Source organism: Triticum dicoccoides, chromosome 5B, assembly GCF_002162155.2.
Source record: "Triticum dicoccoides isolate Atlit2015 ecotype Zavitan chromosome 5B, WEW_v2.0, whole genome shotgun sequence".
Classification (NCBI taxonomy): domain Eukaryota; kingdom Viridiplantae; phylum Streptophyta; class Magnoliopsida; order Poales; family Poaceae; genus Triticum; species Triticum dicoccoides.
Window position 1 is genome coordinate 51,595,024 of NC_041389.1, and position 58,759 is coordinate 51,653,782.

Here is a 58,759-nt window from a genome sequence, read left to right on the forward strand (position 1 = left end):
ACCCCCCATAGAAGTTTGAAGAACTCCCGAAGCTCGGACATGTCGACCGTTGAGGGGAACAAGGCGAACTGCGCCCGTCACGCCACCAGCTCGCTCTTCGGCTGCTCCGTCGCCCCGGCATCTTTGTCCACTCTATTGCCTTTGGTGGATTTGGGAGCCATGATGGCTGCGCAAGAGGGCAGAGCGTGGCGGAAGCGCGGCGACGATGAACGAAGATGGGGGGCTTGAGAAGGAGGAAGAAAGGGGGCGACAGTTACAAGATTGGAGAAGACGCAGGAAGGGGTAAAGTGAGCAGCGCGCCCGCGGTTATTCCTTTTTACGGGGAAGGCGCGGTCCGCCTCCTTTCCCATTAACTGCGATATGACACATGCGTGCGGGAATCATCCCACGCATGCCTCCCACGTCACCCACGCTCCCCCATGATGCGCATCCAACACAGGTCATGGGGAAGCGCAGTGGACGGGACAGTTACCGCGGTAAAATCTGCCCCGCCTGCCCGCGCACCGTTCTGGGCCTGGCCCAACAACGTGTCGCGCTTATGTGTGGCCCAGGCCCGGGGGCTCCTGTCAGTGTACAAAAGTAGGGGCTCTCCTTTTGACCCCTTTACTTGTGCACGCGCAGTCAGAGCCGCGTGCCACGACCACGCATAGCAGGGCAAAGAAGGGAAACAAGAGAGAAGCCGAAGGCACGAAGCAAACAAAGCAACACAAAGGACCAAGACCACTGAGATCGGATGGACGAAGCAGGTTTCCCCGGCAAGGACCCTTGCCGGGGCAGCCTCCGCAGCCCCGGCAAGACCCTTGCCGGGGCAGCTCGCCCACACCAACAGATCGGGCCACCCTCGAGCCCATGGTCCCCGACGCCAACAACCACGTTGAGACAAGGCTCAGGAGGCACCTCCATGGTGGCATGCAGATCTTTGTGAATACAAAGAATACTCAACATCAGATGAGGATTGGAAGGTGACGATCCTCGGCAGGGTTCTTGCCGAGGAAACCCACAAGACCCCCGGCAAGGTCCTTGGTGGGGACAACAGCGCGCCATGGCAAGACCCTTGCCCGGCCACCCGGCAAGACCCTTGCCAAGGGCATCAGCGGGGCCACGGCCTGGCCCACACCAACCAAATCTCCACTGCCGTTCACATGCAGCTGCTAGCCCAACCACCTAGGCAGGCACCTGCGTGGCAACACACAGCTTCTAGGCCGACTCAGCACACACCTGCATGGCGGCATGCAGATCTTCGTGGAGGCTCCACCACCGCGCCACCTTAGCTGCTTGCCTGCCTACATGGCACCGCATGCATCGCTGGCCAGGGCGCGTGTCGAAGCAAGGAGGAGCAGCGATGGATGGGACGGGCCTCGCCCCTTCCCCGATAAAGTGAAGGGACACCTGAGCTGTGCATTAAATGCGCCTTGTCCTGTAATACGGGCGATAAGGTCACAGCACTGTAGGCCTTTCCATCTCCTGTGTGCCACTGTGGCAGCCCCTTCGCCTATAAAAGGAGACCCATGGCGCACTGGAAGAGGATTTGGCTCTTTAGAACCACGCAACACCCATAGCTAGTTCGAGAGCTCAAAAACACTCAGTACATCCACCAAGCAAGACTAGGGTTTTATGCATCCTCGCGGCCCAAACCTGGGTAAACGATCTTTGTGCTGATTACTAATCCTACTCTTCTCACAACCCCGAACCCCACAACCGTAGTAGGGATTCTTGTGATCCCATAGGTGTCGTTTCCCACCAACAGTTAGAGTCCAAAACAAGGGTAAAAGAGTTTGGAAAAGTAGATACGTTGGAGACATATCAACTCCCCCAAGCTTAAACCTTTGCTTGTCCTCAAGCAATTCAGATGAGAAACTGAAAGTGATAAAGAAAAACTTTGACAACTCTGTTTGATCTTGTTGTTGCAAATATGTAAAGCCAGCATTCAAGTTTTCAGCAAAGATCTTGACCTAACCATATTCAAAATAACAATTAGGTCTCATGTTTACTCATATCAATGGCATAATCAACTAGCGAGTAATAATAATCAATCTCGGATGACAACACTTTCTCAAAACAATCATGATATGATATAACAAGATGGTATCTCCCTAGCCCTTTCTAAGACCGCAAAACATAAATGCAGAGCACCCCTGAAGATCAAGGACTGACTAGACATTGTAATTCATGGTGAAAGAGATCCAGTCACAATCATACTCAGTATCAATTAATAACAATGCATACAAATGAAGGTGGTGCTCTCTAACTGGTGCTTTTTTAAGAGGATGATGACTCAGCATAAAAGTAAATAGATAAGCCCTTCACAGAGGGAAGCAGGGATTTGCAAAGGTGCCAGAGCTCGAGTTTTTGAAATAGAGATAAATAATATTTTGAGCGGCATACTTTCATTGTCAACATAACAACCAAGAGATCTCGATATCTTCCATGCTACATACATTATAGGCGGTTCCCAAACAGAATAGCAAAGTTTATACTCCCCCACCACCAACAAGCACATTCCATGGCTGGTCCGAAACAACGGGTACCGTCCAACTAACAACAATCCAATCCTAGGGGAGTTTTGTTTGCAATTATTTTGATTTGATTTGAGCATGGGACTGGGCCTCTTGCTTACCGGCCATTTTCTCGTGAATGATGAGTGGAGTCCACTCATCGTAAGAATAACCCACCTAGCATGGAAGATGTAGACATCCCTAGTTGATACATGAGCTATTCGAGCATACAAAACAGAATTTCATTTGAAGGTTTAGAGTTTGGCACATACAAATTTACTTGGAACGGCAGGTAAATACCGCATATAGGTAGGTATGTTGGACTATGGAACAACCTTTGGGTTTATGGAAGTGGATACACAAGAAGTATTCCTGCTTAGTACAAGTGAAAGCTAGAAAGAGACTGGGAAGCCGCCAACCAGAGAGCAACACAGTCATAAACATGCATTAAGATTAACCAACAATGAGTGCAAGCATGAGTAGGATATAAACCATGATGAACATAAATATCGTGGAGGCTATGTTGATTTTGTTTCAACTACATGCGTGAACATGCAGTATTATTCAAATCAAGTATAGATATAAAGAGAAAGGCATAACACTAACACCGGCTCCAAGATCACATAAAGCAGTTTTAACATATTTTCTTTTAATGGAGCATGGTATAGTTGGTACTCCTGGATCTCCTAGTTTCTTTGTTATTCCACCCTTAAAAGTATAATTAGCAAGCATGGTGGAAATTTCAGCTTCCGGTATCTTTCTTTTCTTTGTAACAATATCTTTCATATACTTAGCATAGGGATTCATTTTAAGCATATCAGTCAAACGCATACGCAAAAAGATAGGTCTAATCATTTCAGCAAAGCACTCAAAATCCTCATCATCCTTTTTCTTGGATGGCTTAGGAGGAAAAGGCATGAGTTTCTGAACCCATGGTTCTCTTTCTTTACAATGCTTCCTAGCAACGAAGTCTCTCTTATCATAATGTTGATTCTTTGATTGTGGGTTATCAAGACCAATGGCAGGTTCAATCTCTACATCATTATCATTACTAGGTTGAGAATCAACATGAACATCATCATTAACATTATCACTAGGTTCACGTTCATCACACGATTGTGTTTCAACATCAGAAATAGAAATATCATTGGGATTCTCAGGTGTGTCAATAATAGGTTCACTAGAAGCATACAAGTCCTATCATTATTCTTTTTCTTTTTATTAGAAGGACTAGGTGTATCAATATTAATTCTCTGAGAATCTTGCTCAACTCTCTTAGGATGGCCCACAGGATACAAAGGTTCCTGGGTCGTTTTACCACCTCTAGTCATAACTCTAACAACATTATCATTGTTCTTATTATTCAACTCATTGAGCAAATCATCTTCTGCCTTAAGTACTTGTTCTACTTGAGTTGTAACCATGGAAGCATGTTTACTAATAAGCTTAAGATCACATTTAAATCTAGATATATAATCACTCAAGTGTTCAACCATATAAGCATTACGTTTCAATTGTCTACCAACATAAGCATTGAAGTTTTCGTGTTTAACAATAAAATTATCAAACTCATCCAAGCATTGACTAGCAGACTTATTATGAGGAATATCACCTTCATATAATCTATAGAGAGAATTTACCTTTACTACATGTGTCGGGTTATCAAGACCATGTATCTCTTTAATAGGCTGTAAATTCTTAACATCTTCAGCTCTAATACCTTTTTCTTTCATAGATTTCTTTGACTCTTGCATATCTTCAGGATTGAGAAATAGAATACCCCTTTTCTTCGGAGTTGGCTTAGGAGTTGGTTCAGGAAGTGTCCAATCATTATCATTACTCAATTTATTATTCAATAGCAATTCAACTTGCTCAACAATTCTTTCCCTAAAAACACAACCAGCACAACTATCCAGGTGGTCTTTGGAAGCATCAGTTAGTCCATTATAAAAGATATCAAGTATTTCATTTTTCTTGAGAGGATGATCAGGCAAACCATTAAGTAATTGGAGAAGCCTCGCCCAAGCTTGTGGGAGACTTTCTTCTTCAATTTGCACAAATTTAATATTTCCCTTAAGGTAGCTTGTTTCTTATGAGTGGGAAAATATTTTGCAGAGAAGTAGTAAATCATATCCTGGGGACTACGCACACAACCAGGAGCAAGAGAATTAAACCATATTTTAGCATCACCCTTTAATGAGAAAGGAAACAATTTAAGAATATAGTAATAACGAATTTTTTCCTCATGAGTAAATAGGGTGGCTATATCATTTCGTTTAATAAGATGTGCCACAATAGTTTCAAATTCATGACCATAGAAGGGATCAGATTCAACCAAAGTAATTAACTCAGGATCGACAAAGAATTCGTAATCCTTATCATTAACGCAAATAGGTGTAGTAGCAAATGCAGGGACATATTTCATTCTATCATTCAAGGACTTTTCTTTCAGCTTAGCTAACAGTTTCTTATGATCATATCTATCATTACAAGCAAATAAGTCTCTAGCAGTTTCTTCATCCATAACATAACCCTCAGATACAATAGGCAATTTGTATCTAGGGGGAGAATCTTCATCATCACTTTCATTAATATCGTCAGTTTCAGTAATTTCATTCTCTCTAACCCTAGCAAGTTGTTCATCAAGAAATTCACCTAGTGGCACATTATTATCAAGCAGAGAAGTAGTATGATATGTCCATTTTGCATCATGCTTTAATATCGATATTTATTGCTACTACCCATTATGTCACAATACTTATGCCTTTTCTCTCTTATTTTAGAAGGTTTACATCAAGAGGGAGAATGTCGGCAGCTGGAATTCTAGCTGGAAAAGGAGCAAATCTTAGAGACCTATTCTGCACAACTCCAAAAGTCCTGAAACTCCATGAAAGTCAGTTTTGGAATATATTAAAAATATTGGGTGAAGAAAGCACCATAGGGGGGCCACCCACTGTCCACGAGCGTGGAGGGCGCGCCCTACCCCCTGGGCTCGCCCCCCTGCCTCGCGGGCCACCTGGCAGCCCCCCGATGCCCATCTTCTGGTATATGGTGTATTTTGCCCTGGAAAACATCATAGGGCATCTTTCTGGACGAAGTGCCGCCGTATCAAGGCGGAACCTTGGCGGAACCAATCTAGGGCTCCGGCGGAGCTGTTCTGCCTGGGGAACATCCCTCCAGGAGGGGGAAATCGTCGCCATCGTCATCACCATCGATCCTCTCATCAAGAGGGAGTCAATCTCCATCAACATCTTCACCAGCACCATCTCCTCTCAAACCCTAGTCCATCTCTTGTATCCGATCCTTGTCTCAAAACCTCAGATTGGTACCTGTGGGTTGCTAGTAGTCTGGATTACTCCTTGTAGTTGATGCTAGTTGGTTTATTCGGTGGAAGATCATATGTTCAGATCCTTTATGCATATTAATACCCCTCTGATTATGAACATGAATATGATTTGTGAGTAGTTACGTTTGTTTCTGGGGACATGGGAGAAGTCTTATTATAAGTAGTCATGTGAATTTGGTATTCGTTTGATATTTTGATGAGATGTATGTTGTCTTTCTTCTAGTGGTGTTATGTGAACATTGACTACATGACACTTCACCATTGTTTGGGACCAGGGGAAGGCATTGGGGAGTAATAAGTAGATGATGGGTTGTTAGAGTGACAGAAGCTTAAACCCAAGTTTATGTGTTGCTTCGTAAGGGGCTGATTTGGATCCATATGTTTCATGCTATGGTTAGGTTTACCTTAATTCTTCTTTCGTAGTTGCAGATGCTTGCGAAAGGGGTTAATCATAAGTGGGATGCTTGTCCAAGGAAGGGCGGTACCCAAGCACCGGTCCACCCACATACCAAATTATCAAAGTAATGGACGCGAATCATATGAGCATGATGAAAACTAGCTTGACGATAATTCACATGTGTCCTCGGGAGCGCTTTGCTTTATATAAGAGTTTGTCCATGCTTGTCCTTTGCTACAAATAGGATTGGGCCACCTTGCTGCAACTTGTTTACATTTTTTACTTGTTACCCGTTACGAATTATCTTATCACCAAACTATCTGTTACTGATAATTTCAGTGCTTGTAGAGAATACCTTACTGAAAACCGCTTGTCATTTCCTTTTGCTCCTTGTTGGGTTCGACACTCTTACTTATCGAAAGGACTACAATAATCCCATATACTTGTGGGTCATCAACACTCTTTTCTAGTGCCGTTTCCGGGCAGTGAAGCGCCTTTGGTAGGTGGAATTTGGTAAGAAAAAATTTACATAGTGTGTTGAAATTTACTATCACTTGTTACTATGGAAAATAATCCTTTGAGGGTCTTGTTCGGGGTATCTTCACCCCGACCAGTAGAGAAAAGAGTTGCTCCTCAACCTACTGAACTTACTGAAAATGTTTACTTTGAAATTCCTTCGGGTATGATAGAGAAACTACTAGCTAATCCTTTTACAGGAGATGGAACACTACATCCCGATATGCACCTAATCTATGTAGATGAAGTTTGTGGATTATTTAAGCTTGCAGGTATGCCTGAAGATGTTATCAAGAAGAAGGTCTTCCCTTTATCTTTGAAGGGAAAGGCATTGACATGGTTTAGGCTATGTGATGATATTGGATCATGGAACTACAACCGATTTAAATTGGAATTTCATCAGAAGTTTTATCCTATGCATCTGGTTCATCGTGATCGTTATATATATAATTTTTGGCCTCACGAAGGAGAAAGTATTGCTCAAGCTTGGGGGAGGCTTAAGTCAATGTTATATTCATGCCCCAATCATGAGGTCTCAAGAGAAATTATTATTCAAAATTTTTATGCTCGGCTTTCTCTCAATAATCACTCCATGCTCGATACTTCTTGTACTGGTTCTTTTATGATGAAGACTATTGAATTCAGATGGGATTTATTGGAAAGAATTAAACTCAACTCTAAAGATTGGGAACTCGGCGAAGGTAAGGAGTCAGGTATAACACCTAAGTTTGATTGTGTTAAATCTTTTATGGACACTGATGCTTTTCATGAATTAAGCACTAAATATGGAATTGACTCTGAGATAGTAGCTTCTTTATGTGAATCTTTTGCTACTCATGTCGATCTCCCTAAGGATAAGTGGTTTAAGTAACATCCTCCCATTTAAGTGAAAGTAGTAGAACCTATTAAAGTTGAAGAGAAGACTATCACTTATAATGTTGATCCTATTGTTTCTACTGCTTATATTGAGAAACCACCTTTCCCTGTTAGAACAAAGGATCATGCTAAAGCTTCAACTGTGGTTCGTAAGAGTAATGCTAGAACACCTACACCCTGTGAGCAAATTAAAGTTGAACCTAGTATTGCTATGGTTAAAGATCTCTTGGTCGATAATATTGATGGGCATGTTATTTACTTCTGTGATGAAGCTACTAGAATTGCTAGACTCGATACTAAAAATAAACATAGACCTGTTGTTGGTATGCATGTTGTTGTTAAAATAGGAGATCACTGTTATCATGGCTTATGTGATAAGGGTGCTAGTGCGAGTGCAATACCTCATTCCTTATACAAAGAAATTATGCATGATATCGCACCCGCTGAAATAGAAGGCATTGATGTTACTATTAAACGTGTCAATAGAGATACTATTTCACCAGTTGGGATTGTTAGAGATGTTGAAGTCTTGTGTGGGAAGATTAAATATCCTACTGATTTCTTGTTCTTGGTTCCCCACAAGATGACTTTTGTCCCATTATATTCGGTAGACCCTTCTTGAATACTGTTAATGCTAAGATATACTGCAAAAAGGATATTGTTACTGTTGGTTTAGGGGATATGTCTCATGACTTTAATTTTGCTAAATTTCGTAGATAACCCCATGATAAAGAATTGCCTAGTAAAGATGAAATTATTGGTCTTGCTTCTATTGTCGTGCCTCCTAATGATCCTTTAGAACAATATTTGCTAGACCATGAAAATGATATGTTTATGAATAGATGAAGTGTTCTTTAAATTGGGACCTATTTTGAAACACAACTTGCCTGTTGAAATCCTAGGGGATCCTCCTCCACCCAAGGGCGATCCCGTGTTTGAGCTTAAACCTTTACCTGATACTCTTAAATATGCTTATCTTGATGAAAACAAGATATATCCTATTATTATTTGTGCTAACCTTTCAGAGCATGAAGAAGAGAAATTATTGAAAACTCTGAAGAAGCACCGTGCTGCTACTGGGTATACTCTTGATGATCTTAAGGGCATTAGTCCCACTCTATGCCAGCACAAAATAAAGTTGGAGAAAGATGCTAAACCAGTTGTTGAACACCAACTACGGTTAAATCCTAGGATGAAAGAAGTGGTAAGAAATGAAATATTAAAGCTTCTGGAGGCAGGTATAATTTATCATGTTGCTGATAGTCAGTGGGTAAGTCCTATCCATTGTGTCCCTAAGAAGGGAGGTATTACTGTTGTTCCTAATGATAAGTATGAATTGATCCCACATATAAATTGTTACAGGTTATAGAATGGTAATTGATTTCCGCAAATTAAATAAAGCTACTAGAAAAGATCATTACCCTCTACCTTTTATTGATCAAATGCTAGAAAGATTATCCAAACATACACATTTTTGCTTTCTAGATTGTTATTCTGGTTTCTCTCAAATACATGTGCCCAAAGAGGATCATGATAAGACCACTTTTACTTTCCCTTTCGGTACCTTTGCTTATAGACGTATGCCTTTTGGTTTATGTAATGCACCTGCTACCTTTCAAAGATGTATGACTGCTATATTCTCTGACTTTTGTGAAAAGATTGTTGAGGTTTTCATGGGTGATTTCTCCGTGTATGAAATTTCTTTTGTTGATTTCTTAAGCAACCTTGATCGAGTCTTGAAGAGATGTGAAGAAACTAATCTTGTCTTGAATTGGGAGAAGTGCCACTTTATGGTTAATGAAGGTATTGTCTTGGGGCATAAAATTTCTGAAAGAGGTATTGAAGTTGATAAAGCTAAAGTTGATGCTATTGAAAAGATGTTGTGTCCTAAGGACATCAAAGGTATAAGAAGTTTCCTCGGTCATACCGGTTTTTATAGGAGGTTCATTAAAGACTTCTCAAAAATTTATAGGCCTCTGACTAATCTCTTACAAAAAGATGTTCCTTTTGTCTTTGATGATGATTGTGTAGAAGAATTTGAAATACTTAAGAAAGCCTTGATTTCTGCACCTATTGTTCAGCCACCTAATTGGAATTTACCATTCGAAATTATGTGTGATGCTAGTGATTATGTTGTAGGTGCTATTCTAGGACAAAGAGTTGATAAGAAATTAAATGTTATACAATATGCTAGTAAAACTTTAGACAGTGCCTAGAGAAATTATGCTACTACTGAAAAATAATTTTTAGCAGTTGTATTTGCTTGTGATAAGTTCAAACCTTATATTGTTGATTCCAAAGTAATTGTTCACACTGATCATGCTGCTATTAAATACCTTATGGAAAAGAAAGATGCTAAGCCTAGACTTATTAGATGGGTTCTCTTGCTACAAGAATTTGATTTGCATATTATTGTTAGAAAGGGAGCTGAGAACCCCATTGTAGACAACTTGTCTAGGTTAGAAAATGTTCTTCATGACCCACTACCTATTGATGATAGCTTTCCTGATGAACAATTAGCTGTCATAAATGCTTCTCGTACTGCTCCATGGTATGCTGATTATGGTAATTACATTGTTGCTAAATTTGTACCACCTAGTTTCACATCCAGCAAAAGAAAAAGTTCTTCTATGATTTAAGACATTACTTATGGGATGACCTACACCTTTATAAAGAAGGAGTAGATGGTGTTATTAGATGTTGTGTACCTGAGCATGAACAGGAACATATCCTAGGCAAGTGTCACTCCGAGGCATATGGAGGACATCACGCGGGAGATAGAACTGCACATAAGGTATTGCAATTCGGTTTTTATTGGCCTACTCTCTTCAAAGATGCCCGCAAGTTTGTCTTGTCTTGTGGTGAATGTCAAAGAATTGATAACATTAGTAGACGTCAAGAAATGCCTATGAACTATTCACTTGTTATTGAACCATTTGATGTCTGGGGCTTTGATTATATGGGACCTTTTCCTTCCTCTAATGGGTATACACATATTTTAGTTGTTGTTGGTTACATTACTAAGTGGGTAGAAGCTATTCCAACTAGTAGTGCTGATCATAACACTTCTATTAAGATGCTTAAAGAAGTTATTTTTTCGAGGTTTGGAGTCCCTAGATACTTAATGACTGATGGTGGTTCACATTTTATTCATGGTGCTTTTCGTAAAATGCTTGCTAAGTATGATGTTAATCATAGAATTGCATCTCCATACCATCAACATTATAGTGGTCAAGTAGAATTGAGTAATAGAGAGCTTAAATTAATTTTGCAAAAGACTGTGAATAGATCTAGAAAGAATTGGTCCAAGAAACTTGATGATGCATTATGGGCCTATAGAACTGCATATAAAAATCCTATGGGTATGTCTTCGTATAAAATGGTTTATGGAAAAGCATGTCACCTACCTCTCAAACTAGAACACAAGGCACATTGGGCTATTAAAGAGCTCAATTATGATTTCAAACTTGCCGGTGAGAAGAGACTATTTGACATTAGCTCACTTGATGAATGGAGAACCCAGGCCTATGAGAACGCCAAACTGTTTAAAGAAAAATTTAAAAGATGGCATGACAAAAGGATACAAAAGCATGAGTTTAATGTAGGTGATTATGTTTTTCTATACAACTCTCATTTAAGATTTTTTGCAGGAAAACTTCTCTCTAAATGGGAAGGTCCTTACATTATCGAGGAGGTCTATCGTTCTGGTGCCATAAAAATCAACAATGTCGAAGGCACAAATCCGAAGGTGGCGAATGGTCAAAGAATCAAACATTACATCTCAGGTAATCACATAAATGTTGAAACCAATGTTATTGACACCGTAGCCCCGGAGGAGTACATAAGGGACACTTTCCAGAATGTTTCAGACACCGAAAAATAATAGGTATGTGGTACGGTAAGTAAACCAACTCCAAAACAGTTCTAATAGCATTTTCTCCATTTTGGAATATTTAAAAAAATAGGAAAAATAAGAAGTAGTCCGAAAGGGACAAGAGGCATCCACAAGGTGGAGGGCGCACCCCCTGCCTCGTGGACACCTCGTGTGCCCTTCGGACTCCGTTTTCTTGCACGATACTTCTTTTGGTCGGTAAAAATTCGTTATATAATCTCCAGAGGTTTTGACCACAGTACCTCGACAAAATCCTCTCCTTTTATTTCGAGCTATTTTTCTGACAAATCTAGATCACCATGACGTCTTCAAGCGCCCCCAAGGACAAGTTTTTCGAGAAGGTCATCAACCCCTACCTCGCGGAGGTGCTGCAACACCCTCAAACCATTGAGATGTGTGAGGGGGTGCTGCACATTCGCGATGTTGAGGGACCAAGGAGGACCGGAAGCATGGAGACAAGACTCAAAGCAATGGAGCAACAAGTTTTCAAGTGCCAAGGGATGGTGGAACGCGGACTCAACGCCAACCACATGATGATCGCAGGGTTCACGAACAACCACAAGTTGTACACTACTAGGGAAAAGCCTAGCAGCAGCGCGGGTTTTAGGCCTATTAGTAGCGCGGGCAGGAGCGCTACTTATAAGGCGCTACAGCTAATGCTTAGCAATAGCGCGCCTGGATCCACGCTACTGCTAAATTGACTTAGTAGTAGCGCTTCTTCAGAACCGCGCTACTGGTAATTAGTAGTAGCACTTCTCCTTTCCCGTGCTACTACTACTATTTAGTATTTTATTTCTTTTTTATTTCATGTTGTATTCATACACCTTTACACAAGTTTTCATACAACAGGAATTTAGAGATTGTTTTTACATCATAATGAGTTATTACATCACGGGGTGAAAGAACCGTGGACTAGTTTCAAGTGGATGTCCATCCACTTGAACTAATCCGTGGTTCTTTCACGCAATGATATAATAATATCATCATCATCATCATATCATTAACAACTCATCATCATAATACATCATTGTCATATAACACCTCCTCAAGATCATCGTTTTCATCAATGACATCACATATCAAATTGGTCACTAGTCGTAATCACAAGTACTCCTCATTATCAACTCTAACACATTACCACATAATAAACATATTGTACCTCATAGGACCTACTACATTTTCTAAGGTAAAATAGCAAAAAACAAGATAGCCCCTGACTCTCCATTATGCAGAATGGAGATTAGCCTGTCTCCAATTCTTGCCTTTCGCTGAATGTTACTTCCAAGAACCTCCTTGCGAATGTCCATACATTTCTTCCATTCTTTGATGATCATGTGTTCACCAGTTTTAGAAATCTGATATGCACAGGTGAGCTCCCTAGATTTACCTGGCAGTATGTTCAGAACTGAGAGGCGACCATTCAGAGACATCAGATGAGGCACACAATCCATCGGGAGTTTCTGTTGAAAAACATAATAATAACTTTGTAGTTAGCAATGATGTACTAGTTTTAGAAGTATGCAAAAGATGCACGGATGTCGTAATAGTAAAAAATCTTACCAGGGTATCTCCAGAGAAGTTACCGTGGTTCAACACATGCACTAGTGGCACGTATTCACCATAATTTGGAGGAGTTCGATAATAGTTATTGTAATTCTCAAGAAGAGTACAAAATGCGATCAGATGATTTTTCTCCTTATATGTTAATTCGGTGCCATCGGTGTAGTGGGTTTTATCTACCATCTTCCGCATAGTCTTTGAAGAATCAAAATAAGCTGTCAATGGAAATAAGCTATCAACTATTTTGAAATAAACAATATAAATTAGTTAATAACTATGTTTGAGAAACTCACATAGCGGTACAATCGGAAGCGTATCAACAAGGACCCAAATGTCCATATTGTCTTGCTCGATGTCAGGATCACCAAGATCCATGGTGACAATCATACCCTCATAAAAACCATACATTTTGCAAAGTGCTTCCCAATTTTGGCAACCAAAATGGGTTACGCTCTGAGCATTGCACAGATTTACTTCAAAATCCATATCATGATGGGTCCTTAGGTGTATTTTCTTTGTTTCGAAATTTTCATGGTCTTCAAAACCCATCATCTCCAAGACATAGCGTCTTGCATGGCATGGGATAAGCTAGTTGAATTGTAAAATATGAAAATTAGACGTTGAAATAGTTGAAGTCATGCTTAATTATGAAAAAAACACTTGTCGTTGTTGCGTACCGTTTCACAATCGAAGGTCTCCTCGAGCTTAACGCTGAAGCGCCGATCTTCGTCCAGCTGAACGAACCTGTCGCACATACCTCGATCGTCGTGGCACTAGCTACACTCCCCCCGGGAGACTGTCATCGTCCGAGTACGACATTTCCTACGTTCATAATTCAAAGATTAAACTTGTACATATTCTAGCACAAGTCATGCCAGAATTCATGAAAAAATCCGGCATGACCTTTGCTAAAAAAAGGACATATCGAGCGCCTGAAATTTGCCGGAACGGAAATTAATCAACACTCCGGCAAAACATAGGCCACTCGGAGATGTAAACTGAACATGAACGGCCACTTGGGCAACCACATATCCTATTTGAGCAACAACACAAGATATACAAGGATATTTGGCTGGTCTCACCTCAATGTCGGAGGGGGTCGGTGACTGGGACGACGGCGGGGATGTCGGAGGGGGTCGGTGACGGGGACGACGGCGGGGATGTCGGAGGGGGTCGGTGACGGGGACGACGGTGATCACCTGAGAAACCATATAAGTTATCACTAATACATCCCGAATAATTGCTTAAACTAAAAAATAACAACAAATATGACATGTCAACTAGTTTTATTAATTCAACTAGTTCTTACTAAATATAAACTTACTATAAATAGAAAAAACTAGTTCTTTCTAAAAATAAAGTAGTTCAACTAGTTATATTAATTATCTTACTAAAAATACATCAGTTCTATTAATTCAACTAGTTCAACTAGTTTATTAATTTACTTAGTAAACTAGTTCAACTACAACTAAAAATCTAGTACTAACTAAGCAACATCTAGTTAACTAGTACCATCACTACTAGTAATTAACATCTACTACTACTAAAAATCTAGTACTAACTAAGCAACATCTAGTACTAGCTATGAACCCTAAATTAACATCTACAACTACTAAATCTAGTACTAACTAGTGGCAGGGGGTGGGGGCGACGAAGAGGTAGCTAGGGGCGGCAAGGTCGAGGGCGGTGGGAGGAGGGCTGCCGGCAGAGGAGGGAGGAGGGGCGGCCACAGGTGGAGGGAGGAGGGCGGCAGCGGAGGAGGGAGGGGCGGCCGCAGGCGGAGGGAGGATGTGCGAGGAGGAGGGAGGAGGGACGGAAGGAGGGGAGTACTTCGGCGGCGGACGGACGAAGGCGGCGGCGGCGGCGACGCACGACGACGGTTATCAGCACGGGGGGGGGAGGCGAGAGTGAGAGTGTGAGTGAGGGTCGGTCGTGCGCGTGGGGATAAGGTAGGGATAGTTGTAGCGCGTTTGCCAAAATACACTACAGCTAATCTGAATAGCAGTAGCGCTTTGCACATAAACCGCTACTGCTAAGTGTAACTATACAAAAAATACGTTAATGCAAAAATACATTGGCCATCAATGATCTTTTTGTGTACAATCTGAATTGTCAATATGAGTCCTCTCCAGTAGGAATCGGAGTGGACTCATATTGCGGCCACAAATTTTACACATAGAGTTCAGTGAAGACCAACTGGTTGTGGTAGTTTCAGAAATAACATATTTAAGGTGGTAAACACCCTGTTCACGGAGCGAGGTGGGACTAAACTTGTGGGCTGATCTTAGCAGTAGCGGTTTTCCTATAAGCGCGCTGCTACTAACTTCTATAGCAGTAGCGCGGTTCAATATAGTGCGCTACTGCTATAACTAGCGGGGGGCGAGGTCATGGCAATTATAGCAGTAGCGCGGTTTGCGGTGGACGCGCTACTGCTATTTTCCTATCAGCAGCGCGTTTCTCTAACACGCGCTGCTGCTAAATAGCAGCAGCGTGGTATTTTGTGGAGAGCTGCTGGTAAGATTCTGTGTATAGGCTTTTCCCTAGTAATGGTATGCCAAGAACATTGGGGGGGACCATCTTCAAGTTTCATGAGAAAATCGAGCACCTCCAAGCCCAGATCTATGACCCACAAAACCAAAACTGTGAGTATGAATATAGATTCAAGAGGATGAGTTTGGCTGCAGATTTGAGGATCCCGGAGACTCGATCATCCTTCTATGATGGTGATCCTATGCCTTGGAAGATGGACGACAAGCCTACATCATCAACAACTCCATCATCACCAGCCCCGAAGAAAGTGACATAAACACATGGGTATGGGCACTCCCCTTGGCAACTGCCAAGCTTGGGGGAGGTGCCTCGGTATTGTATCACCATCACACTTCTATCTTTACCGTTTTTCTTAGTACGATCCTTTTAGTTATATCTTGATCTAGTAGAATAAAGTTTTAGTATGATCTAGCTTTGAGTTTTGTTTTGATCTCTATCTATGTAATCGAGTTCTTGAGTTATATATAATAAAGAGTAGTTTTGAGTTGAGGGCTTTGCTAACTTGCTATGATCTTGAGGGAATAAAAGAAAGAATAAAAAGAAATAAAAAGATCATATTGATCTTATGGAGGGTGATGACTTCACATATAAAGAGTATGATGAATAAAAGTTGTTGAGAGTTGACACATAGTTTTGGTCATTGTTGCAATTAATAGGAAGTAATAAAGAAAGAGAGGTTCTCACATATAAATATACTATCTTGAACATCTTTTATGATTGTGAGCACTCATTAAAATATGACATGCTAAAAAGTTGATGTTGGACAAGGAAGACAACATAATGGGTTATGTTTTCTTATATCCGAAATAATATATATTGTCATGGATCATCCAACATGTTGAGCTTGCTTTTCCTCCTCATGCTAGCCAAATTCTTCGCACCAAGTAGAGATACTACTTGTGCTTCCAAACATCCCTAAACCCAGTTTTGCCATGAGAGTCCACCATATCTGCCTATGGATTGAGTAAGATCCTTCAAGTAAGTTGTCATTGTTGCAAGCAATAAAAATTGCTCTCTAAATATGTATGATCTATTAGTGTGAAGAAAATAAGCTTTATACGAGCTTGTGATATGGAAGAAATAAAAGCGACGGGCTACATAATAAAGGTCCCTATCACAAGTGGCAATATAAAATGACGTTCTTTTGCATTAAGATTTTGTGCATCCAACCATAAAAGCACATGATAACCTCTGCTTCCCTCTGCGAAGGGCCTATCTTTTATTTTTGTCTTCTACCTTATACAAGAGTCATGGTGAGCTTCACATTTTATTTTTACACTTTATCCTTTGGAAAGCACTATGTGTTGGAAAGATCCTGATATATATATCCAATTGGATGTGGGTTTTCATAAAAACATTATTGTTGACATTGCCCTTGAGGTAAAACGTTGGGAGCCAAAACTATAAGCCCCTATCTTTCTCTATGTCCGATTGAAACTTCATACCCATAAGTATCGTGTGAGTGTCAGCAATTGTGAAAGACTAAATGATAGTTGAGTATGTGGACTTGCTGAAAAGCTCTTATATTCACTCTTTCTGATATTATGATAAATTGCAATTGCTGCAATGACTGAGATTATAGTTTGCTAGTTTTCAATGAAGTTTTTGATTCATGCTTTACTTTGTGAATAGACCTTACTTTATCATAAGAAATCATATGATAATATATATGTTGCTGTTCTAAGAATGATCATGATGCCCTCATGTCCGTATTTTATTTTATCGACACCTCTATCTCTAAACATGTGGCCATATTTTTCGATATCGGCTTCCGCTTGACGACAAGCGAGGTCCAAGCTTGGGGGAGTTGATATGTTGCTACCTCTTGAGCATGCGTTGGTTTTTCCCTTGAAGAGGAAAGGGTGATGCAGCAAAGTAGCGTAAGTATTTCCCTCAGGTTTTGAGAACCAAGGTGTCAATCCAGTAGGAGGCTCCTCACAAGTCCCACACGCCTACACAAACAAACAAGAACCATGCAACCAATGCGATAAAGGGCTTGTCAATCCCTTCACGGTAACTTGCGAAAGTGAGATCTGATAGAGATAATAAGATAAGATAAATATTTTTGGTATTTTTATGATATAGATTAGAAAGTAAAAGATGCAAATAAAAGTAGATGGAAAACTTATATGATAAAAGATAGACCTGGGGGCCATAGGTTTCACTAGTGGCTTATCTCAAGATAGCAAAATTATTATGGTGGGTGAACAAATTACTGTCGAGCAATTGATAGAAAAGTGCATAGTTATGAGAATATCTAGGCATGATCATGTATATAGGCATCACGTCCGTAACAAGTAGATCGAAACGATTCTGCATCTACTACTATTACTCCACACATCGACCGACTCCTGCCTGCATGTAGAGTATTAAGTTCATAAGAATAGAGTAACGCATTAAGCAAGATGACATGATGTAGAGGGATAAACTCATGCAATATGATATAAACCCCATCTTTTTATCCTCGATGGCAACAATACAACACGTGCCTTGCTGCCCCTGCTGTCACTGGGAAAGGACACCGCAAGATTGAACCCAAAGCTAAGCACTTCTCCCATGGCAAGAAAGATCAATCTAGTAGGCTAAACCAAACTTATAACTCGAAGAGACTTGCAAAGATAACCAATCATACATAAAAGAATTTAGAGGAGATTCAAATATTTATCATAGATAAACTTGATCATAAACCCACAATTCATCGGATCTCGACAAACACACCGCAAAAAGAGTTACATCGAATAGATCTCCAAGAAGAGGAAGGAGAACTTTGTATTGAGAATCAAAGAGAGAGAAGAAGCCATCTAGCTAATAACTATGGACCCAAAGGTCTGTGGTAAACTACTCACAACTCATTGGAGAGGCCTTGGTGGTGATGGAGAGGCCCTCCGTGGTTGATTTCCCCTCCGGTGGAGCACCGGCGAAGGCTCCAAGATGGGATCTCACGGATACAGAAGGTTGCGGCGGTGGAATTAGGTTTTCGTGGTGCTCCTGGATGGTTTCGGGGTACGTAGATATATATAGGAGGAAGAGGTAGGTCGGTGGACGCTCGAGGGGCCCACGACGGTGGGGGGCGCGCCCACACTTACAGGGCGCGTCGGGCACCCTCGTGACCGCCTCGCTCGTTGCTTGACTTCCACTCCAAGTCCCCCGGTTTGCATTTGTTCTAAAAAGATCGCTCCCAAAGGTTTCATCCCGTTTAGACTCTGTTTGATATTCCTTTTCTTCAAAACACTGAAATAGGCAAAAAAACAGCAACTCGGGTTGGGCCTCCGGTTAGTAGGTTAGTCCCAAAAATGATATAAAAGTGTAAAGTAAAGCCCATAAACATCCAAAACAGGTAATATAATAGCATGGAACAATAAAAAATTATAGATACGTTGGAGATGTGTCATACGTCCATTTTGCATCATGCTTTTATATCGATATTTATTGCAATATGGGTTGTTACTACACATTATGTCACAATACTTATGCCTTTTCTCTCTTATTTTACAAGGTTTACATGAAGAGGGAGAATGCCGACAGTTGGAATTCTGGGCTGGAAAAGGATCAAATATTAGAGACCTATTCTGCACAACTCCAAAAGTACTGAAACTCCATGAAAGTCACTTTTGGAATATATTAAAAATATTGGGCGAAGAAAGCACCAGAGGGGGGCCACCCACTGTCCACGAGGGTGGACGGCGCGCCCCCTGCCTCGTGGGCCACCTAGCAGCCCCCCGATGTCCATCTTCTAGTATATGGTGTCTCTTGCCCTGGAAAAAATCATAATGAAGCTTTCGGTACAAAGCGCCGCCGTCTCGAGGCGAAACCAATCTAGGGCTTTGATGGAGCTGTTCTGCCTAGGGAACATCCCTCCGGAAGGGGGAAATCATCGCCATTGTCATCACCATTGATCCTCTCATCAAGATGGAGTCAATCTCCATCAACATCTTCACCAACACCATCTCCTCTCAAACCCTAGTTTATCTCTTGTATCTGATCTTTGTCTCAAAACCTCAGATTGGTACCTATGGGTTGCTAGTAGTGTTGATTACTCCTTGTAGTTGATGCTAGTTGGTTTATTCGGTGGAAGATCATATGTTCAGATCCTTTATGCATATTAATACCCCTCTGATTATGAACATGAATATTATTTGTGAGTAGTTACGTTTGTTCCCGAGGACATAGGAGAAGTCTTGTTATAAGTAGTCATGTGAATTTGGTATTCGTTCGATATTTTGATGAGATGTATGTTGTCTTTCCTCTAGTGGTGTTATGTGAATGTCGACTACATGACACTTCACTGTTTGGGCCTAGGGGAAGGCATTGGGGAGTAATATGTAGATGATGGGTTGCTAGAGTGATAGAAGCTTAAACCCTAGTTTATGCGTTGCTTCGTAAGGGGCTGATTTGGATCCATATGTTTCATGCTATGGTTAGGTTTACCTTAATTCTTCTTTCATAGTTGCGGATGCTTGCGAGAGGGGCTAATCATAAGTGGGATTCTTGTCCAAGCAAGGGCAGTACCCAAGCACCTGTCCACCCACATACCAAATTATCAAAGTAACGAAAGTGAATCATATGAGCATGATGAAGACTAGCTTGACGATAATTGTCATGTGTCCTCGGGAGCGCTTTGCTTTATATAAGATTTTGTCCAGGCTTGTCCTTTGCTAGAAAGAGGATTGGTCACCTTGCTGCACCTTGTTTACTTTTGTTACTTGTTACCCATCAAGAATTATCTTATCACCAAATTATCTGTTACCGATAATTTCAGTGCTTGCAGAGAATACCTTACTGAAAACCGCTTGTCATTTCCTTCTGCTCCTCGTTGGGTTCGACACTCTTACTTATCGAAAGGACTATGACAGATCCCCTATACTTGTGGGTCATCATAGTATCATCATAAGCATCATGCATAGCAGAAGTGGCATCATCAATAACATGCGACATATCAGAATTAATAGCATGTGTATGTGTCGCAAGTTTACTCAAAACAGAAGGTGAATCAAGTGCAGAGCTAGATGGCAGTTCCTTAACTCCCCTCGTAGTTGAGGGATAGATCAAGTAACAAATAACCAAAGTAACAAGGTGAGGCAAGGTGGTCCAATCCTTTTATTGCAAAGGACAAGCCGGAAGTACTTCTTATAGTAAGCAAGGCATTCTTGAGGACACACGGGAATTTTGCCTAGTCATGTTCATCATGATTCACTGACTTGTGTTTGCTACTTTGATACATTTTTATGTGGGTGAATCGATGCTAGGGTGTTGTTCTTACATGAACAAGCAACCCACTTATGATTACCCCATCTCGCAAGCATCCACAACTATGAAAAAGTAATTAAGACAAATCTAGTCATAGCATGAAACATATGGATCCAAATCAAGCCCTTACAGAATAAGTGCGTAAATAAGCTTCTATCACTCAAGCAACCCATCGTCTACTTACTAATCCCATAGTGCCTTCCACTAGGCCCAAGCATGGTAATGTGTCATGTAGTCGACGTTCGCATGACATCACTAGAGGAAATAACAACATAACACATCATCAAAATATTGAAAGGAGACGAACTTCACATGATTATTTACAACAAGACTTCTCTCATGTCCTCAAGAACAAAAAGAACTACTCACAAATCATATTCATGTTCATGATCAGAGGAGAATAATATATGATTAACAATCTGATATGATCTTCCACCAAATAAACCAACTAGCATCAACTACAGGATGTAATCAACACTACTAGCAACTGATACTCTCCAACGTATCTATAATTTTTTATTGTTCCATGCTATTATATTATCTGTTTTGGATGTTTAATAGGCATTTATATGCTATTTTATATTATTTTTGGGACTAACCTATTAACCGAGGGCCCAGTGCCAATTTCTATTTTTTTGCCTACTTTAGAGTTTCGCAGAAAAGGAATACCAAACGGAGTCCAAACGGAATGAAACCTTCGCGATGACTTTCTTGGACCGAAAGCAAACCAGAAGACTTGGAGATGAAGTCAGAAAGGCAACGAGGCGGGAACGAGGCAGGAGGGCGCGCCCCCACCCTCGTGGGCCCCTTGGAGCTCCCCTGACCTAGTTCCTTCGCCTATATATACTCTTATAACCTGTAAACACCCAGTAGAGCCACGAAACCACTTTTCCATCGCTGATACGTCTCCAACATATCTATAACTTTTTATTGTTCCATGCTGTTATATTATCATTCTTGGATGTTTTACAATCATTTTATAGTCATTTTATATCATTTTTTGGTACTAACCTATTGACATAGTGCCAAGTGCCAGTTGCTGTTTTCTGCATGTTTTTTACATCGCAGGAAATCAATATCAGACGGAGTCCAAATGCCACGCCAATTTACGATGATTCTTTATGGACCAAAAGGAAGAAGTTGGGCCCTGGTTGCACTTGGGGGGAGTCACGAGGAGGGGACAACCCACCAGGGCGCGCTAGGAGGCCCGGACGCGCCCTAGTGGGTTGTGGCCACCTCGGGTGCCCCCTGGACCGACTCTTTACTCTATAAATACCCCAATATTCCAGAAACCCTAGGGGAGTCAACGAAATATTCATCCAGCCGCCGCAGAGTTCGGAACCACCAGATCCAATCTAGACACCATCACGGAGGGGTTCACCACTTCCATTGGTGCCTCTGCGATGATGCGTGAGTAGTTCTTTGTAGACCTACAGGTCCGTAGTTAGTATCTAGATGGCTTCCTCTCTCTCTCTCTTGATTATCAATACAATGGTCTCTTGGAGATCCATATGATGTAAGTCTTTTGGCGGTGTGTTTGTTGGGATCCGATGAACTTTGAGTTTATGATCAGATCTATGTTTTTATATCCATGAAAGTTATTTGAGTTTTTTGATCTCTTATATGCATGATTGCTTATAGCCTTGTATTTCTTCTCCGATATTTGGGTTTTGTTTGGCCAACTTGATCTATTTATCTTGCAATGGAAAGAGGTGCCCGGTAGTGGGTTCGATCTTATGGTGCTTGATCCCAGTGACAGAAGGGGAACCGACACGTATGTATAGTACCTACTAAGGATAAAAGATAGGATCCATATAGGCCGCAATAGATAAATGGATCTTATCTACATCATGTCATCGTTCTTATTGCATTACTCCGTTTTCTCATGAACTTAATACACTAGATGCATGCTGGATAGCGGTCGATGTGTGGAGTAATAGTAGTAGATGCATGCAGAAGTTGGTCTACTAATCTTGGACGTGATGCCTATGTAATGATCATTGCATAGATATCGTCATGATTATTTGAAGTTCTATCAATTGCCCAACAGTAATTGTTTTCCCACCGTTTGCCATTTTTCTCGAGAGAAGCCACTACTGAAACCTACGGCCCCCGGGTCTCTATTCATCATATTTGCCTTTGCAATCTATTTTCTCTTGCATTTATTTTCAGATCTATTAAACCAAAAATACAAAAATACATTGCTGCAATTTATTTGTTCCGCGATCTATTTATCCTATCTACAAATTTACCTCACGTCCTTTACCTATCTTGAGGCGCCGTACCCCGGAAAGGATTGACAACCCCTTTAACACGTCGGGATGTGAGGTGTTGCTATTTGTGTGCAGGGGCTGTTTACGTTGTGTTGCTTGGTTCTCCTACTAGTTCGATAACCTTGGTTTCATATCTGAGGGAAATACCTACCGCCGCTACGCTGCATCAATCCTTCCTCTTTGGGGAAATACCGACGTAGCTTCAAGCGACATCAAAAGGAATTTCGGGCGCCGTTGCCGAGGAGGATCTTCAACATAACCAAGTTCCTAATCACAAATCTCATATCCTTGCAATTTACATTATTTGTCATTTGCCTCTCGTTTTCCTCTCCCCCACTTCACAAAAATTTGTTGTTTTATTCGCATCTCTTTTTTCTGTTCGTCGTTTTCTTTCCGGATCTTTTTTTGAGTGCAATCCTATTGTGTAGTCATCATGACTCAAGAGAACACTAAACTATCTGACTTCTCAAATACCAACAACAATGATTTTATCGGCACTCCTCTTGCTCCCGCCACTAGTGCGGAGACTTGTGATATTAATACTGCTTTGTTGAATCTTGTTATGAAAAACCAATTTTCCGGTACTCCTAATGAGGATGCCGTGTCCCATCTTAATACCTTCGTGGAATTATGCGATATGCAAAAGAAAAAAGATGTGGACAATGATGTGGTCAAGATGAAATTATTTTTGTTTTCTTTGCGTGATTTCGCAAAAATTTGGTTCTCTTTTTTGCCTCGCAATAGTATCAATTCTTGGAATCAGTGCAAAGATGCTTTTATCACTAAGTATTTTCCTCCCGCAAAAATTATTTCCCTTAGAACCCAGATCATGAATTTCAAGGAACTTGAACATGAGCATGTTGCACAATCTTGGGAAAGGATGAAAATGATGCTAAGGAATTGCCCAACTCATGGGTTAAATCTTTGGATGATCATACAAAAATTTTATGCGGGGTTGAATTTTGTTTCTCGTAATCTTTTAGATTCCGCTGCGGGTGGTACTTTTATGGAAATTACCTTGGGTGAAGCCACCAAATTTCTTGATAATATTATGGCAAATTATTCACAATGGCATACCAAAAGGGCTCCTGCTAGTAAAAAAATTAATTCGGTTGAAGAAATTTCTTCTTTGAGTGAAAAAGTTGATGCTCTTATGAAATTGGTTGCTAGTAAAAGTACTCCTATTGATTTTAATGATATGCCTTTGTCTACTTTGATTGAGAAAAATATTGATGCCATAGATGTGAATTTTATTTCTCGCAATAATTTCAACAATAATGCTTATAGAGGTAATTTTAATCCTAGGCCTTTTCCTAGTAATTCCTCTAATAATTATGGTAATTCCTATGGTAAATCTTACAATAATAATAGGAATACCTCTGATCTTAAGAATAATATTAAAGAATTTATCAACACACAAAAGATTTTCAACACTTCCATAAAAGAAAAGTTGAATAAGATTGATGATTTGTCTAGAAGTGTTGATAGAATTGCTCATGATGTGGAAAATCTCAAGATGAAAAATTTTGTGCATAAAGTAGATGAATCAATTAAGTCTCTTTATGTTTCTATGGATGAAAGTAAGAAAAGAACCGCTATGCTTAGAGCTAAAAGAGAATTTTTAGAAAAAGCGTTTTCTAGTGATTTCTTTTGCAAAAGTGATGAAGATATTAAAATGATTGGTGTTTCTTCTATTGATTCTTTGTTTAGTAAATTTAAGATGGATGAAAAAAGGACTGGAGAAGAGTCAACTTTAGGTAGAAGGTGTCCCTATGATTCGGAGGGTGAAAATCTTGTTGAGAAAATTGATAAATGTAGGTTTGAAGAGGTCAAGACTTTAACTAGTGATGTGCCCCCATTTTGGATTACAAAGACTTTAATTATAATAGTTGCTCTTTGGTTGATTGTATTTCTTTGTTGCAATCCATGATAAATTCACCCCATGCCTATGAACAAAATAAAGCTTTTACTAAGCATATTGTTGATGCTATGATGAAAGCTTTTGAAGAAAAGTTGGAATTAGAAGTTTCAATTCCTAGAAAATTGCATTATGAGTGGGAACCTACTATCAAAGTCAAGATTAAAAATTATGAGTGTTTCACTTTATGTGACTTGGGTGCTAGTGTTTCTACAATTCCGAAATCTTTATGTGATGTGCTTGGTCTTACCAATATTGAAGAACGCTCTTTAAATTTGCAGTTAGCGGATTCTACTATTAAAAAGCCTATGGGAAGAATTAATGATGTTATTATTCTTGCAAATAGGAATTACATGCCCATATATTTTATTGTTCTTGATATTGATTGCAATCCATCTTGTCCAATTATTCTTGGTAGACCATTTTTGCGTACTATTGGTGTCGTGATTGATATGAAAGAAGGCAATATTAAATTTAAATTTCCACTAAGGAAGGGAATGGAACACTTCCCTAGAACAAGAATTAGGCCACCATATGAATCAATCATGAGGGCATCTTATGGATCTAGAACCAAAGATGACAAAACTTAGATCCTACACATTATGCCTAGCTAGGGGCATAAAATGATAGCGCTTGTCGGGAGGCAACCCAATGAATAAAATTTATTTTTGCTTTTTGCTCTCTATTCTTGAGTGTTGGCACAATTATGCTACTGGTATGATTGTGTTTTTTGTGTTTTAATTAGTGTTTGTGCCAAGCAATGCCTTTGGGAAGACTTGGGTGAAAGTTTATTTGATCTTGCTGAAAAACAGAAACTTTTGCGCTCACGAGATTCGTTGTTATTTTTTACAGAAGAGTGATTTTAAGTTGATTCTTTTTTCAAAGGATTAATAGAAAAATGCCTCACGTTCACCAATTTATTACATAATTTTTGGAGTTACACAAGTATTCTAAATTTTCAGATTGCTACAGACTGTTCTCTTTTTTTGACAGATTCTGTTTTCTTTGTGTTGTGTGCTTGTTTTGATGATTCTATGGTTTTCTTTAATGAGTTTTTGCCATATAAAAGTAGGAATACAGTAGATATAATTCAAAAACAAAATAAGAATAGGTTGGCTACAATACTTATAGTAGTGGTTTGGTTTCTTATACTAACGGATCTCACGAAGGTTTTGTTTGAGTTTTGTGTGATTGAAGTTTTCAAGTTTTGGTTATCTTACGATGGATGAAGGAATAAGGATAAGCAAAGGGCTAAGATTGGGGATGCCAGAGGCACCCCAAGATAATATTCAAAGAATTAGCAAGCAACTAAGCTTAGGGGTGCCCTCGAGTGGCATCCCCGCTTTCTTCTAACAACCATCGATATTTTACTTGAAACTATATTTTTATCCGTCACATGATATGAGTTTTGCTTGGAGCGTCTTGTATGATATGAGTCTTTGCTTGTTTTGCTTTGTGTTTTAAGTGTTGAATCCTTTCTGGACACACTCTTTTTAGAGAGCCAAAATTTATGCTATGCTTGCTCCTATGCTTCACTAAAATATTTAGAGCCATGGACTTGCTCTAGTACTTCACTTATATCTTTTTGAGCATGGTGTGCTTTGTTAATTTTGAAGAAAATGCTCTCATGATTCACTTATATTTATTTGGGAGTTAGTAAATTTTGAAGAAATTCTCTCTTTCTTCACTTAGATTAATTTGAGAGAAAGAAAAAAAATATGCTCATGATCTTCACTTATATTTGTTTGAGCTTATCAAAAGCAACATATGAAAATAGTCCCAAAGTGATAGATATCCAGGGAGGAGATAATAAAAACTTTCATGAAGATCATTGGACAAAATAAACTTGATTCTTAGTAATGGTTTCGAGATATGACGATATGATATGTGAGTCATGTTGATGAGTAATTGTGCTTTAGTAAGAATATTGATGTTAAGGTTTGTGATTCCCTACGCAAGCATGAAATTCAATAGTTATGCAATGAAATTTATATCCTACTTATGGTGCATTATTTGGTGTTACTTATGCTTAATGCTTGGGTACGAGATTTTTCGCTTTTTGGTTGGTTACTTCTCAATCTTTTTGCTAGCCTTCATTTTGCACTAAGTATGATCACTACTTGTGCGTCCAAAACGCTTTAGACCAGTTTTGCCATATGAGTCCACTATACCTACCTATATGCGGTATTTCCATGGCGTTCTAAGCAAATATGCATGTGCCATCTCTAATGTTCAAAATAAATTTATCTTTTGTGTGCTCTACTACTCGCGAGGCGGTAAAGGGTAGCCAATATTTTCCATGCTAGATGTGTTATTCTCATGATGAGTATTTATTCACTTGTTATTGCACGAGAGTACGGCAAAGGTATTAGGGATGCCCAGTCCCAAAATGAAAAATGAATTTACTTTATGTTGTCAAATAATAAATTCCTTGGAAAGTGTTGGTATGGAAGGCACCTGTGATACGGCTAGCCATGGAAAGTGAAATTTATGGTGGAAAAAGGAATAAACTTTATTTTTTGTTTGGGAACCGCCTATGATGTATCCGACATGGAAAGTGTTGGGATGCTCGAAGTCATTTTTTGTTGGCAGGAAAAGTATGCCTCTCAAAAATAATTTTATCTCTCAATTTAAGCTTTGAGCTCTAGCACCTCTACAAATCACTACTTCCCTCCGTGAAGGGCCTTTCTTTTACTTATGCAATTTTTATTTTGAATTTGAGTCTCCATCTTCTCTTATAAAGCACCAACTAAGGGGCACTATGATCGTATTTGAGCATTGGGTGTAGCTAATATTCGAGTGTGTTTCATGAATGGATCAATGATTGAGCATGATGGGCTAGGGATAACTTGCTTTACTGTTGATATTTCGAAAGGCATGGTTGCTTGTTGGCATGCTTGAGTATTAAAGTATTCATGTCAAAACTAGACTATTGCCTTGAATCATATAAAAGTCCATATGTCCATGCTATAAAGAAAAGAATGTGATGAACATGTTAGGCAGCATTCCACATCAAAAATTCTGTTTTTATCATTTACCTACTCGAGGACGAGCAGGAATTAAGCTTGGGGATGCTGATACATCTCCAACATATCTATAATTTTTGATTGTTCCATGCTGTTATATTATCATTCTTGGATGTTTTACAATCATTCTGTAGTCATTTTATATCATTTTTTGGTACTAACCTATTGACATAGTGCTAAGTGCCAGTTGTTGTTTTCTGCATGTTTTTTACATCACAGGAAATCAATATCAGATGGAGTCCAAATGCCACGCCAATTTGATATGATTTTTTGTGGACCAAAAGGAAGAAGTTGGGCCCTGGTTGCACCTGGGGGGTCCTGAGGAGGGGACAACCCACCAGGGCGCGCCAGGAGGCCCAGGCACACCCTGGTAGGTTGTGCCCACCTCGTGTGCCCCCTGGACCGACTCTTTGCTCTATAAATACCCCAATATTCAAGAAACCCTAGGGGAGTCGACGAAATATTCATCCAGCCGTCGCAGAGTCCAGAACCACCAGATCCAATCTAGACACCATCACGGAGGGGTTCACCACTTCCATTGGTGCCTCTGCGATGATGCGTGAATAGTTCTTTGTAGACCTACGGGTACGCAGTTAGTAGCTACATGGCTTCCTCTCTCTCTCTCTCTCTCTCTTGATTATCAATACAATGGTCTCTTGGAGATCCATATGATGTAAGTCTCTTCGTGATGTGTTTGTTGGGATCCGATGAACTTCGAGTTTATGATCAGATCTATGTTTTTATATCCATGAAAGTTATTTGAGTTTATTTGATCTCTTATATGCATGATTGCTTATAGCCTCGTATTTCTCTCCAATATTTGGTTTTGTTTGGCCAACTTGATCTATTTATCTTGCAATGGGAAGAGGTGCCCGGTAGTGGGTTCGATCTTACGATGCTTGATCCCAGTGACAGAAGGGGAACCGACACGTATGTATCGTTGATACTAAGGATAAAAAGATGGGATCCATATCTCCCGCAATAGATAAACGGATCTCTTCTACCTCATGTCATCGTTCTTATTGCATTACTTCCTTCTCATGAACTTAATACACTAGATGCATGTTGGATAGCGGTCGATGTGTGGAGTAATAGTAGTAGATGCATGCAGGAGTCGATCTACTAATCTTGGACGTGATGCCTATGTAATGATCATTGCTTGGATATCGTCATGATTATTTGAAGTTCTATCAATTGCCCAACAGTAATTGTTTTCCCACTGTTTGCAATTTTTCTCGAGAGAAGCCACTAGTGAAACCTACGGCCCCCGGGTCTCTATTCATCATATTTGCCTTTGTGATCTATTTTATCTTGCATTTATTTTTAGATCTATTAAACCAAAAATACAAAAATACCTTTCTGCAATTTATTTGTCCCGCGATCTATTTATCCTATCTACAAATTTACCTCACGGCCTTTGCCTATCTTGAGGCGCCGTACCCCGGAAGGGATTGACAACCCCTTTAACACGTCGGGTTGCGAGGTGTTGTTATTTGTGTGCAGGGGTTGTTTAAGTGTGTTGCTTGGTTCTCCTACTGGTTCAATAACCTTGGTTTCATATCTGAGGGAAATACCTACCGCCGCTGTGCTGCATCATCCCTTCCTCTTGGGGGAAATACCAACGTAGCTTCAAGTGACATCAACCACCGCAACCTTTTGTACCCGTGAGATCCCATCTAGGGACCTTTTTCGGCGTCCTGCCGGAGGGGGATTTGATCACGGAGGGATTTTATCAACATCATTACCTCTCTGATGAAGCGTGAGTAGTTTACCATAGACCTTCGGGTCCATAGTTATTAGCTAGATGGCTTCTTCTCTCTCTTTGGTTCTCAATACCATGTCCTCCTCGATGTTCTTGGAGATCTATTCGATGTAATATACTTTTGAGGTGTGTTTGCCAAGATCCAGTGAATTGTGGATTTATGATCAGATTAACTATGAATATTATTTGGTTCTTCTCTGAATTCTTATATGCATGATTTGTTATCTTTGCAAGTCTCTTCGAAGTTTAGCCTACTAGATTGATCTTTCTTGCAATGGGAGAAGTGCTTAGCTTTGGGTTCAATCTTGCGGTGTCCTTTCCCAGTGACAGTAGGGGAAGCAAGGAACGTATTGTATTGTTGCCATCGAGGATAAAAGGATGGGGTTTTCATCATATTGCTTGAGTTAATTCCTCTACATCATGTCATCTTACTTAATGCGCTACTCCGTTCTTTCTGAACTTAATACTCTAGATGCATGCTGGATAGCGGTCGATGTGTGGAGTAATAGTAGTAGATGTAGGCAGGAGTTGGTCTACTTGACACGGACGTGATGCCTATGTTCATGATCATTGCCTTAGATGTCGTCATAACTATGCGCTTTTCTAACAATTGCTCGACAGTAATTTGTTCACCCACCGTAATAATTGCTATCTTGAGAGAAGCCACTAGTGAAACCTATGGCCCCCGGGTCTCTTTTCCATTATATTGAATCTCCTTTTCATATTATTAAATCTCGTTTACATCTTACTAGTTTCCGATCTACAAACCAAAAATACCAAAAATATTTACTTTACCTTTTATCTATCTCTATCAGATCTCACTTTTGCAAGTGACCGTGAAGGGATTGACAACCCCTTTATCATGTTGGGTGCAAGTTGTTGATTGTTTGTGTAGGTATTCGGTGACTTGTGCGTTGTCTCCTACTGGATTGATACCTTGGTTCTCAAAACTGAGGGAAATACTTACGCTACTTTGCTGCATCACCTTTCCTCTTCAAGGGAAAACCAACGCAAGCTCAAGAGGTAGAAAGAAGAATTCCTGGCGCCGTTGCCGGGGAGATCTACTTCAAGTCAAGCCATACCAAGTACCCATCATAAACTCTTCTCCCTTGCATTACATTATTCGCCATCCGCCTCTCCTTTTCCTCTCCCCCACTTCTAAAACGATTTTCAAAAACCTTTGCCTTTTCTTCGCCCCTCTTCGGTTCGTCTCTTCTCGCTTGCTTCTTGTGTGCTTGTGCTTTGGTGTGCATGCTTACTTTGATGACGCAGCCAAAGAGCGTTGATCCTCACCTTAGGAGGTTGGAAGAAATTGAAAATAATGTTAGAAGCTTTATGTTTGTGCAATTTGAGCATAATAATTTCTTTAGAAACGAGCTTAAAGAACAAAAAAGTTTTATGTTGTACATGAATAAAAAGCTCGATGATATGTCTAAGGAATTTGGTTTAAAATCTCAGTTTGCTCATCTTGAAAATTTAGTGGGCCAAATTTTTGATAAACAAGCCACCTTAGTTAATAAGATGGCCGCCAAACCTGAGGTCCTAAATAATAATGATGAAGATCTAAAAGTGATTGATGTGACTCCTATTGAATCTTTGTTTTCCAATATGAATCTTGATAAAGATGGGCCTGGAGATAAGTCAACTTTAGTTAAAAGGCGTCCCAATGATTCAAAGTTTTTAGATCTAGATGCAAAAATTGATAAAAGTGGGATTGGAGAGGTCAAGACTTTAAGTAGCAATGAACCCACAGTTTTGGATTTCAAGGAATTTAATTATGATAATTTTTCTTTAATAGATTGTATTTCCTTGTTGCAATCTATGTTAAATTCTCCTCATGCTTATAATCAAAACAAAGCTTTTACTAAACATATCGTTGATGCTATGATGCAATCTTCTGAAGAAAAGCTTGAACTAGAATTTTCTATCCCTAAAAACTTTATGATGAGTGAGAATCTACTATTAAGATTAATATTAAACATTATGAATGTTATGCTTTGTGTGATTTGGGTGCTAGTGTTTCCACGATTCCAAAAACTTTGTGTGATGTGTTAGGTTTCCGTGAATTTGATGATTGTTCATTAAATTTTCATCTTGCGGATTCCACTATTAAGAAACCTATGGGAAGGATTAATGATGTTCTTATTGTTACAAATATGAATTATGTGCCCGTAGATTTCATTGTTCTTGATATAGATTGCAATCCTACATGTCCTATTATTCTTGGTAGACCTTTCCTTAGAACGATTGGTGCAATTATTAATATGAAAGAAGGAAACATTAGATTCCAATTTCCGTTAAGGAAAGGCATGGAACACTTTCCTAGCAAGAAAATTAAATTGCCTTATGAATCTATTATGAGAGCCACTTATGGATTGCATACCAAAGATGGCAATACCTAAATCTATTCGCGTTTTTATGCCTAGCTAGGGGCATTAAACGATAGCGCTTGTTGGGAGGCAACCCAATTTTATTTTTGTTCTTTGCTTTTTCCTCCTGTTTAATAATAAATAATTCATATAGCCTCTGGTTAGCTGTGGTTCCATGTTTTAATTAGTATTTGTGCCAAGTAGAACCTTTGGGAAGACTTGGGTGAAAGTTGATTTGATCTTGCTGAAAAACAGAAATTTTCGCCCTCACGAGATTATTTGTCATTTTTAACAGAAGAGTGATTTTGACTTGATTCTTTTTGCAGAAGATTAATAGACAAATTCCTCACGTCCAACAATGTATTTCAGAATTTTTGGAGTTACAGAAGTATTCGAGAGTTACAGATTACTACAGATTGTTCTGTTTTTGACAGATTCTGTTTTTCGCGTGTTGTTTGCTTATTTTGATGAATCTATGGGTATTATCGTGGGTATGAACCACGGAGAAGTTGTAATACAGTAGATATTACACCAATATAATTAAAGAATGAGTTTGCAACTGTACCTTAAAGTGGTGATTTATTTTCTTATACTAATGGAGCTCGTGAGATTTTCGGTCGAGTTTTGTGTTCTGAAGTTTTCAAGTTTTGGGTAAGGAATAAGGAGTGGCAAGATCATAAGCTTGGGGATGCACAAGGTACCCCAAGGTAATATTCAAGGGCAAACAAAAGCCTAAGCTTGGGGATGCCCCGGAAGGCATCCCCTCTTTCGTCTTCGTCTATCGGTAACTTTACTTGAGGCTATATTTTTATTCACCACATGATATGTGTTTTGCTTGGAGCGTCTTGTATGATTTGAGTCTTTGGTTTTTAGTTTACCACAATAATCCTTGTTGTACACACCTTTTCGGGGAGACACGCATGAATCGTGATTTATTAAAATACTCTATGTGCTTCACTTATATCTTTTGAGCTAGGCAATATTGCTATAGTGCTTCACTTATATCTTTTTAGAGCATGGCGGGTGGCTTTATTTTATAGAAATTGTTGAACTCTCATGCATCACTTATATTATTTTGAGAGTCTTTTAGAACAGCATGGTAATTTGCTTAGGTTATAAAACTAGTCCTAATATGATGGGCATCCAAGATGGATATAATAAAAACTTTCATAAAATGTGCATTGAATACTATGAGAAGTTTGATTCCTTATGATTGTTTTGAGATATGAAGATGGTGATATTAGAGTCATGCTAGTGGAGTAATTGTGAATTTGAGAAAAATACTTGTGTTGAGGTTTGTGATTCCCGTAGCATGCACGTATGGTAACCGTTGTGTAACAAATTTGAAGCATGAGGTATCTCTTTGATTGTCCTCCTTATGTGTGGACGTCGGGATCGCGCGATGGTTAACTCCTACCAACCCTTCCCCTAGGAGCATGCACGTAGTGCTTGGTTTTGATGACTTGTAGATTTTTGCAATAAGTATGTGAGTTCTTTATGACTAATGTTGAGTCCATGGATTATACGCACTCTCACCCTTTCACCGTTGCTAGCCTCTCTTGTGTCGTGCAACTTTCGCCGGTACCATACATCCACCATTTACCTTCCTCAAAATATCCACCATACCTACCTATTATGGCATTTCCATAGCCATTCCGAGATATATTGCCATGCAACTTTCCACTGTTCTGTTTATTATGACATGCTTCACGAGCATGAATTAAGCTTGGTATTGCTTGATACGTCTCCAACGTATCTATAATTTTTGATTGTTCCATGCTATTATATTATCTGTTTTGGATGTTTAATAGGCATTTATATGCTATTTTATATTATTTTTGGGACTAACCTATTAACCGAGGGCTGAGTGCCAGTTTCTGTTTTTATTCCTATTTTAGAGTTTCGCAGAAAAGGAATACCAAACGAAGTCCAAACGAAATGAAACCTTCGCGATGATCTTTCTTGGACCGAAAGAAAACCAAAATACTTGGATGAAGTCGGAGAGGCAACGAGGCTCCCACGAGGCAGGAGGGCGCGCCCAGGGGGGGTAGGACGCACCCCCACCCTCATGGGCCCCTCGTAGCTCCCCTGACCTAGTCCTTCACCTATATATACTCTTATACCCTGAAAGCACCCAGGAGAGCCACGAAACCACTTTTCCACCGCCGCAACCTTCTGTACCTGTGAGATCCCATCTAGGGACCTTTTCCGGCGTCCTGCGGGAGGGGGATTCGATCATGGAGGGCTTCTACAGCAACACCATTACCTCTCCGATGAAGCGTGAGTAGTTTACCACAGACCTTCGGGTCCATAGTTATTAGCTAGATGACTTCTTCTCTCTCTTTGGTTCTAAATACCATGTTCTCCTCGATGTTCTTGGAGATCTATTCAATGTAATATTATTTTGTGGTGTGTTTGCCGAGATCCGATGAATTCTGGATTTATGACCAGATTATCTATGAATAATATTTGTTTCTTCTCTGAATTCTTATATGCATGATTTGATATCTTTGCAAGTCTCTTCGAATTATCGTTTTAGTTTGGCCTACTAGATTGATCTTTTTTATAATGGGAGAAGTGCTTAGCTTTGGGTTCAATCTTGTGGTGTCCTTTCCCAATGACAGTAGGGGCAGCAAGGATCGTATTGTATTGTTGTCATCGAGGATAAAAAGATGGGGTTTTCATCATATTGCTTGAGTTAATTCCTCTACATCATGTCATCTTACTTAATGCGCTACTCCGTTCTTTCTGAACTTAATACTCTAGATACATGCTGGATAGGGGTCGATGTGTGGAGTAATAGTAGTAGATGCAGGCAGGAGTCGGTCTACTTGACACAGACGTGATGCCTATGTTCATGATCATTGCCTTAGATGTCGTCATAACTATGCGCTTTTCTATCAATTGCTCGGCAGTAATTTGTTCACCCACTGTAATAATTGCTAGCTTGAGAGAAGCCATTAGTGAAAGCTATGGCCCCGGGTCTCTTTTCCATTATATTGAATCTCCTTTTCATATTATTTAATCTCATTTACATCTTACTAGTTTCTAATCTACAAACCAAAAATACCAAAAATATTTACTTTACCTTTTATCTATCTCTATCAGATCTCACTTTTGCAAGTGACCGTGAAGGGATTGACAACCCCTTTATCACGTTGGGTGCAAGTTGTTGATTGTTGTGTAGGTATTCGGCGACTTGTGTGTTGTCTCCTACTAGATTGATACCTTGGTTCTCAAAACTGAGGGAAATACTTACGCTACTTTGTTGCATCACCTTTCCTCTTCAAGGGAAAACCAACGCAAGCTCAAGAGGTAGCAGCAACCCACACTACCAATATGAGGTTTGAGACAAAGATCTAATACAAGAGATGTACTAGGGTTTGGGGATGAGATGGTGCTGCTGAAGATGTTGATGGAGATGAATCCTCCCACAATAAAAGAAGCATTGGTGATGACGAAGGCTTCAATTTCCCCCTCCCAGAGGGAAGTATCCCTGGCGGAATCGCTCCGCCAGAGAGAAAAAGTGCTCCTGGCCAGGTTCTGCCTCGAGACGGCGGGCTTCGTCCTGAAAGTCTTCTCTTGTTTTTTTCTAGGGAAAATGGCTTCATATAAGAGAATATGGGCAACAGAGGTCAATTGTGGTCCCCATAAGCTCATAGGGCGCGCCCCCTGAGCTAGTGGCTCATAGGTGCCTCCGGTAACTTTTTCTTCTAGTATTTTTTATATATTTCAAAATAAATCTCCATAAAACTTTAGGTCATTTGGAGCCCCGAAGAATAGCTATCTCTTTTGTAGCTATTTTTAGGTCAAAATTCCAGCTACCGACAATCCCCCTTGATAACCCACAAGTATAGGGGATCGCAACCGTTTTCGAGGGTAGAGTATTCAACCCAAATTTATTGATTCGACACAAGGGGAGCCAAAGAATATTCTCAACTATTAGCAGCTAAGTTGTCAATTCAACCACACCTAAAGGACTTAATATCTGCAGCAAAGTATTTAGTAGCAAAGTAGTATGGAAGTAATAGTAGCAGTTTTGTAGCAATCGTAACAGTGGCAACGGAGAAGTAACTTAGCAAAGATCAATATGAAACAAGCTCGTAGGAAATGGATCAATGATGGATAATTATGTCGGATGTCATTCATCATGCAACAGTTATAACATAGGGTGACACAGAACTAGCTCCAGTTCATCAATATAATGTAGGCATGTATTCCAAATATAGTCATACATGCTTATGGGAAAGAACTTGCATGACATCTTTGTCCTACCCTCCTGTGGCAGCGGGGTCCTAGTGGAAACTAAGGGATATCAAGGCCTCCTTTTAATAGAGTACCGGACCAAAGCATTAGCGCTTAGTGAATACATGAATTCCTCAAACTATGATCATCATCGGGAGTGGTCCCGATTATTGTCACTTTGGGGTTGCTGGATCATAACACATAGTAGGTGAATATAACTTGCAAGATAGGACCAAGAACACTCATATATTCATGCAAAAATAATAGGTTTAGATCTGAAGTCATGGCACTCGGGCCCTAGTGACAAGCATTAAGCATGGCAAAGTCATAACAACATCAATCTTAGAACATAATGGATACTAGGGATCAAACCATAACAAAACTAACTCGATTACATGGTAAATCTCATCCAACCCATCACCGTCCAGCAAGCCTACGATGAGATTACTCACGCACGGCGGTGATCATCATGAAATGGGTGATGAAGGATGGTTGATGATGATGACGACGATGGATTCCCCTCTCCGGAGCCCCGAACGGACTCCAGATCAGCCCTACCGAGGAAGAACAGGGTTTGGCGGCGGCTTCGTATCGTAAAACGCGATGAATCCTTCTCTTTGATTTTTTTCTCCCCGAACGTGAATATGTGGAGTTGGAGTTGAGGTTGGTGGAGCTCCAGGGGGCCCACGAGGTAGGGGGCATGCCCTAGGGCGTCCCCTACCCTCGTGGCCAAGGTGTGGGCCCCCTTTTGTTAATTTTTTTGCCAGTATTTTTTATTAATTCCAAAAAGTGCCTCCGTGAAGTTTCAAATCATTCCGAGAACTTTTATTTCTGCACAAAAATAACACCATGGCAATTCTGCTGAAAACAGCGTCAGTCTGGGTCAGTTCCATTCAAATCATGCAAGTTAGAGTCCAAAACATGGGCAAAAGAGTTTGGAAAATTAGATACATTGGAGACATATCACCCCTCTTGTGACAAAACTTGCAATTGAAGAGACAAAAGACATTAGAATTGCATCTAAAAGAGAAACATAATTTTCAAACAATATAAATAATAGTAGAAAAACATGATGCAAAATGGACATATCAACTCCCTCAAGTTTAGTCTCCGCTTGTACCAGAGCGAATAACGAACTCGATAATCATGGCCACAGGTTTATAGAGAGAGGTGTCGATAAAACAAAATATGGACATGGCAACATCATGATCGTTATTATAAAAGCAAGTATCAATAGTAAAACTTCTCATGATCAAGTAACACTTCACTCACAAGCTGAAGTATAAACAATAAACTTTCCTCAAAACTAACAAACTATGTTTTAGTCATCAATGCAATTGCAATTCATTACATTTCACAAACTTCATATACTCAACCATTTTATAGTCTTCCATGATTGTTGCCACTCAAAGCATATCTTTAGAACAAACTATTTCAATCGAACAAAGTGATATTGGGCCAACCCAAGTAGCGTAGGTCCCTCTTTCGGTTTTGGGAACCTTACTAGACCAGTTTTTCTCATACTTTTTTTATTTTTGTTTTCCTTTTTTATTTTTCTTTTTCATTTTTACGAGCATCTTTTGAATCCACAAACATTTTTTGAATTTGTGATTTTTTATAACATGAACAATTTTTGAAATCTTGAACATTGTTCAAATCTTTAAATATTTTTTAAAAAAATTGGCGATCCATTAACCTTTTTTAGAAGTTCACGCACATTCTTTTGAAATCATGAACATTTTTTAAATCCACAAACATTTTTTTTAAAAAAATCACAAACACTTTTACAAATTCGCAAACATTTTTTTAATTCGAGAAAACTTTGAAAATTTGTGAAGAATTTTGAAATTCGATTTTTGTTTGAAATGCTGAACAGTTTTTAATGAAGCAAAAAAAATAACGAAAGAGCCCCAAAAGCATTCGCGGGGGTGCGCGTTTTTGCGTTCTCCATCGCGCAGGTTGCGAAATAGGAGCACCCCCTGAACTCCTCCGCGGATTTAAAAAAAAACTCCGCGAATAAATTCCCACTGGTTATCCCCGTCACAGCCTGCGGCGGAGGCGGCGGCGCGATTGGAGGATCCGCCACCAAGACCACAGTCGTTCGGCGGCGGCGGCGCGATTGCTAGAGGAGGTTCGGTTGGTTCCTCGATCGGGTTCCAAGAAAGAAGATGAGTGCGGCGGGTGTGAAGAGGTCCAGCCTAGACGGTCCCTTGCCGGAGAAGAAGAAGAAGAAGGTGATTGTGTGGAGAGATCCAGACGCGTGGGTTATCAGCGATGCCGACTTGGCCAAGATGAAACGCGAGGAAGAATCAGGTCCGTCTCATCGATTATTTCATCAATTTCAGTTTACTAGCAACGCAACTGTTTAATTAATTAATTATTAACTCTCGTTCGATATATAGCTCCCCCGCCTGTGAAAATCCCTACGCTCGATTACTTCAAACCCCCGACCCGGTTTCACACTGCCGAGCTCTTCTCCGTCAGTGAATCTGGAAGCAAGGCGGTGCTCTCTGCTGCCAAATTCCTTCTAGGGGTTTCATCCTCTCTTGGTATGTAGTATGTGTATATATATATGCAGCTCTGCTTTGCAGCCTCTCTGTTTTGAATCAGCCTGGCTTGCACCCTCTGTTTTGGATTTGATTGATAAATCAACTTAATGTGTGTACCGTGCTTGAATCACACAGACGGTGAACCGCTGAGACGCTGCTCCGGCTTCTGGGTCGATTGGGACAAGGAGAAGAAAACCGGCCTTGTTTTGACAACTGCGTGGCTGATTCGCACAAAGGATGCTCCTTTCAGTGTCTGGTCAGGCGGCGAAGAGTATGCCCCTCATGCTGATGTGAGTCATATGTAGTGTTTCTTCTGAAAATTTCTACCCTTGTATGATTCTTTTCCAGCCGCTCCCACCCCAAAATAAATCTCCGGTGTAAATCTAACTAGTTACAATTCGCTTGTTTTTTTTTTGTGTGCTGGCCTTTCCTAGTAACAAAATGAAAACGGCACATGCGTTTGCTTACTAAGCATTGTTCAAAAATCTTATATAATCTATTCCACAACTTTTTTTCAGTTCACTGTTCATTTGCAAAGGACAGAGCACATGTTTTTTGTGCTGGCTATTGGCCTTTTCCGATAGCAAAAGGGAAACATCATATGCGATTTGCTTACTAGGCATTGTTCAAAATTCTAATACAATCTGTTCCGCAACTTTTTTAGGTCACTGTTCATTTGCTAAATGGCACCAGTGCAAAGGGCACGCTGGTCTACTATCAGCCCCATTACGATATTGCTTTCTTGAATGTCGAAGTGGATCAACCAATCAAGTTACCAACTTTTTGTGAAAAGGATGTAAAATTTGCTGAAGACATTTTTCGGCTCGGAAGAGACAATTCCTTAAATCTAAGGATAACATATGCTAGGGCAGAATATCGGAATCCAAACATGTACCGGCGGTACCACAATGTGCACTTCCGTTCTCCAGATGGCCATGGTGATGATAATGCGGTAATATATCTTATCATGAGGTAGTACTATATGCATTTGTTACAACTTTGAGTTTTTCTATGTCATTTGTTTTATAACATTTTTCTTATTACTGTAAATTCTCATGTTTTGTCAATATGAATTGTTGCAGTATGACAATGGGGGACTAGTCATTGACTTGAAGGAGAAAGTTGTCGGAATGGTCAACCTCCCTAAGAGATTTGGGTCTTTTATACCGTCTTCCATTTTGCTCAATTGTTTGGATTCATGGAAGAAACATCGGTTCGTTTTTCCTCTCAGCTCTGTGATAGCATCTATATGATTATTTGATGATGCTAAGCTAATGTGTTCCTCCTATTTTTTCTTCTTATTGTTAGAAGTCGAACTATTTTTTGTAGTATCTATTTGCCCACTTTTATGCAATTTAACATTGTTCGGTAATTGGTAGCATATCTGTTGGGTGCTGAGTAGGGATTAATCGGCTTATCAGCCTATTAACTGAATTTATTGGTAGGTTGACTAGGGTATATCCTAGGCTGCATCTGAATTTCTTTTCCATGTTGGGGCACTTGCTGCAGCAGAAGAAGCCATAGATTGCTACAATTGTCAAATGCACCACATCAGTATATAGTACTCCCTCCGTTCCTAAATATAAGTCTTTGTAGAGATTTCACTATGGACCACATACGGATGTATATAGATGCATTTTAGAGTATAGATTCTTTCATTTTACTCCGTATGTGGTCTATAGTGAAATCTCTCCAAAGACTTATATTGAGGGAGTATATACTAGATACTACATAGGAGAGCAGCAACAGCAGTATTACATCACAGAGGGGAGGAGTTTAACTTGCTACGTCAGCGGCAGCTCAGAGCACGGGCTGTGGCTGCTACTCCATGTGCGGGAGAAGGGAGGGAATGGTCTAACCTAATGCGCGGTAGGCTTTGGGGAAAGGGAGGGAACGGGCTAAATTTGGGCCAAAATTGCCCAGGCAGTTAATCGGCCCAGCCGACAATTCGGTCTGACAGCCAATTAATCGGCTTATCAGACAGGTAAATCGATCCACCCAGTTAATTGCGGGAATAGGTGGTTTTCATATCAGCAGGTGGTCGAGAGACGATTAACTGTCCGATATGCGGAGATTAACTCACCGATATTTTTAACGGTGCAATTTAATGACCATAAGTTACATTAAGATTCTCAAAGCAAATGTGATTAGTGCTGTGTTTTATGTATATATACATAGTCGTATGTTTGAACAAGTGGCTGCAATAAATTATTTAGCAATAATAATTATTTACAAGCAAATCAAGAACTAGAAATAAACAAGTAGAACCACGCCGAGAGTACAAAATGGTTCATGATGATAACTATTTATAAGAAGGAACTGATAAGACTTCATAATTCTGCTTCGCATGTTTAGCCAAATTGTAGAGTGAAATTAAATGGAAAACTATGTTTTAGGTTTTATCTTAATTGACAATTTTTCCTGAAACCTAGGAGATTTTCAAATGTTTTTTTGTGGTACTCAGTTGTCCTCGGTCATATTGAAATATGATGTTTTGCATTTATGTAATACTAGTAGAATGCCCGTGCGTTGCTACGGGCTTTTGAAATATTTTACAGATGTTATATGAACATAATGCATGTTAAATTTTACATATAGAAAAAAGATAGCACAACCATAACCAGGTAATAATTGAAGTTCACCTCACTTGCAATGTAAAATGACTAAAAAAGGCAATTTGACGATGTATACATATAGAGCGATTATCCAACTAACAATTTGTTACAAATTAAGAATTGCTTGATACGCTTAAAATATTCTCACATAATATCAGGATTGTTGTCTTTAACATCATTCACACGATATTTGATCAAATATAATACAAACTTCTTTCTCAACTCATTCCCATCCTGCGCAAAAACACTATGTAGTTAGCATGAATACTTCGTGAACGTCACCAGAATACATCTCTATCTCTCACATATATGCAAATAATCATATTTAACATGTACCTTTTGTATTATTATGTATAACATACATATAAAGAAGGATTATTTTCTCGTGATGTTTCAGTACGACCCATCATTGTTACGTCATTGCCTATGTCAGTTGCTATTTTTAAAACACTATCCAAGTCCATCACTTTTTAATCTCCGTTGAAGAAAACTTAAACATATAAACATATAAAAATATAAGAAATATTTTATACTACATTATATAAACATTTATAATAAATTAAAATAAAAGTGAGACTAACACAACTTTTTATATTTGCAAAAATGTTTTTTAGACAAATTTGCAAAAAAAACTAACTTTTATTTGACGAGGAAATAAAACTAACTGAGTACCCCTAATTAGATTTTTTTAGACAGCCTGAGGCGTTCATCCAGGGCCCAAAACTCTTTGAGCAGCGGATGGGCCAGCCCAAGAGTGGACGGGCCGAGCTAGAGACTGATAGATTTCTTCTGTGTTTTCTTTTCCACCTACTATACATCTTATCCAGTTCTCAAAGAAATACTATACATCTTATCCTCACGGCATCACACAGTCCTCTAACTCTCTCAGCTCGAGCCTGATCCCGTCCCTGCCGCTTCCCGTCCATAGACGGCGTCGCCGCATTCTTGTCTCCCCTCCACGGCGTCGGCCGGCCCCTCCTCTCCCAGCCATCTCTCCTCCATGTCGCGCGCCGAGCCCGTCCTCCCTTCCCTCGATGGCTTCGTCCGCATCCTCCTCCGACTGCCACGGTGGCTCGATTGGCTCGATCCACCGCCATCCACGCCCGACAGGTTATTCCGACGATGGGGCGGCGGCGAAGCTTAGCGCGATGACAGAGCCTTCCTCCAGCTCTACCAAGAAACCCTCGCTCTCCGTCCGTCTTCCTCCCTTTGCCAGCACCACCTAGCGTCGCCATGGTCGGTGGCCGCGACCACCAACAAGAGGAATCGCGAGGCGGCGGCGGCGGCACCAAGGGGAAGCCGCAGCCCGTCACTGCCAAGGAAAAGCGGGTCACAGCTAAGGTACGCATCGTTGGAGCATGGGTGTTGATTTAGAGTATGGGCTGCTTGAGTTTGAGCTGAAACCGGAATGTTCTTGACTGCATGGCAGGAAGTGTCGGAGTCGAGGAAGCCCGACTACAACCTTAAGAAAGTAATTGTTACTTTCATCATGTTTCCAGTAGTATCAGTTTCTGTATGTGATGCCATAATTTTATTCCAGTAGACAAGTTGCAATTTGTGCCTGAATCGCCACCTCTGTTTATGATGATTCAGTACCATATTTTGGGCAACTCTAATTTTGTTTGCTCGCGGCACCTAAATATTAACAGGACATCGAAGTACTATGGGGAAAGATGATAGGTCGTCATTTGAGCAAGGAGGATATAATCAAGTAAGTGTCACTATCAAAGCCTTGTGAGTTGCGACATATGTTCAACTTCTTATGTACATGGATTTCTCATCTCTACAGGCTAGTTACCGAGGCCCTCCGTAAAATGGATTGGAAATATTTGGAATTTCTGGATCCCATGTAAACGCATCTGTTCTTCAACTAAGTTGCTGACACTCATTCTTTATGAATGCGTTGCATATGGTGTTTTGGTACTTATTCTGATAGCCACCATTTTTTGTCAGACATGTGTGTAGTGGTTCTCACACTCAAGAGAGTGGCAAGGTACATTTTCTGTTATTTTTTTCTCTTTCCATTTTCTTATTATATCTTAAGAGACATATTTCAGAGTGATCACTTGGTTTAACTTTGCCCACTCATTTGTTTTATCCGATATTTATTTATTAACTTCTGCAGATTCTAGAGACACTAAATAGTCATGCAAATTGAACTGTACAATAGTTGGTGCCTCACACTGCATATTCAGTATTATTTTCCTTCTCGCTTATTTCCAGTGTGCTTTTGCAATTTAACACAGTAATGATTTTCAGGTTAGGACGCATATTATCAGAATCTTGAAGAAGCAGATTATGAAGCTTGATGTCAGTGATTATGGATGCCTTGTAAGTGATGTCTATATATGTAATATATTTTAGTGTTCAAATAGGATCATACTGTGTGGCTTCTATGCTTTAACCTATACAAACATTCTCCCAGTGCACAGTAACTTCAGATGGTTTTATGCTTCCAAGCGATTAATCATCAGCTGAACTAACATGTCTTTTATCCTCCAGTTCTTTGTTTGTCTTCTCTCCATTGTCGATGACAGAAAACTTGTTACTAATTCTAACCGACACCAATTGTTTGCTTGAAGCAAGCATTATGCTACCATTACAAGCAATCTGAAGAGACAATGCTTATAGCTTACTTTCAATATTTGTAGGTTCTATTTGAAGAGCTGACAAAGCAGTTAAAGGAAATCATATTGATAAGGTAAGAGGAATTCCAAGCTTATAATGTGCTTATTTTTACTTGTTAGTTATATGCACATGAGACTATTTATGATAGAGCTCCTTGCTGGAACAGACCGGGAGACGCCAATTGCTGCAGCTATTGCACACACTTTGCTCACATTATCTGACTCCGGCTGATTCAGTTTGTCTGAATTTCAATGTGCCTTCCCTTATTTCACTAAAAAAATATCAGTATATATAACACCACCTAATAGTACCAACGAATGACGTACGAACTGCTCCATTAGGAGTAGAGATACGTAGTTCCTTATCCATGTATTTCTAACAAGAGATTCTATGCAACTGAAGTTTAAGTCATTATTTATATTTCTATATGATATTAGATGCCTCAGGTTTTTACCATATTGAGAAGCAGATGAATTAGAAAGAAATATGAAACCTTAGTAATTTTGTTCTTCTTTACCAAGTCACTGTCCAAGCATCTTCCTCCTGCATATGTTGGAAACTTCACGCTGTCTCTTGTTATTTCCAGCTTAAACAGGTCCATCTTTGACCAAGTATAGGACGGGCAGATGTCGTGAAAGGAATACTCATGGTTTCTGAAGACTGACCATGCTCCCTCGAGTACTACGCAGCAACAAACTCAGGTCAGTGTGCATTAAGATCTACAATAGTATGTGGTTGTAATGCAGAATTGAATACTTTACCTTGAGTTGCTATAATTTGATCCGGCGACTTCATGTGCTAAGGACTTCCTTGTAGACTATGTTCTTCATGGTCGTTAATAAGGGCTCAGATCTTTTTCGCTTATTTGAATTATTGATTTGTTCCTTGCCCTTGCCCTTGCCCTTGCCCTTACCATTGTCGTTGTCCTTGATGGCGAGAATCTTAATGTTCCTCTTCGCAGTGGCTCTAGACAATGCGACGTAGAGCTGACCGTGAGAGAATATCGGGTCTGGTAGGTACACCCCGACAATCGGGATGGTCTGCCCTTGTGCCTTGTGCTTATTTTTACTTGTTAGTTATATGCACATGAGACTATTTATGATAGAGCTCCTTGCTGGAACAGACCGGGAGACGCCAATTGCTGCAGCTATTGCACACACTTTGCTCACATTATCTGACTCCGGCTGATTCAGTTTGTCTGAATTTCAATGTGCCTTCCCTTATTTCACTAAAAAAATATCAGTATATATAACACCACCTAATAGTACCAACGAATGACGTACGAACTGCTCCATTAGGAGTAGAGATACGTAGTTCCTTATCCATGTATTTCTAACAAGAGATTCTATGCAACTGAAGTTTAAGTCATTATTTTTATTTCTATATGATATTAGATGCCTCAGGTTTTTACCATATTGAGAAGCAGATGAATTAGAAAGAAATATGAAACCTTAGTAATTTTGTTCTTCTTTACCAAGTCACTGTCCAAGCATCTTCCTCCTGCATATGTTGGAAACTTCACGCTGTCTCTTGTTATTTCCAGCTTAAACAGGTCCATCTTTGACCAAGTATAGGACGGGCAGATGTCGTGAAAGGAATACTCATGGTTTCTGAAGACTGACCATGCTCCCTCGAGTACTACGCAGCAACAAACTCAGGTCAATGTGCATTAAGATCTACAATAGTATGTGGTTGTAATGCAGAATTGAATACTTTACCTTGAGTTGCTATAATTTGATCCGGCGACTTCATGTGCTAAGGACTTCCTTGTAGGCTATGTTCTTCATGGTCGTTAATAAGGGCTCAGATCTTTTTCGCTTATTTGAATTATTGATTTGTTCCTTTCCCTTGCCCTTGCCCTTGCCCTTACCATTGTCGTTGTCCTTGATGGCGAGAATCTTAATGTTCCTCTTCGCAGTGGCTCTAGACAATGCGACGTAGAGCTGACCGTGAGAGAATATCGGGTTTGGTAGGTACACCCCGACAATCGGGATGGTCTGCCCTTGTGCCTTGTTGATTGTCATGGCAAAACTGAGCCTAATAGGGAACTGCTTCCTCTTGAACTTGAAAGGGAATATATCGTCATCGGATGGGCAGAGAGGTATCCGAGGAAGGAACACCCTCCTACCAGCATGTTGTCCTAGCACGATTTCTGCGTCGATGGCGTTCCTTTGGAAACCCCGGACCACAAGCCTTGTGCCGTTACACAACCCATTAGCTGGATCAATGTTTCTCAACAGTATAACGGGGCAATTTAACTTCAGTTTGAGCGCATGCGGAGGCAGCCCGTTGGGAGTTAGGTTGTTCAGGAACTCGGGGGCATAGTAGCCATGTGGATCATCCTCTGCAATATCAAAACTGTGGTAGATCTTCTCTTCGCCCTGGAAGCGCTCTATCATGCGTGTGTTTACCTTATCAATGTTGTCGTTCTTGGTGGAGAGGATCGCTCGAGATGTCATGTAATTTGGATCAGCCATGTTGTTGTCTAGAGCAGGAAATACATGGTCGATTAGCTTCTCTAGGTCAACGCCGTCTTCTGTTGGCTGCACACAAATATCTTCTGGGAGCCTTATGTTGCCTTCCTCGTCGGTTTCCTCGGTGCCGTTGCCTACCCTTAGCAAGTAATCTGCGAACCATGGGTCGTTATGCGCCCTCATGTTGGTGAGGAGCCTTAGGTGGCGCATGCCCTTCCATATGTACGAACTCCGCAAGGTCGCATCAATTATCTGACCCCGTGACCCCTTCCTGACGACCGGAAGCACCTGCCTGAAGTCCCCACCGAACACGACAGTCTTTCCCCCGAATAGTCGGTCCCGTCGTCCCATGATGTCCCGCATGCTATTGTCCAGTGCCTCAACCGCTTGTCGCTTCGTCATGGTGGCCTCGTCCCATAGGATGAGTGAAGCCATGTGCAGGAGCTTGGCCGTTCCACTTTGCTTGGTGAAGTTGCACGACCCCCCATCTTCAATGCTGAGTGGGATCTTGAACCTCGAGTGGGCTGTCCTTCCTCCAGGCATGATGGAAGCCGCGACGCCCGACGTCGCCGTAGCCACCACGATCTTGCCCTCGCCTCGAACCTTTGCGAGCAGTGCCTTGTATAGGAAGGTCTTCCCAGTGCCTCCCGGGCCATCGACAAAGAATACACCCCCATCACCAGCATCGACTGTTGCCAGTATCTCGTCGTATGCAAGCCTCTGCTCAGGGTTTAGCGAGGGACATTGTGCTTAGGGATATTTGGATGCCAACCAAGCTCCCCCCTTGGAAAAAAGAGGGGATACGAGAGCGGGTCATAACAGCCATCTGTGGCATGTATACTATACTTCTCGTTGTTGTCCCCATAGAGTGTAATGCTGCGGTTGAACCTGTTTGCTAGATCGCTTCCCTCGACCCAAATCGCAGCCACCTCGGATGACACGGGTCTATTATATCTTCGTTGGTCTAGTTTCTGGTCAATGTTGAGGTCTATCCGGTACTCCTCGAGGTTTTCCTTGTGGGCACCCAAACTCCTAAACTGTTGGGAGTAGGGGTTTTCCCTAAGGACGTCCACTAACTTGCTGACAACGTGCTGGTCCAATTGCTTGGTGGCCTCCTTGCGATGGCTTAAGCTGGGATCGTCATCGTAGAAGTACAACTGCAGATGTTCAGGGCGAGATCTTGGACCGAACGAGTGCACCTTGTGGTACATAGTGCCATGTGCCCGAAACGTGTACACCCCGGACTTCATGTTTGTGTAGTTGTTGTCTAGGCTGACGCCAAGGGTAGTGAAGGCAAAGTGCCCGTTGAAGAACCGAATGCTCTCTCGGAAATGCCGAGAGTCTGCATCCGCGCTTGACCATAACCTCATCAGCTCTGGGATAGGCTCTGGTTCAGCTAGCTCAATCTCCCCGTTCCGACAGCAAAAGCCGTCAGTCTCGTACTGGAACTTCTTGGCCTTGCAATGCTCGCAGTTTGCCGCGTGCTTCAGGATGTGCGTGCTGTCTGGGATGTTCGAGTAGACATAGTCGAAAGGATCTAGGTTGATAGCTCCCGTGTTGGAGGATTCTACGGGCTCATCGAGGTCCGAGCTATCAGTGTCGGATGCTGCAAGCATTGTGGAGATATAACAAGTCATAATGGGATGCACATCATAAACCAATAATATAGAGGGATGAGCAGCGAAAGGCGCCTCGGAGTACCTTCACCGGCAAATAGGTAGTACTCATCATCCATGAGGTCACCAGAGAGTGCATTCTCGTCCATGATGCCGCTAAGGAAGGCCTCCATGTCAACTGTAACATTGTTGAGCCGGTAAGTAATGGTTTTAATTGTGAGTGCACACCAAGAGGGGAGTAAACATGAGAGGGTTACCATTGGTTCCGATAGTGTACGATGGCATGTTTGATGAAGGGGAGGAAGCTGGTGAAGCAACTCCTGTGGGCGGTGCTTCTGAACTTGCTGCTGCTCTGTTCACATCTAAGGTACTTGCATTTGGGCCTGGAGGCCTCCGCTTTTTTTGAAAGCTTGCATTACGACGATCTAGCAACGCTGACTTCTCACCTTCTGGTATGCTTTTCCCGCGCACTCTTCGTTTTAAGGCACTCCCTTGAATGTTCTTTGCTCCAATACTTTGTTTCTGAGCTCGCTCCCGAGCCCTACGCTGTGCTCTGCTCTCCTGCCTCTTCTCACGGGCTTGATTCTGCTGGTCGTCTATTTGGTGTTCATTGGTTTGCTGCGAGGGATTTATGAGTTCGCTGGGGGCATCATTATCATCCAGGGTACGACTAAGGTACTCGCCTGCACCATTGTGGAGCCGTTAAATCCTGGTTCAATGCACATGGACACAACAAGTAAAGTAAAGATGGAAGGGTTACCGTCTGATTCGAAGTTGTTCCCAGCCTTACTCGCAAACCGGGGGGCAGGGGCAGGAGCTGAAGCTTCAGATTCTCTGAATGCCAATGCATGAGTGCTCGACATCAGGTTGAGTGTAGCTAAGGTATCTGCATCAGGGCGCGGCATGGCGATGGATTCAGCGCAAGGGGTGTTGCACCTAGCCGCGAGTCTCTTCTTGCGGTGAGCTAGCATGTTCTGCTTCTCCTTAGGTGATATGTTTTGCAGACGTGTTCTTCGGCGGGCGTTTGTCTCTTGCTTGTCATGGACTGACATATTTTGGTACGCCGCCCTTCTAAGGGTGTTACTCTGTTGCTTCTCCTCTGGTGTCATTCGTTGCCTGGCTTCTCTTTGACGGGCAGTCCTCTCCTCCTCTGTTTTTTTTTCCTAGCTTCTCTGCGACGTGCATTGATTTCCTCCTTCTGTTCAAGTGTTAATCTATTTCGCCGTGCTATATATTGATCTCGCCTTTTCTGTTTTCTATCTGATTTAATGATATCATTTGAAGCAATGTGCTCGGGGACATTGTCTTCAGTGTCGAGTCCAAGTGCTATGTCTGAACCAATATTATGATCAATGCTTCTCTCTGTTACTCGCAGTGATGCATGGTGATCATAGTAAGTGCCTTCACGAGAATGATTTCCTGAAGAACCATTTTGTTTTAACAAATGTATAAATGCAAACTAAAAAAAAGTCGTGTGTAAGGGTGATACCGATTGATGTTTCCACATGCGGCACTGGCTGAAAGGCCTTGAGATTGCCGGCTATAGGAATCATCATAGGCAGTTGCGTGGGCACATTGTCATCATCATCGGAAGACAAAACACTGTAGTTAGTAGTGCGTGTTTGTTTGCGTATGAAAAAACCAGATGGTGGTCGGTGTGTATTGGTGAGTTGTGATCTGGGTGTCCTCTCATATTCGACAACTGATAAGATTAATGTAAGTTAAGTTGTGAAGCTTATTGAATACCTTATGTGCAGACATGTGATTGGCATACACATACCTTTTTTTCCTTTATCATAGAGACGCTCTCTGTGCTGTGACATCTTTCTGTCCTATAGAAGCTTAAATAAACCTGCAGTCTTTTTGCATTATAAAAATGATATGACATACTATAGGAACTTAACTGTGGGAACAGAACAGGTGGCATAACTGATTAGATTTTGTAAATTGGGGAATAAGTGCTATGTTCAAATGTAGTTGCTGAAAAGACACATTTGAGATGCCAGAACTTGTTCAATGTAGTTGGAGTAAAAGTTAAAGATGCAATCTGAGTACTAACATTATGAAGTTTTGAACAGGAGTCTAGTATAACTACTTTGCTTGCTGAAACAGGTCAGGATGGCAAACCTAGGGAGTTCGGGCATATGACGTCCAAATGAGGCATGTGATTGTAATATGATGTGTTTGTGAAATGCGAGCAGTAGCCTTGTGATTTTGATAGCTCGGTGATGGCGGGCGAAGCCACCAAGCATCGACACACATCCTAACCAATTTGGTTTGGTGTCATCTTGGATCTGACTAATGGATTAATATTCTTGTAGGTTGATTTGAATCCCCGGGTATGTGGTTATGCATGAGCTGTGGAAGCAAAGGTGTGTGTCGGCTGGTTATGCATGAGCTGTGGAAGCAAAGGTGTGTGTCGGCTGGAGCTGATTTACGGGGCTGTCATTTGGATGGTACCAAACTGTAATAATACAGACTCCCACTCAAAATTTCACTGCACCAAAGGCTCTCGTAAGTGCTTGACTTTGTTTCTTCATACTACGTGATATAATACATATTGTCTGTACTGGATTGCCAAAATTAGATTTATTTGTTTCTCTCTCCTGCATTTTTTGCATCGTCCTCCATACAAAAACATGGTGGGATTTGGTCCAGGTGACAACATACAAGACCGTAACAATCAGCCTGTTTTAATTTACTGAAACTGGGTAGATGCTAGATAGAGACGTCATTATCCTTGGTGGTAGATTGGAAGCTTGCTACATGTTTTTCTCAATGGGCATACCTGCTGTTATCTTGCCAAAGCCCAAGTTTATACAATTTGCTTCTCTAACTACAATGTCAGTACATTATGCTAGGTATGTGCCTCTTTAGTTGCCTCTTTCTGCTTTGTTCTGTGTTTTCTGTTTAGTTATGGGGTGCCTTACTGTTGTGCAAAATTATGGCCTAACTTTACTGGGCAGAATTATGGCCTAACTTCACTGTACACTTGCAATCTTTCTCCTGCATGATCTACCAAATGGTGTTAAAATTTACTGGGCAGAATTATAGACTGATTAGATTTTGCAACTTTGGGGAATAAGTGATATGTTCAAATAAGTTAAAGATGCAATCTGAGTATTAACATTATGAAGTTTTGAACAGGTCAGGATGGCAAACCTAGGGAGTTCAGGCACCATGAAACATAACTTCCTTTGCCATCGGAGAGAAAGAAGACGGTAGGCGCGCTCAGGAGATGACGCAGCAACAACCGTCGAGCGGAGGTTGTGTTTGGAGGCGACCAGCAGAGGCTGCAGCTCCCACAGCTCGCGTGCGAACGATGTGGCCGGACGACGATTGAAGCGGCGTTTCTGTTTTGGCGGCGTGCTTTCGCGTGTGGATGGAGCTCGTACGCCAGGAAGAACTGGCGTCTTGATGGAGCTCGTACGCCAGGAAGAACTGGCGTTCGTTGGCGGGTCGAAGAAGTTTGATTTTTGGTCGATGGACCTCGTCCTCGTTCGTGGGTTGCGGAGCTGTTTTTTTGTTGACTGGGCGCGATCGTGGGGTTCCATGGACTTATCGTTCGTGTGTTGAACTGTGGATCTCGTACGTGGGCTGAGTTGTTGTATTTTTTTTTGCGGGCGCTGAGTTGGTGTTTTTTCGTACGTGGGCTATGTTGGTGGGCTGCTGCGTGCGTGTGGGAGTTCGAAGGGAGGGGGATCGAACGAGGTCGAACCATCACGACGTTCGATCCCCCTTTAATAGTAGAGATTCTCAATGGGCATACCTGCTGTTATCTTGCCAAAGCCCAAGTTTATACAATTTGCTTCTCTAACTACAATGTCAGTACATTATGCTAGGTATGTGCCTCTTTAGTTGCCTCTTTCTGCTTTGTTCTGTGTTTTCTGTTTAGTTATGGGGTGCCTTACTGTTGTGCAAAATTATGGCCTAACTTTACTGGGCAGAATTATGGCCTAACTTCACTGTACACTTGCAATCTTTCTCCTGCATGATCTACCAAATGGTGTTAAAATTTACTGGGCAGAATTATAGACTGATTAGATTTTGCAACTTTGGGGAATAAGTGATATGTTCAAATAAGTTAAAATGCAATCTGAGTATTAACATTATGAAGTTTTGAACAGGTCAGGATGGCAAACCTAGGGAGTTCAGGCACCATGAAACATAACTTCCTTTGCCATCGGAGAGAAAGAAGACGGTAGGCGCGCTCAGGAGATGACGCAGCAACAACCGTCGAGCGGAGGTTGTGTTTGGAGGCGACCAGCAGAGGCTGCAGCTCCCACAGCTCGCGTGCGAACGATGTGGCCGGACGACGATTGAAGCGGCGTTTCTGTTTTGGCGGCGTGCTTTCGCGTGTGGATGGAGCTCGTACGCCAGGAAGAACTGGCGTCTTGATGGAGCTCGTACGCCAGGAAGAACTGGCGTTCGTTGGCGGGTCGAAGAAGTTTGATTTTTGGTCGATGGACCTCGTCCTCGTTCGTGGGTTGCGGAGCTGTTTTTTTGTTGACTGGGCGCGATCGTGGGGTTCCATGGACTTATCGTTCGTGTGTTGAACTGTGGATCTCGTACGTGGGCTGAGTTGTTGTATTTTTTTTTGCGGGCGCTGAGTTGGTGTTTTTTCGTACGTGGGCTATGTTGGTGGGCTGCTGCGTGCGTGTGGGAGTTCGAAGGGAGGGGGATCGAACGAGGTCGAACCATCACGACGTTCGATCCCCCTTTAATAGTAGAGATATCATGAAAAACAGTCTTTGTGCATTTTTCAACCACTATGAATTATCCAATGAATGATTCCTCCCCTTTGGGTCTTTTTGAGCTCTATTTGAATCAAAATAGTTGGTTACCGTTTTTTTTAACATGTTAGATAGAAGCTGAATTCCACAAAAGACTGCTTATTGTGGAAGGGTTACTTACTCCTGTATACCTGGCTCGAAATATGTTAAATGGTGTCTGATTTGGCGCAGGTACATCGCTCGGCCCCATCTTGGGATGACGTTTGAGGCCATCAAGCTTCTAGAGCCTGCTCATGTTGATATGTTATGGCGTATGTATAACATTGATCATGGTCTTATTGTTCAAGAGGTATGTAATGGCTTCCTGAAGGTGCTCTTTTTCCCATGTGTATATGGTATAACTATTTGGCAATTGAACCCTAGGTGTCGAAAGGATCTAATGCTGAGATACTCGGAATCCAAAAAGGTGATGTTATTGAATCTATCAATGGAAAACCTGTTTCTACCACAATTGAGGTGGGTGTATTAGGATTTTGTTAGGTTAATGAGTTGAAAATAAATTACATTTGTGTGATAGTTGGTAGCTTCACGGCCTTGACTGCAATGTTTTTTCTCTGTAATTATCAGTTGGAGAATATGCTGATGAGCACATGCAAGGGCCTTGCTGAAGTTCATATTTCTGTAAGTTTATTTCTATATTATAACGGCGGTTTGCTTGACCACCACCATCCATTCCTTTGTACCACAGTATTACTAGCAAGATGCTAGCACTAAGAGATTTGTTTCACTAACTCCATAGGTTGGGGTGTTTCACACACTTAAAGAAGAACGAAGCACCGTAGAGTTGAGTGCAAAATTATCAAAACTTGGAGAAGTTATTACAAGCTAGGTACACGTCTCCTCTTTTAACTAGGCCCTTCTACAAATTATTATCCAGATTATTAGTTCATTTCTCAAGTATGTATATTCCATTTTTTTGTAGATAATAATTATCCAGACATAATGCTAATGTTAAGTATGTAAGCTTATATAGTTATATGCATTGTGCAATACACTCTTATAATAATTACATGATTATATGTTTAAAATAATCATACAACACCATAAAGTATGCTGATATTTTCGGAGTTTACCGTGTTGGTTAATAGGTGGTGTGCAGCAAGTAAATTGTGTAGAAAACAGACTTCATCCATGTTTCTTTTAGCAAAGCATCCATCTTCCATCTGTAGACTTGAAAGTTTTTGGATTTTTTTTGCAACAAGAGATGTATGTTTGTGCTTGGTAGGTTTGTCGAACTTTGAGTTGTTTGACATTTTGCAAAGAATGTGGATTATTAGATATTGCTTGCATGCAAAAGACACTCACGTTGTGTTATGATTTGTTACATGTCGTACAGACTCTGGAAGTGGCTGACAGAAGAGGGATGCCAGGCTACTGGATGTTGTTTCTGTGGTGGGCCGTGGGCGTACTGTGATAGATACTTAGCTATGACCACATATATGTACTCTAGTCTCTAGCTATATTAGGAGTAACATCTTTATTTGTAATGTACTCCCTCTGTTCCTAAATGTAAGTCTTTGTAGAGATTCCACTAGGTGGACTACATACGAAACAAAATGAATGAATCCATACTTAAAATGCATCTATATACATCCGTAGTTCATAGTAAAATCTCTACAAAAACTTATATTTAGGAACGGAGGAAGTATATAGTGCCAAAGTAGTAACCCCTTGTGAGATTCTCCGTTCTGCCATAATGACTGCCGAGAGGTTTATATATACATTATTGAGACCCCTCAGAGGGAGAGAGCCTGTCCTTATTTGTAGTTTATATATTGCCGAGGTTCTGTCCTGTCTTAGCCTGATTGGTGTGTGAACAGATATGTCTGAGAAATGGCAAAGTTCATGGGTTTGTGTAATCGAATAAATGCCACAAAATAGGTTTTGTTTTTGAGACATTCACAAAAATTGGTTAACTGTTTAACAGATGGAATACTTAACAAAGTGCATGCTCTTGCTGGAGGAAATGCTGGCGCTGGACGGATCGAACGAGGTGGTTTTGGGCTGGTTTGGGCCATTGAGCCAAGCCAGTCTCAGCCCGGTCCAAAGCGGCACAATTGGGCTCGAGTGTGCTCAGCCCATGTAGAGGTCCTCGTGGCTGCTCTCCTCCTCTTCCTCTACCATGGCTATATCGCAGCTCCAATATAACTCTAGAAGGTTCCAAAAACCGGAAAACGCTCCAACACATTAATGGGCCGGCCCAGGTCGCCGCTCGATCGCGAGCTCTGTGCGTTACGTTGACAATTCGACGCAACGAGCGGCAAATGGAATTCCCACTCCGGCGGCCGGCCTGCGTTGAGATCGATCGATACAGGCGAGAAGACGAGGCACTGCCGCCCTTTGGCGTCAAAGAAAATGAGGCCCAGACCCAGATATGTAGGGCGGGCCCATGTGTGTTTTACGTACAAGCGCAGCATGTGCCAAAAGAAATTCACACAAGTTTTAAAAACCATTCTCGTTTTCTTCCATAAAATGTTCATGTTACCAAATAATGGTCTAACAAAATATTCAGATTCAAAAAATGTTAGTTTCAATTTTTTTGATGTGTTTCTAAAAAACTGAATGAAAAACTAAGTACAAACCCCAAAAGTTGGGAACTATAATGAAAATAGAAAAACATTCCCTACAATATGTTGTCCGAGTCGGTATCGAGCGTCAATGGGCCCGCCTAGTCTCGATGCTCCTGTGTGGCACCCTCTTATTTGACGCATGTGGGAATAACTTAATTTTTTTCTCTAGCATGTTATTTCCTTCAAGTTTCAGTGTCAGTGTCCGTCGATGTCCCTTGGGAGCTCCTATTCCATGTTGAAAGGATGAGATTGTTATGCGGTCCGATGAAGCTCTCGCTCGCTCAACTCGGCTTCGTGCTCCCTCGTTGGCTTAGTTTTTTCCCTTCACTCCTGTGCTAGCTCAGTAAAAATGGCTATCGTTTATTTATTTGAAAAAGTTTGTCAAATCAAAAAATGTTCATAGATTTAAAAAATGTTGCACATTAACAAAACCATAATTGTTAAAAAAATATTCGTGAGCTTACAAAATATGAGTGGATCTCAAACAATGTTCGTGAATTAGAAAAAGCTTCACAAATTAGAAAATATTCATAGACTTGAAAAATGTGCATGAACTTTCAATATATTTGTAATTTTTTTCTTTACTTTCAATAAATCCTCAAGATATTTATTAAATGTTCATGAATGAAACTGCGAAAAAGGAAGAAAATAAACAAACAGTTGGTAAATTCATCAAGCAAGGAGATGGCTCCACGCAACCGAGTGAAGGAGAGCACTCCATTTTGAGCGAGCATAGTTACTTAGTTGATTTGAAGTTTTGTTCTTAGCCTAGTGAAACTTTTGTTTGTCATGCTTCAAATAGTGTTTCTGTTGTATGTTGCTGATTTGAAGTTTTGTTCATAGCCTAGTGAAACTTTCGTTTCATGCTTCAAATAGTGTTTCTGTTGTATGTTGTTTAAAAGTGTGTATATGTTGTGGATGGTGTTGACAGAACTATATATGTAAAACTCTGTCAATTGGTGTTCCTTTTGCCATTAGGTCTCCGATAGTGATGGGCTTCATAACAATAACCATGTGTGCTGTCAATTTTGTGTGTATCAGGAAACACAACACCGACCTGCTATAGTTAACAGCAGTGACCGGTTAATGACCGTTCATTGGACGGCTGATGACTCACAAGTATAGGGTATCTATCACAACCTCTTTGATAAGTAAGAGCGTTAAACCCAAAGAGGAGAAAAAGGAATCAACAAGAACTTTTTAGCAAGATTTCACTACAAAAGCTATAAAAGTAATTTGATAGGATGTTTGATAGCAAGATAATTCATAAGATGGTAAAAATAAAGAGCAGCTAGTGGCCCAATCCTTACATATGGTAAGGACAAGTGGTTGTGTTTCTTATAGTGATCAAAACGCTCTTGAGGACACACAGAAATTTCGCCAAGTCACCTTCACCAAATTACATTGAGTTACCTTTTGTTGTTTTCATAAGTGTTGTGCGGGTAGACATGCGCTAAGGTACTACCCTTATTTGGACAAATAACTAGTTATGATTGTATTCTCCATGTAAGTATTTGCAAATACAAGAGAAATAATTAAGATAAATCTACCATAGCATTAACTTTAGGATCAAATCAGCCCCTTGTGCAATAATTCATAAATTGGGGTTTAGGTTTCTATCAATCTCGCAACCAATCATCTACAAACTAGTCCCACAATGTCTTCCCCTAGTACCAATGTTGGTGCTTCAGATAGTGTTTTTGTTGTATGTTGCTTAAAAGTGTGTATATGTTGTGGATGGTGTTGGCAGAACTATATGTATGTAAAAATCTGTCCAATTGGTGTTCTTTTTGCCATTAGGTGTCCGATAGTGACGGGCTCCATAACAATAATTGTTGAACATGTCCTTCATACCCAAATGTTGAACATGTTGCCTTTTAGTGGGCTAACACTTAGCGCCATACAACATTGCGGGTCGAATCGCCATCCTATAGAACCTGGCTTTTAGCTTACATGTCAGAGAGAATGCCAGAAGCTTGGCGCCACTTCATCCATCCGACTTTGATTAAATGGTTCACATCCTCATAGATACCCCCAATCCTTCTGCAACATTGACCCCAAATACCTAAAGGTGTCCTTCCGAAGCACCATCTGCCCATCAAGACTAACTCTTCCTCCTCGTGCCTAGTAGTACTCAAACCACACCTCATGTACTCGGTTTTAATTCTACTAAGTCTGAAACCTTTCAATTCCAGGGTTTGTCCCCATAGCTCTAACTTCCTATTAACCTCGTCCAACTATCATCCACTAGCATCATATCATCCGCAAAGAGCATACACAATGGAATATCTCCTTGTATATCTCTTGTGACCTCATCCATCACCAAAGTAAAAAGATAAGGGCTCAAAGCTAACCCTAGTGCCATCCTATTTTCATCAGAGAGTCATTAGTGCCACCATCAATTGTTCAAACACTAAACGATATTCAAAACACTAAACGATATCCAACACACATGATTACTGTTGAGGAACGTAGTATTTCAAAATTTTCCTACGATCACACAATATCTATCTAGGAGATGCATAACAACGAGACGGGAGAGTGTATCCACGTACCCTTCATAGACCGAAAACGGAAGCGTTTAGTAACGCAGTTGATGTAGTCGAACGTCTTCGCGATCCAACCAATCCAAGTACCAAACGTACGACACCTCCGCGTTCAGCACACGTTCAGCTCAATGACGTCCCTCGTGCTCTTGATCCAGTTGAGGACGAGGGTGAGTTCCCGTCAGCACGACAACGTGGCGATGGTGATGATGATGTTACCGGCGCAAGGCTTTGCCTAAGCACTATGGCGATAGGATCGAGGTGTGTAACTGTGGAGGGGGGCACCGCACACGGCTAAGGCAAGACTTGGTGTGTTCTAGGGTGCCCCCCTACCCCCGTATATAAAGAAGGGACGGGGAAGGCCGATCGACCCTTGCTAGGCGCGCCGGGAGAGGGGAGTCCTTTTAGGACTCCAAGTCCTAGTAGGATTCCACCTCAAGGAGAAGGGGGAAGGAAGGGAGAGGGGCCCCGCGCCCCAACCCCTTGTCCAATTCGG

At 41.0% G+C, this 58,759-nt stretch overlaps 2 protein-coding genes and 1 long non-coding RNA gene across 6 annotated transcripts; all 3 read left to right on the plus strand.

Moving 5' to 3' along the window:
• The first annotated feature begins 38,502 nt into the window (after nucleotides 1-38,502).
• Nucleotides 38,503-54,896, plus strand: LOC119307315 (serine protease HTRA3-like). Of its 2 annotated transcripts, XM_037583397.1 has the most exons (10): nucleotides 38,503-38,785; nucleotides 38,875-39,021; nucleotides 39,157-39,311; nucleotides 39,686-39,973; nucleotides 40,104-40,234; nucleotides 53,319-53,436; nucleotides 53,511-53,603; nucleotides 53,715-53,768; nucleotides 53,887-53,976; nucleotides 54,484-54,896. In XM_037583397.1, the coding sequence occupies exons 1-9, from the start codon at nucleotides 38,641-38,643 to the stop codon at nucleotides 53,974-53,976; spliced, it is 1,221 nt and encodes a 406-aa protein (XP_037439294.1). In that variant the 5' UTR covers nucleotides 38,503-38,640; the 3' UTR covers nucleotides 54,484-54,896. The 2 variants fall into 2 exon arrangements, with proteins under 2 accessions (XP_037439294.1, XP_037439295.1); XM_037583398.1 differs by lacking the exons at nucleotides 53,319-53,436; nucleotides 53,511-53,603; nucleotides 53,715-53,768; nucleotides 53,887-53,976; nucleotides 54,484-54,896 and adding an exon at nucleotides 42,329-42,561.
• LOC119307316 (pumilio homolog 24-like) lies at nucleotides 42,557-44,965 on the plus strand. 3 transcript variants are annotated; one of them, XM_037583400.1, is made up of 8 exons: nucleotides 42,557-42,977; nucleotides 43,066-43,107; nucleotides 43,286-43,347; nucleotides 43,426-43,485; nucleotides 43,590-43,629; nucleotides 43,896-43,967; nucleotides 44,288-44,337; nucleotides 44,851-44,965. In XM_037583400.1, the coding sequence occupies exons 1-8, from the start codon at nucleotides 42,870-42,872 to the stop codon at nucleotides 44,879-44,881; spliced, it is 465 nt and encodes a 154-aa protein (XP_037439297.1). In that variant the 5' UTR covers nucleotides 42,557-42,869; the 3' UTR covers nucleotides 44,882-44,965. The 3 variants fall into 3 exon arrangements, with proteins under 3 accessions (XP_037439297.1, XP_037439296.1, XP_037439298.1); XM_037583399.1 differs by lacking the exon at nucleotides 44,851-44,965 and adding an exon at nucleotides 44,431-44,500 and having other exon boundaries at nucleotides 42,838-42,977; XM_037583401.1 differs by lacking the exons at nucleotides 43,066-43,107; nucleotides 44,851-44,965 and adding an exon at nucleotides 44,431-44,578 and having other exon boundaries at nucleotides 42,838-42,977.
• On the plus strand, nucleotides 51,201-53,138 carry LOC119307317. Its single transcript, XR_005149246.1, has 3 exons — nucleotides 51,201-51,215; nucleotides 51,502-52,196; nucleotides 52,482-53,138. It is a non-coding gene; the product is annotated as an uncharacterized LOC119307317 (long non-coding RNA).
• Nucleotides 54,897-58,759: the final 3,863 nt, after the last annotated feature.

What these genes read in the sequence shown, in the direction of transcription:
- LOC119307316 (XM_037583399.1), top strand. Translation starts at nt 42,870, where the DNA reads ATGGTCGGTGGCCGCGACCACCAACAAGAGGAATCGCGAGGCGGCGGC. An exon ending in ACACTCAAGAGAGTGGCAAG is followed by an intron (nt 43,630 to 43,895) that starts GTACATTTTCTG and finishes AATGATTTTCAG; the next exon opens with GTTAGGACGCATATTATCAG. An exon ending in TCAGTGATTATGGATGCCTT is followed by an intron (nt 43,968 to 44,287) that starts GTAAGTGATGTC and finishes CAATATTTGTAG; the next exon opens with GTTCTATTTGAAGAGCTGAC.
- LOC119307315 (XM_037583397.1), top strand. Translation starts at nt 38,641, where the DNA reads ATGAGTGCGGCGGGTGTGAAGAGGTCCAGCCTAGACGGTCCCTTGCCG. An exon ending in AGTATGCCCCTCATGCTGAT is followed by an intron (nt 39,312 to 39,685) that starts GTGAGTCATATG and finishes CAACTTTTTTAG; the next exon opens with GTCACTGTTCATTTGCTAAA. An exon ending in GCCATGGTGATGATAATGCG is followed by an intron (nt 39,974 to 40,103) that starts GTAATATATCTT and finishes GAATTGTTGCAG; the next exon opens with TATGACAATGGGGGACTAGT.